General features: G+C 44.6%; 2 protein-coding genes across 2 annotated transcripts; one reads left to right on the plus strand and one right to left on the minus strand.

The window, feature by feature from the left end:
• Positions 1–28,037: 28,037 nt before the first annotated feature.
• Positions 28,038–43,380, minus strand: LOC140482758 (endonuclease domain-containing 1 protein-like). Its single transcript, XM_072580347.1, has 2 exons — positions 42,906–43,380; positions 28,038–35,582 (listed from the first exon to the last, which is right to left on the minus strand). Exons 1-2 carry the CDS (start codon positions 43,206–43,208, stop codon positions 34,698–34,700), a joined length of 1,188 nt encoding a protein of 395 aa, XP_072436448.1. The 5' UTR covers positions 43,209–43,380; the 3' UTR covers positions 28,038–34,697.
• A 7,224-nt stretch (positions 43,381–50,604) lies between these two features.
• LOC140482757 (endonuclease domain-containing 1 protein-like) lies at positions 50,605–60,613 on the plus strand. The gene is made up of 2 exons (XM_072580346.1): positions 50,605–51,352; positions 57,803–60,613. Exons 1-2 carry the CDS (start codon positions 51,059–51,061, stop codon positions 58,880–58,882), a joined length of 1,374 nt encoding a protein of 457 aa, XP_072436447.1. The 5' UTR covers positions 50,605–51,058; the 3' UTR covers positions 58,883–60,613.
• The last annotated feature ends 335 nt before the right edge of the window (positions 60,614–60,948 follow it).

Consider the following 60,948-nt stretch of genomic DNA (forward strand, 5'->3'; position numbering starts at 1 on the left):
GGCTGCATTGAGGGGTACACCACTGTACAACTGGCCATTGGATGTACAGAGCAAGTTCATAGCAAGTAATGTCTGCTCTGTGCTGCCCCCATCACTTCACTCACACACATCACAAGACACTTTCAGACTGACATCCGCTGGCCCGAAGTTAGACCTCATTCCACCTTCTTTTGATTAAGGTCTCTCCTTGAAAACAGACCCTCAGACACTGGATTAGTCATTGTTTCTCTTGCTGAATATTATCCACAGCTTGCCAATCATTAAGACTGGCAGTTGAAAATGCTGGTTACTTACTAACTAGTGCAGACTTCCTGAGTTTTCTCTAATGTGTAAGGTCAGGAGGGTAACTGATAAGTAATCAATTTTTTGTCATAATTTCCTTTTGATAAGTCGAATAGCACAACAAGATTAAGACATAATTGGCAAAATTGATAAAATCGCATTCTATTTTCAGCTAGCAAGCCCAGGAGGTATATAGGGAATGGACTCATACTGAGGATTCATTCTTCAGAAAGTCAAACAATGAAGGGTAGTGTTAAAGTCCATATTTACTTAGTTTTTTATTGGTATTCATAGAGTAAACACTACGCACACAGAACAAAGAACAGTATTGCACAGTAACATGCCCTGCAGCTCATCAAGGTTGCACCAACACATGACACCTTTTTAACATAAAAGCCTTTAGCCTCTACTAAGACAGGCACAACACAGTTTCAGTAAATGTGCTCAAGTGAAACTCCAATTAATCTTTACCACCCCCATATAATTAAACACAGTTATTACAGTTCTTGCAATGTTAATGTTTTGAAATCAATAGAGAAAGTAACTTGGGAAATCCAAGATTTGGACGGTTAACAGAGTCCAAGATGGCGGCAGAGTAGGATGCTCTGGCCGCAGTTCCTCTGCTTCATCAGTTCCTTTTCCAATTCCTTGCTTTTTTCTTTTCTTTCCTGCAGTTTTTCTTTCCCCTCCTCTCCACCTTTTAACTTCTTAACTTTATCAGGAGGGAATGGAGGAAGGTGGCAAGTCCAAGCCCAGGCTGGCCTGGGAGATGTGTTGTGGAGATGAGTGGCTAGCCAGAGCATGGAGCGGTAGGCAAGTTCGTCCAAGTCCAGCCGTTGCAGGAGATGAGTCCCTGAGGTGAGTCGTGGGCCAGAGCATGGAGCGGGAGAGTCAGTCCGAGCCCAGGCCAGCCTGGGAGATGGGTCCCAGAGGTGAGGCGTGGGCCAGAGCATGGAGCGGGAGTCAGTCTGAGCCCAGGCCAGCCTGGGAGATGCGTCCCAGAGGTGAGTCGTGGGCCAGAGTACAGAGCGGGAGTCAGTCTGAGCCCAGGCCAGCCTGGGAGATGCGTCCCAGAGGTGAGTCGTGGGCCAGAGTACGGAGCGGGAGGCAGTCCGAGCCCAGGCCAGCCTGGGAGATGGGTCCTAAAGGCAAGCCGCGCCCACAGCATGGAGTGTGGAGACAGCGAGGCCTCATGTTCTGAAGCCCAGTGGGCACAGGCTTGGTCTAGAAGGACTATAATTTGAGCTCTTCTTAAAAATTTGTATTCCTTTGCTAGATGTTTTTTTACTGTTTCAATTCTGTAACAAACATTTGAAGTATCTATACCCTCTACCTAACTTGGTGTCAAAGTAGCAACATTACAAGCTTTTAACTGCACGCATTCAGGTGCACATGACTATAAAGGTTATTCCATTCAATTCAATCCAACTGAGGATATTTATAATTGGCTTCAAATGTGATAGAGTCAGTTTCAGTAAACCAGTGTTCTACCAGGAACAGGAACCTGGTTATTTTCTCATGATTGAATCTTAGAAGAAAACAATTTTGGGAAGTCACGATGCGACTGTACAGGACATTGATTAAGCCACTGTTGGAATATTGTGTGCAATTCTGGTCTCCTTGCTTTTGCAAGATGTTGTGACATTTGAAAGGTGTCACAAAGCTAGTCCCTTTTGTTTCTAAGAGCTGTTCCTTGACTCAAGGATACTTTGTCCTTGATTTTTTTTCAGAGGGGCAATAAACCAGAGCTCCGATCGGTCTGATTTTACACAGAAGTGAAAAGGATTTTGAGAGGCCTTTTGTTTATATGTAAACGGATGAGTCTTCAGGCCAAAGTGGTCATGTTTTAGAAGTGATCTGTATAATGAAAGGGGAGTAGTCAGCTCTCTAGCTGAACAGTTTAGTTCAGTCCTGAACTGGTGAGGTGTTCAGCAGTGAGCTGTGTGGAAACTCTCTCCCTCTCTCTCTTTTTGCCCTTCAACTTCAACCTATAAGCATGTATTCCATTTATGTTGGCTTTTAAAGGGAATTTGCTTATTGCGACAGTTGTGTATATTTGAAACAGCATAATTAAGTCTAGTTTGGAGAGATTAAATTCTGTTGGGATTCTTTATTCTGCTCTTTGTGTTTCTTTGTGTAATTTTGTGAATAAATTTTCATCTGTTTTAAAATCTAGTAGTCAACCTAGCGAACTTAATCTGGGTAATTTTCACTATACACTTAGCAAAATAAATTGCAAAGATATGGTCTGGGCTGCCTGCTTAAGAATGTTTTGAGGGTCTGGCCTAGTCCATAACAGATTGGGAACTCTTTGTGGGATTTTAAACAGCGAGTTGTAGGTGCGAGTGTCTGTATTTCGGGTATTGGTTTGGTTGGGTTGACAAAGCTTGGGATAGCAATGTCACCAAAAGTTTTCTGGGTGTGCATGCATTGACTTTGTAAGTTTGGCAAAACATGAATAAGACCAAGTTGCAGGAATTAGCTGACCAGCTGGAATTGGAACTGCCTGCTTCTGTGAGGAAAGGAGAGATAATTACAGCAGTAGCTCAGCATTTAAACCTGCTGGAGAAACCATCAGAATCTATAGAGATGGCAAGAATTCAATTGCAAATGAAGCAATTTGATTTAGAGGCGGGAGATAAGGAACGGGCAGCAGGAATGAAACAATTTAAGTTATGATTGAAAGCAGAAGAGAGAGAAAAAGAGAGCACAGAAAAAAAAAGAGAGCTTTTGAACTTTAAAAACTGACACTTAAAATGGAAAGGCAGCTTAAAAGGCTGGAGATACAGGCTGAAGGTAACATTAGAGAGGAAGAGAGTGAGGATGAGCAAGCTCCTGGTAGTCAGAAGCCTAGTGAGAAACTGTTTAAGTATGTTCAAGCATTGCCTAAATTTGATGAGAAGGATGTGGAAGCCTTTTCATCTCATTTGAAAAGGTGGATAAACAAATGCAGTGGCCAGTGACTATGTGGGTTTTGTTGATCCAAATGAAACTTGTAGGTAGGGCTAGTGAGTTATTTGCACCACTATCAGAGTATCTGGGGAGTATGAGGAAGTGAAAAAATCCAATTTAAGTGCATATGAGCTTGTACCAGAAGCTTATAGACAATGTTTCAGGAATCTAAGGAGGGACCCTGGTCAAACCTATATTGAGTTTGAAAGGATCAAACAGAGTAATTTGGATAGATGAGTAAGAGCTTTAAAGATCGAACAAATCTACAATGCCCTTAGCAAGGTAATTATTTTGGAGGAATTCAAAACTTCACTGCCTGAAGTAGTGTGAACTCATGTGGAAGAGCAGAGAGTTAAAACAGCGAGGTTAGTAGCTGAAGGGGCTGATGGTTATCAGTTATGATGGTCCATAAAACATGTTTTGGCTTTCAGAATCAATTTCAGTCCATGAGGGATAGAAATTGGGGCAAAGAGAAATCCTCACATGGAAAGGGAAAGGTAGATCTCAGTGAAGATCATAAGGATAACTTACTGCAGAGTGAAAAAGAAATCTTGAGGGGGACAAAGAAGTTAAAAAACTCCGGTGTTTTCACTGTAATAAAGTGGGCCACACGTAATCACAATGTTGGTGGGCTAGGAGAAAGACAGATGTAGGAAAACCAGACAAACCTGGAAGTTTTGTTGGACTATTAACAAACAGCACAAAGGATGTTAGACAGCACGGTGGTTCAGTGGTTAGCACTGCTGCCTCACAGTCCCAGGTTCGATTCCAGCCTGGGGTGACTGTCTGTGTGGAGTTTGCACATTCTCTCTGTGTCTGCGTGGGTTTGCTCCGGGTTCTCTGGCTTCCTCCATCAGTCCAAAGATGTGCAGGTCAGGTGAATTGGCCATGCTAATTTGCCCATAGTGTTAGGTGGATTAGTCAGAGGGAACTGGGCCTGGGTATGTTACTCTTTGGAGGGTTGGTGTGGACTGGTTGGGCCGAAGGGCCTGTTTCCACACTGTAGGGAATCCAATCCAATCTAAAACTGCCTCAGAGTGTACAAGATGATCAGAGGTTGTTTAAGGAGGAAGTGCCAGATCTCCTTAAAAATATACATGTAAGGGTAAAGTTTATTTACATTGGCCAGGAATAATAGGTAAGAAGATTACAATATTAATCTTCTCAGGATCTTCTCAGTCTATAGTGCTGAAGGATGCTGGGCGGCACGGTGGCACAGTGGTTAGCACTGCTGCCTCACAGCGCCTGAGACCCGGGTTCAATTCCCGCCTCAGGCGACTGACTGTGTGGAGTTTGCAAGTTCTCCCTGTGGGTTTCCTCCGGGTGCTCCGGTTTCCTCCCACAGTCCAAAGATGTGCAGGCCAGGTGAATTGACCATACTAAATTGCCCATAGTGTTAGGTGAGGGGTAAATGTAGATGGAGGGGTATGGGTGGGTTACGCTTCGGCGGGGCGGTGTGGACTTGTTGGGCCGAAGGGCCTGTTTCCACACTGTAAGTAATCTAATCTAAAAAAAACACTCCTGAGGAACTATTGCCAAAAAAGGTACTGGTAACAGGAATTCATGGTGAGACAAAAAGTGCTCAGTAATGTAAAGTGAGGCCCCAGAGTCCCAAGAAAAGTGGGGAATTTATGCTAGGAGTACTGGACAAACTCTCAGCTCCTGGAATGCAATTTGTCCTTGCAAATGATATATCTGATACACCAGTAGGCGTGCTGCCTACTCTAGTTGAAAAGCCAGTGGGGACGCAGGCAACTGAAGATATGAAGAATGTTTATCCAGTAATTTTCCCTGATTGTGTGATCACAAGATCATAGAGGCACAAGCTGATGCAGGAGGAATCAAAAGGCACAAATAAGGAAGCTGACATAACTTTATCCAAGACTTTTTTTTCAATCAGATAAGTGGAACAGAGAAAGAGCAAATAGATAAACATTCAAGTATCTTTAGCTCTGCTAAGCTGATTGAATTACAGCAGAAAGATGAGAACTTAAAATAGTTATATCAAAGGGCATTTATAGAGAAGGAAAGTGAATGCATTCCAGTGTCTCATTACTTAACAAGTGATGTCTTAATGAGGAAATAAAGACCATCACACAGTTAAGCAGATGAGAAATGAGCAGAGATTCATCAAATTGTTTTGCCAGTAGGGTATAGAAAGGAGGTGCTACAAGTGGTGCATGAGCTACTACTTGGAAGTTGTTTAGGGGTGAAGAAAAGACGGGCTAAGATACAAAGACATTTTTACTGGCCTGGACTACACAAGGACATAGTTGAATTTTTCCAGATGTATCATACTTGTCAGCTAATCAGAAAACCACAGGCAGTAATAAAACCTGCACCTTAATGCATTTGAGGAACGTTCACAAGAGTCTTGTTTTGACTGCGTAGATCCCCTACTTCAAATACAAAGTGGGAATAAGCATTTATTAACAATAATGAATGTGTCAACTAGATTTTCAGAAGCAATCCCATTACACAACATCACAGCTAAAAGGGTTGTAGAAGAATATTTATATCATCGATAGTCACAGGTGAGGTGCCAGAAGACTGGAGGTTCGCTAACATAGTGCCGCTGTTTAAGAAAGGTGGTAAAGACAAGCCAGGGAACTATAGACCAGTGCGCCTGACATCGGTAGTGGGCAAGTTGTTGGAGGGAATCCTGAGGGACAGGACGTCCATGTATTTTGAAAAGCAAGGACTGATTAGGGATAGTCAACATGGCTTTATGTTTTGGAAATCATGTCTCATAAACTTGATTGAGCTTTTTGAGGAAGTAACAAAGAGGATTGATGAGGGCAGAGCGGTGGACATGATCTACATGGATATACTGGATTAGTGGTGCTGGAAGAGCACAGCAGTTCTGGCAGCATCCAACGAGCAGCGAAATCGACGTTTCGGGCAAAAGCCCTTCATCAGGATCTACATGGACTTCAGTAAGGCATTCGACAAGGTTCCCCAAGGGACACTGGTTAGCAAGGTTAGATCTCACAGACTACAGGAAGAACTAGCCATTTGGATACAGGTTATTTTTCAGACTGGTAGCCTGTGACCATTACACAGCATCACAGTGGAGTGCTACAAGGATCAGTGCTGGGTCCACTATTTTTCAACATTTATATAAATGATTTGGATGTGAGCATAAGAGGTATAGTTAGTAAGTTTGCAGATGACACCAAGATTGGAGGTGTAGTGGACAGCGAAAGAAAGTTACCTCAGATTACAACGGGGTCTTGATCAGATGGGCCAATGAGCTGAGAAGTGGCAGACGGAGTTTAATTTAGATAAATGTGAGGTGCTGCATTGTGGGAAAGCAAAACTTAGCAGGACTTATACACTTAATGGTAAGGTCCAAGGGAGTGTTGCTGAACAAAGAGACCTTGGAGTGCAGGTTCATAATTCCTTCAAAGTGGAGTTGCAGATAGATAGGATGGTGAAGAAGGCGTTTGGTATGCTTTCCTTTATTGGTCAGAGTATTGAGTACAGGAGTTGGGAGGTCATGTTGCGGCTGTACAGGACATTGGTTAGGCCACTGTTGGAATATTACATGCAATTCTGGTCTCCTTCCTATCGGAAAGATGTTGTGAAACTTGAAAGGGTTCAGAAAAGATTTGCAAGGATGTTGCTAGGGTTGAAGGATTTGATCTATAGGGAGAGGTTGAATAGGCTGGGGCTGTTTTCCTCGGAGTGTTGGAGGCTGAGGGGTGACCTTATAGAGGTTTATAAAATCACGAGGGGCATGGGTAGGATAAATAGATAAAGTCTTTTCCCTGGGGTCAGAGAGTCTATAGAAGGCATAGGTTTAGGGAGAGGGGGAAAAGATACAAAAGAGACCTAAGGGGCAACATTTTCACACAGAGGGTGGTACGTGTATGGAATGAGCTGCCAGAGGAAGTGGTGGAGACTAGTACAATTGTATCATTTAAAAGGCATCTGGATGGGTATATGAATAGGAAGGGTTTGGAGGAATATGGGCCAGGTGCTGGCAGGTAGGTCTAGATTGGGTTGGGATATCTGGTTGGCATGGATGGGTTGGACCGACGAGTTTGTTTCTGTGCTGTACATCTCTATGACTCTATAACTACTTAAACTTTTTACTAGATGTGGACTGCCAATAAAGATGCAGTTAGATCAATGGTCAAACTTCACATCCAAACTATTCAAGGAGGTTATGGATAACTTGGGAATAAAGCAGTTCAAATCTACCCCATACCATCTGGAATCGCAGGGAGCACTAGAGAGATGGGATCAAACACTAAAGACCATGTTGAGGGCTTATGATCAGGATTATCTTGATGACTGGGATACGGGAGTTCTGTTTGTACTTTTTGCAATAAGAAATACTCCGAATAAATCAACCAAATTCAGTCCATTTGAATTAATTTGTGGGCATGAAGCTGGCTGGTGGGATTAGATTGGGTTGGGATATCTGATCGGCATGGATGGGTTGGACCGAAGGGTCTGTTTCCATGTTGTGCTTCTCTATGACTATGACTCTAAGTAAGAGGACTGTTAAAACTGATTAAGGGGAAATTAATAAGTTAGAATTCAGAGACCACCCGTTTGGACTTCGTGTCAAATTTTAGAGAACGATTAAATAGAGCTGGAGAGTTGGTTAGACAGCATTTAGAAGTATCACAGCATACAATGAAACAAGAGGCGGATAAGGAATCACAAATTCGCAATTGGTATTGGTGTTACTTCCAGTGACAGGTCAGCCTTTAAAAGCAAGGTTTAGTGGACCTTTTCAAATTGAGATGAAACTGAATGTGGTGAATTACTTGACAAGTGCCCCAGACAGGAAGAAATCTCACAGAGTGTGTCATGTGAACATGCTCAAAAGGTATTTTGATAGGGAAGGAAAGCAAGAGACGAGGTGTTAATGATGACAGCACAGAAGGGAGAACCAAGTTCGGAGGATTCTGAAGTGGACATTCCTTAAATCAAATTGGACAATGAGGAAGTTGTCAAAAATTGGGATAAATTATTGAGTTATCTTCCACAAGAAAATCAAAATGACCTGAAAGAGTTATTACTATCACATGGGGAGATATGGGAAATAAACTGAGAAGTACTAACCCATGGCTTAGAAAGGGTGGACGCTGGAAATTTGTTTCCGTCAGCCAGGGATATGAGGACCCGTGGGCACAGCCTTAGAATTACAGGGGGTGAATTTAAAACCGAAATGAGGAGACATTTCTTCAGCCACAGAGTGGTGGGCCTGTGGAATTCATTGCCACGGAGTGCAGTGGAGGCTGGGACATTAAATGAATGTGCCAACACATCTCGCAAGGAATTAAGGGATGTGGGGAGAGTGTGGGTAAGTGGCATTGAAATGTCCATCAGCCACGATTTAATGGCAGAGTGGACTCAATGGGCTGAATGGCCTTGCTTCCACCCCTACGTCTTATGGTCTAACCTAATTGTGCATGATGTAGATATAGGAGATGCTGTTCCAATTAAGCAACATCCTTCTAGGCATAACCCTCTAAAGTTGGCACAGGTTCAGAAAGAGTTAGAGTGCATGCTCCTTGTTGACATAATCAAAGTGACTGGAGCTCACCCATAGTCATGGTGCCAAAGCCAGATGGTACCCAATGGTTATGTGTGGACTATCACAAAATCAACGCCATTACAAAGACTAATGCATATCCAATTCCAGGGTTGGAGGACTGTGTCGAGAAAATGGGACAAGCAGCTTACATCTTCTTTTCCACCTATCCACTCCACCCTCCCCTTAACCTATCACCTTCATCCCCTCCCCACTCACCTATTGTACTCTCTGCTACTTTCTCCCCACCCCCACCCTCCTCTCACTTATCTCTCCACCCTTCAGGCTCTCTGCCTGTATTCCTGATGAAGGGCTTTTGCCCGAAACGTCGATTTTACTGCTCCTTGGATGCTGCCTGAACTGCTGTGCTTCTCCAGCACCACTCTAACCTAGACTCTGGTTTCCAGCATCTGCAGTCATTGTTTTTACCAACTTACATTTCTAAGTTGGACTTGCTCAGAGGATACTGGCAAGTACCTCTGTCGGAGAGAGCGAAGGCAATTTTGGCTTTCGTAATGCCAAATGGACTATATCAGTTCAAAGTCATGACATTTGGTATGAAAATGTTCCAGCCGTGTTTCAGAGACTGACCAATACGGTCACTGCCGGTTTACCCAACTGTGTGGTGTATATTAATGACCCGGTGATTTTTAGTCACTCATGGAAGGAACATTATCAGCATTTATCGGACTTGTTTGATCGACTTCGGAAGGCAGGCTTGGTGGTAAACCTAGCTAAAAGTGAATTTGCCAAAGCCCAAATCACTTTCCTGGGTCATGTTATTGGACATGGACAAATGGTCCCGCGATTTGCAAAAACAAAAGTAATTGGGAAATTTCCCACACCCATGAGGAGTACTACGGTTCCTGGGATTGAGTGAATTTTACCGAAAGTTTGTGCTGATATTTAGCAGTGTAGCTGCTCCACTCACCAAATTGTCAAAAAAAGGACAAGAAGTTTCAGTGGACAGTGGACTGTCAAAAGGCATTTGACAGCCTAATACCTGTGTTAACCATTACCCCAGTATTAACCACGCTGGATTATGCAAAGTCTTTCAAGGTGGCTATCGATGCCAGTGATGCAGGTGTCGGTGAGGTGCTTCTGCAGGAGGATGATGAGGGAATAGAAAGACCCATTGGGTATTTTTCCAGGAAGTTGAACATTGATCAACAGAAATATTCAGTCGTGAGAAAGAGACTTTAAGCTTGGTGTTGGCCTTACAACATTTCAGTGTTTATATTACCAGCAATGCATCTGAGACAATCATCTACATTGATCATAACCCATTGACATTTGTGGAAAAAGTTAAGGACAAAAATGCCAGCCTGTTTAGATGGAGCTTATTGTTGCAGCCATTCAGTTTGACAATTGTACATGTGGCAGGTCGCAAAAACGTGATTGCCGATATGTTATCAAGACTCGAATGAGATATGGAGGTGTTTGGTGGTGGGTTTACCGTGGCCTGAGTTTGCATGTGGTTGTACATATTTGCATGTTTATCGTTAGTGTAGTGTATAAGCGTGTTTAGACTACTAACCGGGCTTTGAACGGTTAAAAATGAAGCCATCTTTTGGTATTAATGGCTCATCTCTTTTTAAGGGGGCAGGTGTCACAAATCTAATCCTTCTTTCCAAAAAGCCATTCCTTGGCTCAAGAAGACTCTGTCCTTGATTTTATCCAGAGGGGTAATAAACCAGGCCGGGCTCCGATCAGTCTGATATAGAGATGAAAAGGATTTTGAGAGGCCTTTTATTTATATATAAACAGATGAGACTTCAGGACAAAGTGGTCATGTTTTAGAAGTGACCTGTAGAATGAAAGGGGAGTGGTCAGCTCTCTAGCTGAGCTGTTTAGTTCAGTCCAGAATTGGTTGGGAGTTCAACAGTGAGCTGTATAGAAATTCTCTCTCTCTTTCTGCCCTTCAACTTCAGCCTGTAAGAATGTGTTCCATTTAGACTGGTTTTTAAAAGGGGTTTTCTTATTGGGACTGTTGTGAATATTCAGAACAGCATATTTAAGTCTAATTTGGATAGACTGAGTTTGGTAGGTGTTCTTTATTCTGTTCTTTGTGTTTCATTGTATAATTTTGTGAATAATTTTTTGTCTGTTTTAAAGTCTAGTAATCAACCTAGCTAACTTATTCCGGGTAATTTTCACGGTACACTTAGCGAAACAAATTGCAAAGTAATGGTCTGAGTTGCCTGCTTAAGAATGTTTTGAGTGGTCTGGCCTAGTCCATAACAAATGGTTCAGAAAAGGTTTACAAGGATGTTGCCAGGATTGAAGGATTTGAACGATAGGGAAAGGCTGAATAGACTGCGGCTGTATTCCCTGGCGCATCAGAGACTGTGGGGTGACCTTACGAAAGTTTATACAGTCATGAGGGACATGGATACGCTGAAAATACAAGGTCTTTTCTCTGGGGTGGGGGAATCCAGAACTAGAGGGCATAGGTATAGGGTGAGAGGGGAAAGATATAAAAGGGATCTATAGGGAAACTTTTCACACAGTGGGTTGTACATGTATGGAACAAACTGCCAGAGGAAATGGTGGAGGCTGGTACAATTACAACATTTAAAAGGCATCTGGAATGGGTATATGAATAGGAAGGTTTTAGAGGGATATGGCCCAAGTGCTGGCAAATGGGACTAGATGAGGTTAGGATATCTGGTCGGCATGGACGGGTTGGACCAAAGGGTCTGTTTCCATGCTGTACAGCTCTATGACTCTATGACTCCTAAGTTTCATTTCAAGGCAAATCATCATTTGGAAATGGATGAGCTAATTAACAAAGCAAATTGGAAACTTTCTTTTTCAAAAGTTAATTCTTGTATTGATCGTCACTGGCTAGACCAACATTTGTTGACTACTTCTAACTGCCCTTGAAAAGTTGGGGGTGAACTATCTTCCTCAACCACTGCAGCAAGTGTAATGTGGATATCTCACAGTGCTATTGGGAAGCGTTCCACAATTTTGACCAAGTAACAGTGAAGGAATGGCAATGTAGCTTGAAGTCTAAAGAGCACCTAGAACCAGAGTGTACAATCTCAGAGCAAAGAGTTGCACATTTAAGAGAGAGATGAAGAGGAATTTCTTCTCTCAGAATGGAAGGGGTCTGTGGAATTCTTTACGACAGAGAGCTGCCAAGGCTTGGTCATTAAGTATATTTGAGGCTGAGAGAGTTTTTTTTAATCAATAAGGGAATCAAAAATTATCGGGAAAGGCAAGATACTGGAGTTGAGGGTTATCTAATTATGCATGATCTAACTGAATGGTGGAGTGGACTCAATGGGCTGACTGGCCTACTTTCGTTCCTCCATCTCATGGTCTTAAGTCAGGAGGATGGACAACTTGAAGGGGAATTTGCAAGTCATTGTGTTCCTATATATCTGTCCTTCTAGGCAGTGAAGATCAGTGGTTTGAAAGAGAGAGCATTCTGGTGAGTTACTGCAGCACCTCTTATAGATGGTGAACATTGCTGTTACTCTGTGTCAGTGGTGCAGGGAGCAAGTATTTAAGGTGGTGGATGGAATGCCATTAAAGAGGATGCATAATGTTGTCAAGTTCCTTGAATGTTGTTGGAGCTGCATGCATCCAGCCAAGCAAGGAGTATTCCATCACACTTCTGACATGTAGATGGTGGACAGGATCTGGGAGTCAGGAGGCTAGTTACCTGCTGCAGAATTCCTCATCTTTGGCTGCTCTTGTAGCTGCAATATCTGTATTATTGCCCCAGATTTAAGCTGGCTGGACAGTGTAGGGCTTCAAAGTTATCAAAACACAAAAAATGCTACTGCTCAGTGCAAGAACTGCTAACTGCTCACAATTAATCTAGGCATGATGCAGTGAAATATTCTTTTGTAAGTCCATTGCTTTAGAAATCCTACTGATGTGCACATTGATCTCCATGATATTCCCTCACACTGTTTCCTATAAGGACTACATTCCATTCTTCTGGTTTTTCCACTTTTTTTGTATGGCTCAAATAGTGCCACCTCTAATCCAATGTTTCTGAAATGTCTGTTTTTCTTGAACAAAGGACTCTTCCTCATCATGTCAACCTTATGGATCCCACTTCTCACACTTCTACTCTTACCCCTTGTTCTCCCTCTCTCCCAAACTACAGTAGAATTCCCTTTGTCCTTCACCTGGTGAGGGAAATACTTCATTCCAATGTGAAAATCCATTGCAGACTGGGTGACTGCTTCCATTGAGTTACCATTTTGATTCTACATCCTGCTCTCTTGCTGACCTCTCTGTCCTTGGCCAGTTCCCCCACTGAAGCTCAGTGTAAACTCAAGAAATGCACCCCTTCATTTTTTATCATCTAATGCCCCCTGGCTTCAAGTGTGCCAGCAACCTTTCCTTTCCTCTTTCACTCACACTCTGACAGACTGCATTTGACCTGAAACGTTGGCATTGAGTTTTCTGGGATAGTCACTGAGATTGGATGCAGGAGCAATGCCAATGTGATGGGTGAGTTGCAGGAGGCATGGGAAAGATTCCAGAGAAGATAATTCTGGATCAGCCAGCCAATTAATGAATGGGTATCCAATCACATGGTGATGGGAGGTCACGCTGCTGGGAATCATACTGAAATCACACCTCCCACATCTTAATACCCAATGGAGGGTAACCTTTGGAGCAAAGGTATATAAGGAAGATTTCACAATCATCCTATTTCTTTGTGATTTCTGAGAGAAAAATCTGTCTTCCCCATCTTAAATATGTTCAACAATGGAGCATCCACAACCTTATGGAGTAGACCAGCCTCCTATCTTGAAATTATGCCCCATGTTAGAGGTTCCCCATCCATTAGAAATGAACTCTCAGTATCTCAAGAACCTTCAGAATCATGTAAGTTTCATGTATGTTTCACCTCTCACTCTTCTCAACTTCAGAAATTATGGACCTCATATATAACTCTGCGGAGTTCAATAGTTCTGGCTTTGTTCCTCAGCTTCAGGGCCACACGTCAGCTTACGACTGCATTCAATTGCCAAATTGTGATGCCTGATGGTGTTTTATTGCAGCTGATAATCAACAATGTGCTTCTAAGAAAACACTGCAAAATGCAGAAGAAAGTGCCAATAGAGAGGATGGCATCCCTAGCTCACTTTGTGAGGTGGAAGTCATTGCATTGCCAATGTAAGTCCTGGGAGAGAGAGTTTGCTTCATGGTTAGACACAAAGAACCTCTGGTGAACTCAAAGCATTGTGCTTCACCACTGGTCACATGGGTCTCCACATGAGGAGTCACAATGTGATGGAATGCAGATTAACATCTAATCACTCTTCCTTTACACACAGGTCAAAACAAGAGCAGCTTGTCCCAGTAAACCCTTTGCCTTTGATGCGTGTGGGCTTTTATTCCTACCTCCCTGGTCTGTTAGGTTTATTCTGGGTATCCATATCTCAAAGGAGTCCCAACAATGGAATATACTCAGTTGTTCTTTGTTGAAGCAAGGTAGACTAAAGAATACTGCAATAATTGTAATATATCAAGATCTTATCCATCAAATGCTTACCGCCTCGGGACACTTCAACCCCAGGGCATCAATGTGGACTTCAACAGCTTCCTCATTTCCCCTTCCCCCACCTCATCCTAGTTTCAAACGTCCAGCTCAGCACTGTCTCCTTGACTTGTCCGGACTTGTCCGACCTGCCTATCTCCTTTTCCACCTATCCACTCCACCCTCTCCTCCTTGACCTATCACCTTCATCTCCTCCCCCACTCACCCATTGTACTCTATGCTACTCTCTCCCCACCCCCACCCTCCTCTAGCTTATCTCTCCACGCTTCAGGCTCACTGCCTTTATTCCTGATGAAGGGCTTTTGCCCGAAAACGTCAATTTCGCTGCTCGTTGGATGCTGCCTGAACTGCTGTGCTCTTCCAGCACCACAAATCCAGTATTTGGTTTTCAGCATCTGCAGTCATTGTTTTTACCTTGTTGATTTTAACCCTACTGCGAATCCTCTTGCAAGGATGCCTGCCTTGAAGAAGTTTTCCTCCTCTCTCTACAAGAATCTCAGGGAGTCCCTCTCCCACTGCAACTCCCAGGTCATTTCCTCTGCTCTGAAGCTCTTCAACCATGTTGTGAAACAAACTCGCTACCACAGCCACATTTGCTTCCTCAGTGCCTGCCTCCGTAACCAACTCATCCCACACGGACTCCAGACCACCTTTAAACCAGCAGAGTTCGGACCCGAACAGGACAAACAGTACAGACTACAGATTCAAAAACACCAGCAACAGTTCTCCTTCAAGATCCTCCGCTCCACGCTTGCAGCAATGCGCCGTCACCTAACCTCTCTCCAGTCAGCCCTGCCTCAGCTGAGGGCCACACTCTCTCAGAATTGCAAAGGACCCACTCTGTACTACATCCTCAGGAGAATTCATACTCTCAACAAACAGTATTTCAATTCCATCTCAAACATCAAAAACTGTAAGTACAACAAACTTTTATCCACCCACCTCCATAACCAGCGCTCCACAAACATTCCAGAAGATTCCCCTGGCCTCGGAAACGCCATTAGCCATGCGGCTGACGCAGCTACCAGCCCCACGCTGAGTGATGATGTCACTTCCGCCCACATCATGGCCGCTCCCACAGCCACTTCCGGCCCTCACATCATCGCTGATGTCACATGCTCAGTGACCTCCGCCACCCCTACTGCCATGATCACCACCACTTCCACCCCCACCAGCGCCACTCACCTGCATTCTGCTGACACGCCCCCCACAGACCCCACTGTCACTATCCCCACCCCCCCAGAACCCCGAGGGCAACATTACCCCTGCTCATGCCTCCACCCCCATTCCCCCCACCATCACACCCACTCCAGGTACTGGCTCCGACCCCACTCCCAGCTCCACACCCACACCAGATCCCAGCTCCCGGCCCTGCCGAGTTTTGACCATCCCTACAGACCTCCCACTCAGTGAGGACGAACGATCAGTCCTCAGCAAAGGACTCACCTTCATCCCCCTCCGTCCACGCATCAATGAATTTAATACACGATGTGACATCAAACAATTCTTCCATCGCCTCCGCCTCCGAGCTTACTTTCACAATCAGGACTCCTGCCCACCTTCCGAGGACCCCTTCGCCCACCTCCAACACACTGCATCCACCTGGACTCCCCGCGCTGGCCTATTACCTGCCCTCGACCTCTTCATTTCCAACTGCCGCCGGGACATTAACCGCCTCAACCTGTCGTCCCCCCTCCCCCACTCCAACCTCTCACCCTCACAACGCGCAGCCCTCCAATCCCTCTGCTCTAATCCCAACCTCACCATCAAGCCAGCGGATAAAGGGGGCGCAGTGGTAGTCTGGCGCACTGACCTCTACACCGCTGAAGTCAAACGCCAACTCGAGGACACCTCTTCCTACTGCTCCCTCGACCATGACCCCACACCCCCATCACCAAACCATCATCTCCCAGACCACACAGAACCTCATCACCTCAGGAGATCTCCCACCCACAGCTTCCAACCTCATAGTCCGGGAACCTCGCACTGCCCGGTTCTACCTCCTTCCCAAGATCCACAAGCCTGACCCCTCTGGCCGACCCATTGTCTCAGCATGCTCCTGCCCCACTGAACTCATCTCTACCTACCTTGACACTGTCCTATCCCCCCTAGTCCAGGAACTCCCCACATACCTTTGAGACACCACCCACGCCCTCCACCTCCTCCAAGACTTCCGTTTCCTCGGCCCCCAACGCCTCATCTTCACCATGGATATCCAATCCCTCTACACCTCCATTCACCATGACCAGGTCCTCCAAGCCCTCCATTTTTTCCTCTCCAGACGTCCCCAACAGTACCCTTCCACTGACACTCTCATTCGTTTGGCCAAACTGGTCCTCACCCTTAACAATTTCTCCTTTGAATCCTCCCACTTCCTCCAGACCAAAGGCGTAGCCATGGGCACACGCATGGGCCCCAGCTATGCCTGTCTCTTTGTTGGCTATGTAGAACAGTTGATCTTCCGTAATTACACCGGCACCACTCCCCACCTCTTCCTCCGCTACATTGATGACTGCATTGGCGCCACCTCGTGCTCCCGCGAGGAGGTTGAGCAATTCATCAACTTCACCAACACATTCCACCCTGACCTTAAATTTATCTGGACCATCTCTGACACCTCCCTCCCCTTCCTGGACCTCTCCATCTCCATTAGTGACGACCGACTTGACACTGACATTTTTTACAAACCCACCGACTCCCATAGCTACCTGGATTATACCTCTTCCCACCGTATCTCTTGCAAAAATGCCATCCCGTATTCCCAATTTCTCCGCCTCTGCCGTATCTGCTCCCAGGAGGACCAGTTCCACCATAGAACACACCAGAAGGCCTCCTTCTTTAGAGACCGCAATTTCCCTTCCCACGTGGTCAAAGATGCCCTCCAACGCATCTTGTCCACATCCCGCACCTCCGCCCTCAGACCCCACCCCTCCAACTGTAACAAGGACAGAACGCCCCTGGTGCTCACCTTCCACCCTACAAACCTTCGCATAAACCAAATCATCCGCCGGCATTTCCGCCACCTCCAAAAAGACCCCACCACCAGGGATATATTTCCCTCCCCACCACTTTCCGCCTTCCGCAAAGACCGTTCCCTCCGTGACTACCTGGTCAGGTCCACACCCCCCCTACGACCCACCCTCCCATTCTGGCACTTTCCCCTGCCACCACAGGAACTGTAAAACCTGTGCCCACACCTCCTCCCTCACCTCTATCCAAGGCCCTAAAGGAGCCTTCCACATCCATCAAAGTTTCACCTGCACATCCACTAATATCATTTATTGTATCCGTTGCTCCCGATGTGGTCTCCTCTACATTGGGGAGACTGGGCGCCTCCTAGCAGAGCACTTTAGGGAACATCTCCGAAACACCCGCACCAATCAACCAAACCGCCCCGTGGCCCAACATTTCAACTCCCCCTCCCACTCTGCCGAGGACATGGAGGTCCTGGGCCTCCTTCACCGCCGCTCCCTCACCACCAGACGCCTGGAGGAAGAACGCCTCATCTTCCGCCTCAGAACACTTCAATCCCTGGGCATCAATGTGGACTTCAACAGCTTCCTCATTTCCCCTTCCCCCACCTCATCCTAGTTTCAAACTTCCAGCTCAGCACTGTCTCCTTGACTTGTCCGGACTTGTCGAACCTGCCTATCTCCTTTTCCACCTATCCACTCCACCCTCTCCTCCTTGACCTATCACCTTCATCTCCTTCCCCACTCACCCATTGTACTCTATGCTACTCTCTCCCCACCCCCACCCTCCTCTAGCTTATCTCTCCACGCTTCAGGCTCACTGCCTTTATTCCTGATGAAGGGCTTTTGCCCGAAACGTCGATTTTGCTGCTCGTTGGATGCTGCCTGAACTGCTGTGCTCTTCCAGCACCACTAATCCAGTACACTCATGAGTAACCTGTTTTTCGTGGATTTGTCCAAAGATCAGACCAGAACAGGTGACCTTCCTGCTGTATCCTGACCTCCAGTCATTGATGAGATGACTTTGTTCAGAAGCTAGCTAATTGTCAAACTGAGTTACTTCTCAGTTTTCATACAAACATCCTGCGTGATCAATCCTTTTTTACTGTCCAGTCTTCAGTGATCTATCAGTTGAACTCTGGCTAATGTCACAAGTGTGTCACTTTCAGTTGACCTTTCACCCATGAGGACATCTTTTTGTTTTCCCTGGAAGGAGGCTTATCTCCTGGTTTTAATGAACCTTGACTCCAGACCAGCATGCTAAATCTGTTCAAATTAGCTCGCTCCTTTTAGTTTCGGTATCCTCCAATCAACTAATACTACACAACATAACCCTGTGATCAACAGTGCTTCGTTTTGATGCCAAATGGTCACCAGTTCAGTCCATCTTCTGATGAGTTGAAAAGAAACTTAAACACAAATATCTCTTCAGAAAAGACTTAAGTCATCACTGATTGACCTTTCCAAAGATCACGTTTCATATGTTACTTCTCATTTCAACTGACTCAACAAATTCAGGGTAACTACTTACAGATGGAAGCTGGAACTGCAGACGGAGCACAGTCATATGATGGCCTGCTCTCTCCAGTACCCTCCATCGGCACAGATTTGAGGGTGGCACAGTGGCTCAATGGTTAACACTGCTGTGTCACAGCGCCAGCCAGGGACCCGAGTTCAAGTCCAGCCACTGGCGATGGTCTGTGTGGAGTTTGCACGTTCTCCTGGTGTCTGCATGGGTTTCCTCCAGATGCTCTGGTTTCCCCCCCACAGTCCAAAGATGTGCAGGTTAGCATAAATTGGCTGTGCTAAATTGCCCATAGTGTCCAGAGATGTTAAGATTAAGTACATTTGTCAGCAGTAAATATAGTGTAGGTGGAATGGGTCTGGGTGGATTACTCTTCGGATGGTCAGTGTGGGCTTGTTGGGCCTAAAGGCCTGTTTCCACACTATAGGAATTCTATGATTCATATTCAGTCGGTACCTGTTTGATGGAGATTTGAGGTGATAACTGAGTGGGCACAGAGCAGACATGCCTGGCCAGCTGACAGAGGGGCTATAGCAGCTGAGGCCATTCACACTATGGCTGCCTAGACCTAGCTGAGCCCCAGGCTGATGACGGGCCTCTGGTGTGTTCATTAACATGAGACTAGGGGAGTGGTAAGGGGATGCAGTGAGAGGTGGGGGAACATTTGGCGGAACTGGCATGCAGCAGGGATTGGAAGATGCAGGAGGGCAACTGGATTGTGTCTCTGGTGTACATCCTCCCGGCTTAGTCCACTGAGAGACTGACAACCTTCATGGAGAAGTAAATCCAGCAGACCACTCAGTGGGTGCCAGCCATGTGTGGGTGCGAGGATGATGTGGGGATGGACTATCTGCAAACTCTTGAAATTCTCTGCTGAGCTGTGAGGGTCAAGTCCAGCCTGTTAGTGCTTCTTAGGTCTCTCCTGGTGTGATGAGGGGTTGGGGAAGAGAGGTGTTGGGGCATACCTCAGCTCCTCTGCCAGTGTCCCCACACTTAGCTGCAATGGCAGAGGTCACCCTCATCGCTGGCTCTGGGTGGCACTCATTGTGAAGAGAAGAAAGCAAATGACAGGGGTGATTGTGGCAGGTGGAATAATGCTAGAATGACGCCACTTAGCTCCACTTTTATTCATGTAAGTGCCTCATCCCACTTGGCATTCTCCAGCATGTTGGCACCTTCTTCGCTGTTACTGAGAGCCAATGCCAAGCCTTTATTGTTGCAAGAAAACTCATCCATTGTTCACTCATTCAGAGCCAGAACACCTGCCAATGCACCGCTTCCTTATCCTTGGACAGGCCACAAATCTCCAGGGGTCCTGTGCACTCTTTGGAAATATTTGCAAACCCCGCTTAAAAAGGAGCTGATTGCTGGAGTTTGGTTAGCTCATTTGCCTGAATGGCTGGTGAGTGATACCAACGATGCGGGTTCAATTCCCTCACCGGCTGAAGTTACCATGAAGGACTCTCCTTCTCAATCTCTCCTCTTGCCTGAGGCATGGTGACCCTCAGGTTAAACCACCACCTGTTCTCTCTCTCTCTCTCTCTCTCTGTAATGGGACAACAGTCCTATGGTTTGTTAAGACGATGGTGGCTTTCAAACAAATTGCCTGGTTGACATAATTGATTAACTTACTGCCATCTTTGAGCAGGAAATTGTCCACCACAGTGGGCTGAATGGCCTCCTTCTGCACTGTAAGAATTCTGTGATGCCAGTCACTCATCCACATGAGGATAGGAAGACGGCAGGTCCAACACCTTTTGGTGTTCTATTCCATTGGCATTGTGCTGGGAAATTGAGCCCTTTACTCTCTCCACAGACACTGTCAGATATGTTCTCGGCACTTCCTCTTTTTATTTCTGAAGAATTTTGTTTTTTTGCACTTTAGAAGGGTTTTCGTGTAAGACGGAACTTATCTTTTCCCAAATTTCAGTTACTGAAACTGGTTCACAGAAACAAACAAGCCATTCTGTTTAAACTCCATTGCAAAATAGGCCTTTTCTTCGAAAACCCTGAACTTTTAAACCCTCTTCCCCTTCTGGTTTCAAGCGGTCTACACAGCAATTTTCTTTATAAAAAATGTAGGTGAGGACATAGTACAGACTTCCGTCACTACCTTCCATGTCATTCTGTTTCAGGAACAGCCCACTTAGTTCAGAAAATTGCAAATTTAAATCCATCAAAAAATAGAGGACAGAACTTATATCTCTGTTAGTTTAATGTTGGTTTTGAGGAAGCTTATCATAAGAACAGGACAACTGAACACTTAAAGAAATGTGAACTGATTAGAGAGCGATGTGGATGTGACGGGTAGGTTGTGTTTAATGCACCTTATTGAATCTTTTTTAAAAGTGACAAAAATATTAGGCATCTTTTTTTAAAATAGAAATGGTCCAGTGAGAGGGGAACCTGTGTAATCTAGAGTCCCAGACTAATACTCTAGGGACTTGGGTTTGAATTCTGCCATGATGAAATTTGAATTCAATAAAAATCTGGAATTAAAAACTGGTTTAATAGCAACTATATAAGGGTGGCATGGTGGCTCAGTGGTTAACACTGCTGCCTCACAGTGCTAGGGACCCAGATTCAATTCCAACTACAGGCGACTGTCTGTGTGGAGTTTGCACATTATCTACATGTCTGCACGTGTTTCCTCTGAATGCTCTGCTTTCCTCCCACAGGCCAAAGATGTGCAGGTTAGGTGAATTGGCCATGCTAAATTGTCCCATGGGGATGAGTAGATTAGGTACATTAGTCAGGGGTAGATCGAGAGGAATGGGTTTGGATGGATTACTGTTCGGAGGGTCGGTGTGGACTTTTTGGGCCGAAGGGCCTGTTTCCACACTGTAGGGATTCTATGAATTATTAAAACAAACAACTGACTTACTCATGTCCTTTTGGGAAGGAAATCTGCCTTTCTTACCTTGTCTGGCCTATGTGTGACCACAGACCCACCATAATATGGATGCCTCTTTAAATGGCCTCACGAGCCCCTCAGATCAATGGGCAATAAATGATCATTCAGCCAGCAATGCCCACATCCCAAGAAAGAATTAAAAACATAATTCATATGGACCTCCCTAAGGTGGGTAAGGTTCCATATAGGAGGCTGTCAGCTAAAATTAAAATGACATGCCAAAGTTATGAACTAAAATTGAAGTTCATGGAACTAAAGACGTATTATTGTCAGTGTTGTGATTCCCTCATTCCCTCCATTCCCTCATGGGATTGCAGTATTCGATCTACTTTCTTAATCATTTACTGCACCTACATACTAACATTTTTGAACATACATAGAACATTGAACTAGTACAGCACAGGAACATGCCCTTTGGCCCACGATGCTGTGCTGAACGTGATGCCAAATTAAACAAATCACTTTTGTCTGCACTTGGTCCATATCCTTCCATCCCTTGTATATTCATGTCCTTATTCAGAAGTCCTTTAAACACCCCTATCATACCTGCCTTCACCACCAACCTGACAGTGCATTCCACATTCCTACCATGCTCTGTGTTAAAAACTTGACCCTCACACCAGCTTTGAACTTACCCCCCTCACCTTAAATCTATGTAAGAATTTTTGTAACATGTGTCCCAGGATATCCTTTATAGAGTTCACAGTCTGTCTTCATTAAAGTGATAAATTGTTTTTCTATTCCTGCTACTTTATTTCTATTCTTATTAGGGGACTAGATGCCTTCTGGAAAACTTGCCTTTCCTACTTGACTTTGTATTATCTGAAAATGTGCATACATTTGATCCTTTCCTCCAAGTCACTGATATAGGTTGCAAATAGTTAAGGCCCCACTACTGTGCTGGGCCACTAGTTACAGCTTGCAAGTCAAAAATGGTCCGTTTATCCCTACTCTCTGCTTCCTGTTAGCTAACCATTCCTCAATGCAAACAAACATAAAATAGTCATTAGCATTCCATGATTGAATTTGTCCTGTACAATTCCTGAGATGTTGAAAATGAGTAGGAAAGGAGATGGTGCGCTGATCTTTGTCCTTCACAGGGAGGATTCAGCAGATAGGAGGAAATCTGTGTATCAGCTAGGAAGCTGTGTTGTGACCGTCCATTCTTTTCCTGCAAGTCATGGTCTTTTATGTCAAGTCTCTCCCTGCTTTGGAAGCAATATTCAAATCTTGGATGAATTTAGGTATTTTAACAAAATGAAGAGTAAATTACATTTGTAATTCTGGTGTCATTATTTGATCCAAAAATTGAGTTTCTGACATTAGGTTAACACCAGCACTAATACTGTTATTACAATTCAGGCTGATCACTGTCTCAGCTCATCTGATATTGAATTCATAGCCTTGTTACTTCTTGATTACCATAATGCACCTCTGTCTGGTTTCCCATTCTGTTCTTTGTAAACTTGATCCAAAACTCTGCGGTTCATATCTTAAACCAAGAATTATCATAAGAATTTGAATCCGAGTAAACTTTACTCCCACTAAAGTCTTTAGTCAATATCACTTTGCACCCCAACTCCACATTTTACACAAGTTCCAATGAACTGACTTTCAAGATACTTATTAACTGTAGTGAATCAAAGTGGAATTTATGAAACAAGAACAGGAATTATACTTAATCAAAGTCAGTGCGTGGATCAGTCCTCAATGTCCACAGATCCTCTGAGTGTTAACTGTACAGTTGAAGACTTTCTCTTCATCCTGGATTGCACCAAGTCTTCAGGAGAGATGTCACCATAGATGATACGGCAATGCCCTGATACTCCTGAGACTTTCAATACTTATCCAACATTCTCAATGTCCTTGTGCCAAATTTGGACATGGCTTATATTAATTGCTCAATTGGTCAGGATTTGGAGATGCCGGTGTTGGACTGGGGTGCACAAAGTTAAAAATCACACAACACCAGGTTATAGTCCAACAGGTTTAATTGGAAGCACACTAGCTTTCGGAGTGACGCTCCTTCATCAGGTGGTTGTGGAGGGCACAATTGACAAATTCTGTGTCTGGTATTCTTTGATTTTTAAATCAATTGGTCAGGGTGAGGTCATTAACTTTCTCTCCCCATCTGGAAGCTCACTCACTGAAAAACACATTCATTTTTACACTCAATTTTATCTCCAGATGATAAATGAATTAGAAGTACATATGATCTTCCCATTAACCTGCTCATTCTTATTATCAATTCTAATTAGCCTTCTCAATCTCTACCAGGGCAAAGTGGTGTTCATCATGCTAAAACAAGAATTAGTTTTGATTACCACAGGGGTGAAAGATTATCAGGGCTATGCAGGAATGTACAGTTGAGATTAAAGTCATTATTTTACTTAATGTCAGAGCAAGGTCTAAGGCTCACGTAGCCTACTGTTGTTTCTCATTTGTATGTTAGTGAAAAGAACAAGCAAGACCTTAAATATATTATAGAAAGAAAATATGGCAGGTGCTAGAAAACAGAAAGCGCTGGAGAAACTCACCAGATCTGGCAGCATCTATGCAGACAGAAGCAGAGTTGGTATGAGAGTCTTCGAAACAATTCCAAAGGAGAATCATACTGGATTTAATCCATTAACACAGCTTCTCTCTTTGTAAATGCTGCCAGATTTACTGAGTGTCTCCAGCAATTTCTGATTTTATTTCTTTATTGTCTTACTCTATTGATTAAATAATCAATCTATTAGAAAACTATTCAATTAAATGGTGTATTTGTTGCATATGCTGGTGCTAACATTTATTATTTTGGGGAGAGAACAATGATAAGCCTTGCATGTGACTTTGAGACAAGGGTGTGGTTCAAGCAGGCAAGCTGACTCTTGCTGTTAAGTCAATACTCTCAATACTGACAAGCCTGAACTGTTTAGAGAGCTGCAAATTCCAGCAGCCTGATTGATTTAATCATTTGATCTCAGCAGGCAAGCAACATTTACTGGCAGTTTGATCAGTATGAGATCCTAAAGTTTTTGTCCTAATGAACATAAAATCCTAAAATGTTTGATAACCAAAATCTTACATTGATCATCGCTGAGGTATTATTGTTTATTGCAAGGGGATTGGAAAAGTATTGTATTGTCCTACAGATTGGAACACAAAAGTCTTCCCACAATCTGGACTGCAACCGCAAGGGATAAAGAGGGTTTTTATATCTCAACGAATATGAGTGTCCATCTTTTTCCCAATTGTTGGTTTAGGATCTCATACTGATCAAACTGCCAGTAAATGTTGCTTGCGTGCTGAGATCAAATGGTTAAATCAATCAGGCTGCTGGAATTTGCAGCTCTCTAAACAGTTCAGGCTTGTCAGTATTGAGAGTATTGACTTAACAGCAAGAGTCAGCTTGCCTGCTTGAACCACACCCTTGTCTCAAAGTGAGTCAGCTTGCCTGCTTGAACCACACCCTTGTCTCAAAGTCACATGCAAGGCTTATCATTGTTCTCTCCCCAAAATAATAAATGTTAGCACCAGCATATGCAACAAATACACCATTTAATTGAATAGTTTTCTAATAGATTGATTATTTAATCAATAGAGTAAGACAATAAAGAAATAAAATCAGAAATTGCTGGAGACACTCAGTAAATCTGGCAGCATTTACAAAGAGAGAAGCTGTGTTAATGGATTAAATCCAGTATGATTCTCCTTTGGAATTGTTTCGAAGACTCTCATACCAACTCTGCTTCTGTCTGCACAACATGGGTGAAATAATATCTGAAGCATTGTGTACAATATTGGTCTCCATATTGAAGGAATGATGTAAATATTTTGTGAACAGTTCATAGAAAGCTTACCTGGAATGGGTAGTTTGTCTAAAAGGAAACGGTTGGTCAGGAAGAGCTTGCATGAGCTGAAGCTTAGCAGAGGGAGAGACAAATTGAGTGAAACATATAAGATCCTGAGGGGCCTTGACAGAGCATGTGTGGAAAGGATGTTTGTTAATGTAGGAGAACCTAGCATTTCAGGTTTTACTTAAAAATAAGGTATCACCCCTTTAAGGCAGAGATAAGAAAAATAATTATTGCATGCAGTTCATCTCAAATCTTCCTGGAAAGGGAGTGGCAGCAGAGTCTATGAAAACATTTTAAGGGAGAGGTGGACTATAGTAAGGAAAAGGGGGGAAAGGTTAACAAGGTTAGACTGGAACATGATGAAGGGCTTTTGTCCGAAACGTTGATTTTCCTGCTCCTCGGATGCTGCCTGACCTGCTGTGTTTTTCCAGCGCCACTCTAATCCAAACTCTGGTTTCCAGCACCTGCAGTCCTAACTTTTGCCTAGACTGGATCGTGGAGAATTCCGGTCAGCCACGATCTTACTGAATGGCAGAGCAGACACAATGTGGCCGAGTGGGGTACTCCTGCTCTTGATTTGTATGTTCATATCCCCTACTAACCCTGTGCTCACTGGTCTGCAATGGCTCCAGGTCAAGCAACATCTTAATTTTAAAATTTTCATCTTTGTCCAAAGATGTGTAGGTTAGGTAGATTGGCCATGGGAAATTCAGGGATAGAGTGGGTCTGGCTGGGATGCTCTTCAGATGGTCGATGTGGACTTGATGGGCCAAATGGCCTGTTTCCACACTGTAGGAATAGACTTCTATCTATGATTGTCTCAAAATCCCTTCATGGCCTAACCAATTTTTGCTCCTAGACACAACAATTCTCCAACACCTCAGTGCTCCTCAAATTTTGACCTCTCCAACATCTCTAATTTTATTTGCTCCACCATTGGTGGCCGTATCTTCAGTTGCCTGGCCCTAAGCACTATTTATTCACTCATAAATATATAAGGGCCTTGTAAGGAAGGACAAAGCAAGTTTACAAGGAAAATATCTTGACGTCAAGAGTTATGAGTCGAGATTATACAAATTAGGCCTGTTTTCTCTAGAATGTGGAAAGTTAAGGGGTGAGCTGATTGAAGTCTTCAAGATATTAACAAGAAAACACAGGGTAGATAAGCTATTCTCACTGGTTTGGAACTCTAGAGCTAGGGGCACAGTCTAAAAATTCAGGCCAGACTGTTCAGGAGTAATGTTAGGAAGAACTTCTACACACAAAGGGTTATAGAGGTTTGGAATTCTCTCCCACAAATGGCAACATTTGCTGGATCAGTTGTTAATTTTAATCTGAGATAGATGCATTTTTTGTTAAGCAAAGGCATTAAGGCTATGGAGAAAGTGAGGACGGCAGTTGCTGGAGATCAGAGTTAAAAAGTGTGATGTTGGAAAAGCACAGCCTGTCAGGCAGCATCCAAGGAGCAGAAGAGTCAACATTTTGAGCAGAAGGCCTTCATCAGGAATGTGGGCCAAAGGCAGGTGTATGGAGTTAGTATAAAGATCAGCCATGATCATAATGAGTGGCAGAACAGGCTCAAGGAGCTGGATGGCCTACTCCTGTTCCCATGTTCCCACATGATTACATCATTTAAAGGGTGTCTGAATGGGTATATGAATAGGAAGGATTTAGACAGAAATGGGCCAATTGCTGGCAAATGGGACTAGATTAGGTTAGGATATCTGGTTGGCGGAGTGAATTGGACCAAAGGGTCTGTTATCATGCTGTACATCTGTATGACTCTATAACCTCTCCAGCTCTCCAACTGATGTTCCTCCTTTAAGATGTTTCTTAAAATCAACATCTTGACCAAGTTGCCTGACCCAATATCTCATGAAGCTCAGTGTCATTCTTTGCTTTATGATGGTCCTATGAAGGGCAACATAGAAGTGTAAGCTGTTGTTTAACAGAAAGGACAACAGCATTCCTGGATGTGAAGTTTACAATGGTGAGGATTTTGGAATGCCAATTGAGAAAGGGGAAAAAAACCCAATAAAATGAAAAACATTGAAATACAGAAAATAGGTGCAGGAGTAGGCCATTCAGTCCTTCGAACCTGCTCCACCATTCAATATGATCATGGCTGATCATCCAACTCAGTTCCCTGTTTGCCCCATGCCTCCTTGATGCCTTTAGAATTATACCCAAAGAATTATATCTGTCTCCTTCTTGAAAACAGTCAATGTTTTGGCCTCAACAGTTTTCTGTGGCCGAGAGGTCCACAGGCTCACCCATCTCTAGGGTGGAGACATTTTTCCTCATCTCAGTCCTCAATAGCCCATCCCATGTCCTTGGACTGTAACCCTTGGTTCTGGACTCTTTCTGGCCATTGGGAACATCCTCCAAGAATTCCAAGCGATGAATAGGATCCAGACAGAACTCAAAGGTCAGGAAACAGACATCAGAACAAAAATTATTGCATTTATTTTTGGTTGTTGTACACTTTAATCACAATGTAGTTTATGAAAAATAAGTTAATTTATATGTTAGTATTAAAGTTAGTTATTCTGTTCAACAGTGGAATATTTCAATAAAGATGAGCTTGCAAATGTAAATTAATATATTGCTCAATATCCCAAGAAACAAAATTTGACATGATCAGACTTGACCATTAGCAGTAATTAATTGAGTGGATCAAATCTCCCCAAGCAACTTTTCACAAGGAACATTCTTCCTCAAAACCTTTAAGATAAAACCATAGGAGTATGATATTCCCACAGCAGCTCATTTACATGCACTTATCCTCACACACATACCCGCTCATATCCTCACACTCATCCTCACACACTTACATCCTCACACTCATCCTCACACACTTACATCCTCACACTTATCCTCACACACATACCCGCTCATATCCTCAGACTCATCCTTACACACTTACATCCTCACACTCATCCTCACACACTTACACACTCAATTAATCGCAATCATAAACTCTACTTGAGTACATTTAACATGTTAAAAAATTGGCGACTGGAGAAAAGTCTTTGAGTTAAAACATTAAACACAGAGAAGAGTTATGAATAGAGTTGCTGTAAGCAACCTTTATTGGGTTCCATCAGTGTTGCTGGCCTTACATCTCTTCACCATCGCACAGTGACCTTTGACTTTGGTCCTTTTCAAGCTGTGATCCATTTCGTTTGAATGTAATCTTTCAATAACACATTGCACTGGCTACAGATGGATTCATTACATCCTTGTCATGAGCTGCTTTGTTTTGACATGTTTGGCACTTTCAGGATGTTCTGTTCACACGGCTCTTCACACTGTTTGTGAAATAAGTTCATTGTGAGCCAACTGCATCACATTGAAATCAATTTAAAGCAAGTCATCCTCGATTCTGAGAGACTGCCAAAGAAAGAATCATCAATGGCATACTTCCAGCAGAAACAGTTCCAATTAAGTTGAGGAGGTGTAACATCTAGGTGAAAGTGAGGACTGCAGATGCTGGAGATTAGGGTCGAGAGTGTGGTGCTGGAAAAGCACAGCCAGTCAGGCAACTTCCGAGAAGCAGGTGTAACATCTGCCCAGGCCTTGTGACCAACTTCATATATACCACATGAGGGAAATTGGCCATAAGGCAGCAGGTGGAATTCAATATCAATAACATACATGTATAACATAGTGTGCTACGTAGATCATATTAATTGTATCGATAATATGGAATTGTATTCTACAATAATTCAATATAACATTACATTTGCTATAGTTTAGAAGAATGAGAGTTGATCTCACTGAAGCAAATATAAATTCATATGCAGAAAGGTTGTTTCTGTGGCTGAAGGATCTGGCTGAGGGGACACAGTCTCAGTATATGGGTCAGGCCATTTAGAGCTAATATAGGAAGGAATTTCTTCACTCAGTGGGTACTGAAAGTTTGGAATTTTTGACTCCCGAGAGCTTAGGACACTCCATCATTGAGGCTCTTGAAGACAGAGATTAATAGGTTTCTAGAGATTAAAGATACCAATGGATATGGGAATCATGTGGGAATACAGCACTGAGGTAGAAGGTCAGCCATGATCTGCTGTATGGGGCAGGAGTGATGGGCAGTTTTGTCTACACCTGCTCCTATTTACAATGAATACATTTTGGTAAAAAATAACGGCAGCAAAGATGCTTAGAATGGAACCAGGCTCAGCGACATGGGACTTTGGAGAAATTTGGGAGTTTCAGAGTTATTGGTTCACAAGACACCACAGGAAACATGTCAGAAATGAAAGGCTGTTAGGAAGGGAAGCTCATGGAATTCTAGAGTTATAGCATAAAACCCTTCCCTTCTATACACTTAATAGTAAGGTCCTGCACAGTGTTACCAAACAAAGAGACCTTGGAGTGCAGGTTCACAGTTCCTTGAAAACGGTGTCGTAGGTAGATAGGGTATTGGAGGAGATGTTTGGTATGCTTGCCTTTATTGGTCAGTGCATTGAGTATAGGAGTTGTGGCTGTCCAGGATATTGGTTAGGCCACTTTTGGAATACTGTGTGCAATTCTGGTCTGCCTCCTATCGGAAAGATGTCGTGAAACTTGAAAGGGTTCAGAACAGATTTCCAAGGATTTAACCAGGTTTGGAGGGTTTGAGCTATAGAGAGAGGCTGAACAGGCTGGGGCTATTTTCCCTGGAGTGTTGGAGGCCGAGGGGGTGATCTTACAGAAGTAAAATCCGTGAAAGGGCATGGATAGAGTGAATAGACAAGGTCTTTTACCCTGGGGCAGGGAAGTTCAAAACTGGAGGGCATAGGTTTAAGGTGAGAGGGGAACGATATAAAAGAGAACTCATACAGAGAGTGGTGAATGTATGGAATGAGCTGCCAGAGGAAGTGGTGGAGGCTGGTACAATTACAACATTTATAAAGGTATCTTGATGGGTATATGAATGGGATGAGTTTAGAGGGACATGGGTCTAGATTAATGCAGATGATCTGGTCAGCATGGACGAGTTGCACTGAAGTGTCTGTTTCCCTGCTGTACATTTCTATGAATCTAACAAATGGGATTCATACACCACACGGCTGGAAAATTTCAAAAAAGGTAGCACACCAACACCTTCTGAAGGGCATTTACAATGGGTAACAAATGTTGCTATCCCATGATGCCCAGACCCAATGAATGAGTAAGGAAAACATAGAGGTGGTGAGCAGCCTGCATTAAAACTCATGAAGATTCTATTTAATGTGTTGTGTTCGGTTTTGGATGTCACGCTATTTTACAAAGATATTGAGACTTTAGAGATGTCACTAGAGTTGTGTCCATGATGAGAAAATACAAATAAGGATAATAAAATTGGAGCTTTTTACATTAAAACAACACGCCATATGGTACAATAAAGGCAGATTGATTAAAATTGCAAAAGAATATGACAGGGTGTATAAACAGACTGTTCTTGAGAGTTGATGAGCTAGATTGAGGGTCCTTCGATAGAAGACTAGAAATTTCATGGAAACATAGGGTAATATTGCATGAGGAGGTCATTTGGCCCATCAGATCCAAGTCAGTTCTTTTAAAAAGCAATCCACTTAGCCCCAATTTCCCTGCAATGTATTTCTCCAACAAGTGTTTATCTAATTTTCTTTCGGGGGGTTAAATGGGTCTGTTACCCATTGCTCCATCAGGCTGCTCATTCTAAATTCTACTCACTCTATAGATACAAAACTCTTCCTTCTGAATCTCTGCTTCCACCACCTCCACTGGCAGTGCATTCGGACACCCAACCACACTCTGGATGAAACATTTTCCCTACACTTCTCTCCTAAACTTCCCCCTCTCACCTTGAACCTGTGCCCTCTTGTAGTTGACCTTTCCACCCTGGGAAGAAACCTCTGACTATCCACCCTCCCTATGCCTCTCATACTTTTGTAGACCGCATGCACTGCAGCTAAATCCTCATCCCAGAAGTCAGTTCAGTAAATGTCCCCTGCACCCTCTCCAAAGCCTTCAAATTTAGATGAGAGGGCAAGAGAAACTTTTTTTAAATTTAATCTATTTTTCTAACCAACCTGTTCAGAGATGTTATTACACACTGTTGGAGTGGGTGGGACTTGAACCCAGACCTCCTGGTCCAGAGTAGAGACACTACTGCACCACAAAACGGGCTTCAGAAAACTTTTTATAAGGCAAATACAAAATTCATTTCTAGTGTTTGTGGTTTAGGAAAGAAGCTATAAGTCTCTGAGCTATTAGAAGAGTCTGGATACTCTGGGATTTTTTTTCTTGGAGCCTAAGAGGTGACCTTGGAGGTTATAAAATCATGAGAGGCAGAGATAAGGTGAATAGCCAAGATCTTTTCCCAGGGTAGGGGAATCTAAAACTAGAGAGCATTGGCGTAAGATGAGAGGGACAGGATTTAAAGGGCAACATTGAAGGTACATGGAATAAGGTGCCAGAGGAAATGGTAGAGGTGGGTACAATCACAATATTTAAAAGACATTTAGACATGTAATGAATAGAAAGGGTTTAGAGAGATATGGGCCAAATGCAGGCAAATGGGACTAGTTCAGTTTAGGAAACCAAGTCAACATGGAGGAGTTGGTCTGAAGGGCCTGTTTCTGTGCTGTATACATCTACAACTCTGTGACATAGACTGGGTTGATGGAATATAGGAATGGGGAGAGGAGGCGTGATTAGCTCACATGAAGAATAAATTCTAGTATCAACTGAATGGGCCAAGTGACCTGATTTGAACTTGCAATTTCCTTGTACTCCTTGTATTAGCACACAGATGGAGACTACGAGAAGGACAAGGGCAGTACTTGCATGGGAATGTCACCAGGTTCCCTCCAAGCCACAAACCATGCTGGCTGAAAGCAATATTCACTGTCATCTAGAACCTCCTCATGAACAGCACTGTGGGTGTCCCTGTGCCATGTGAATTGCGTCAATTCAAGATGGTAGCTCACCACCACTTTTTCAAAAGCAATCAGATATAGGCAACAAGTGCTGACTCCATCAATGTTCAGATGCCATAATGTAGTAAAATAAATGCTTCACATAATTAGACCATTTGGCCAAATAGGTCCATGCTAGTGTTTATGTTCCACATGTGCCCTTTCCCACCCTCTTCATCCAATTGTATGTGGATGTCTTTGTACTCCTTTCTCCTTCCTATAGCTTTTCTAGTTTTTCTTTGGGAATCTTAAACTGTGACCATGCATTGGGCAAAGGACATTTCCTGAATTCCCTATTGGATTTAAAACTGATTAGCTCCCTAATTCTGGTCTCACCTGTAAGTAGGAACACCTCTGTGTCTACACTATCCAATACTTTCTTATAGATCTCCATCAGGCCACCCTTTAATCTTTTCTAGAAATGACCCCATTCTGATTATTCTTCCAAGATAGGTTTTTTTCCTTCCATTCAGTCACAGGATGTAGACGTCACTGGCTAGGCCAGCATTTATTGCCCATCCCTAATTGCCTAGAGGGTAGTTAAAAGTCAACCACTTTGGTGTGAGTCTGGAGTCACATGTAGGCCAGATCAGGTAAGGATGGCAGTTTCTTCCCTAAAGGGCATTAGTGAACCAGATGAGTTTTTCTTGACAATGGGTTCATGGTCATCATTAGAGATTTAATTCCAGATTATTGAATTCAAACTCCATCATTTTCCATGGTGGGGTTCAAACCCAGGTCACCAGAACATTACCTGGGTCCCTGGATTAATAGCCCAAAGATAATATCACAGGACCAACACCTCCCTTTAAAAGACCTAAAGATCTCTACTCCCACTAGCGATACACAATTGTTTTGGCTCTTTTAAAGGATGCGTTACCCATTTGTTGCCCATTCCTATTTGCCCTGGAGCAGGTGATAAATCTCTTCTTTTGAAATCGCTGAAGTCATTAAGGTATAGGAACATCCATTCTTCTGCTTGGGACAGTGTTCTGAGGTTTTGACCCAAAGACACTGAAGGAACAGTAATACATTTCCAAGTTAGGATAGTGAGTGGCTGGGAGGGAGTGGTGCTTCCCCATTTTAATATTCATGACAATACCAGCATTCTATACAGTTAAACTGGGAGAAACCACTATAATTATGCTTCTCATCACAAATACATTGATGAATGTCAAAGCACTGAATATCTCTGAGATAGATTGGCAGAGAATAGAAATCACTCAAATGTGGTATTGAATTGACGACAGCAAGTGAACACATGCCCAGGTCAAACATTACCTCTGAGGAGATCTAAATGATTGCTATACAACTGGGTCAGTGCTGTACCTTCAAAGATGCCAAAACCACCACTCACTTCAGTCCAGAGGTGCTTGTTCAACATTTACAGATAGTCACTACCAATAATACTTGCCACAAGAAGTTATGGCAATCCTGGTGTTAAATTGGGAAAGAAAGCCCTCCATAGAAACTGGCAATCTGTCCACAGCGAAAAATCTAATACTGAAGGTAAAGGTGGCGATCCTTTGATCAGATGTTCATTGGCCTGACAGCTGGATTCCCCCACCCAACCCTGTTTGGTTAGCTCAGTTGGCTGGATGGTTGGTTTGTGATAAAGCTAACAGTGTCTGTTCAATTATTGTACTGGCTGAAGTCACCATGAAGGTTCTATCTTCTCAACCTTGCCTCTGGCCTGGTTAAACTCACCATCAGTTGTCTCTCTTTAATAAGGGAGTGGGACTGTGGCAAAGTTACCTCTTCGCACCTTACAAAGGCTAGCAAACAAATTGTCTAAAGATTCCCTTAGAATTTGGTAGTTTTGTCAACTCAAAATCCTCGAGTCCTGGACTGGTTGGGAGGATTGGGATTTTAATTTCCTTGAAAGTTTGCCCAAGAACAGAAATCCCTGAGTCAGTAGTTAGCTGAAGATCAAACTATAGTATTACCGTGAAAAGGAACTCTGGTGGTTTACACCACTGGCATCACTTGGTCTTTCTGAATTAACAAAGGGTTTTGCCCCTGGAAGGCATTAAAAATTCAGAGGGCCTATAAAGGCTAGCTGACCACGTAATAATTAGTGCTACCTGAGAAAAATCATATTCCTGAGGTTTCTGGTCATTATTAGCGGCCCACCAACAGCAGCTTTGCTAAAGAAGATGCAACGTCTTAGTGAGGCAGAGTTAGGCAAGCCCTATTGTCAGTTAAGGTTGGCAGAGTAACCAGAATTATTGTTGATGAGGATGCCAAACACATTGATGGCAAGAACTCCTACAATGGTAAGGATGCCATGGAAGATGGGAGCGATGGTTGTGGCAATCTCCATTGTGATGTCCAACACCACTCGTACCACGGATTGGCCAGGAGCCAGGAGCTTGTGGTGGATGAATTGGAAGATTCCCACACATACTTCATAACCCAGTGGTTGCAATGGGGAACTTCCTCTGTTTGCAGGATTGATGATTTTACCCTGAATCAACCCTTCCACCTCTCTGAAGATTTCCTCTTCCTGATTTTCGTTCATCCCCCTGCAGTTATCAAACAGCTGGCCGACTCGCAGTTTCTTCTGCAATTGCCTCACAGTCACGTGTGTTGTTTTCCGTTCTGGTTTCATTTGCTTCATGAAGGCGAAGGAAAAGTCTCTGTTGTATCTTAGCACATCCTGCCCCTCTAATCCTGCATTATTGTTGAGACAGGGATCGTTATTCTGGTCCCGTGAGTAGGTGCAGCAAAGAGCTGTCCAGACCAGGCCAGGGACTGACACCCTGTTTTTCATTTTGGTCTTTGTGGGGTTAGCAGCGCCTGTCATGAGATACATTGACCGGCCAGACTTGTGGCATATCCTTGCCAACTTCTCGGCAACTGACTCTGCTTCCTGATACCAGTTAACATTGGCTGCATGTTCCTCAGGGACTGCGTTGGTGAGGGTACAGGTAGCTGTGGCACTCTCCTTCTCATTCAGTGCAAAGGGGTAGAGGTGACCCCTGTCATAGCCGGAGTCCTGGTAATCCTCATCCACCGCCTGTCTCTCACTGAAATCTGCACTACTGCTCCTCATCGTGCCAGGGGCGTTTTGATCATCAATCTTTAATGAATGCAAATCAACATGTTAGAAAAATGAAAACATTACTGGACACTCACTGTGATCTGACCTCCCCAGGAATCAACACAGCTGAGCAGTCAACAACTATACTGACTCTGAATTGCTCTCAAGTTCAACTGGACACAGGACAAACAATGCTGGCCTTGCCAGTGACATCCATATCCCATAAAATAATATAACGAAATAAATAGAAAAGGTTGATCTAATAGAATGGAGGAAGGTCAGTTGGCCGAACCCAAGGTCCTTCTATTTAAGCCCCAGTGCACATATCAACAACACATTATATTATTTGCATTCATGGGAAATAACTAATGTCGACATCACCCTTAGAAACTGGTGGTGAAACAGCTTCCTGAATGATTGCTGTTATAACTTAATGACTCAACAGCTCACTTCAGAGTGAATACAACATAGTCTTAATGAGATTTAAACTGAGTAACTTCCCAGGAGACTGATGGCTGAGTGGTAGTATCACTGGACTATTCATGCACAGACCCAGATAATGTTCTGAGGACCTGGGTATGAATCGCACTGCAGGTATTAGTGGAGCTTGAACTCAATTAAAGAAAGGAATCCAGAATTACAAGTCTATTGTTCACCATGAATCCATTCTCATTTGCATGGGAAAACCATCTGCTTTTACTAATGCCCTTTAAGGAGACAAATTGCCATCCTTACCTGGTCTGGCCTACATGTGACTCCTGACCCCCAGCAGTGTGATTGACTCTTACCCACCCTCCCCGGGTAATAAGGTCTGGGGCAATAAATACTGGGCTGAAAGTGTGTTGCTGGAAAAGTGCAGCAGGTCAGGCAGCATCCAAGGAGCAGGAGAATCGACGTTTCGGGCATGAGCCCTTCTTCCGTAATAAACACTGGCCCAACCAGTGAAGCCCTCAGCCTGTGAATTAATTTTGTAAAAAAGGACGTTCTGTTTTGAGGAAGGGACACTGAACTGGAAACATTAACTCTGATTTCTCTCCACAGATGCTGCCAGACCTACTGAACCTTTCCAGCAACTTCGATGTTCATTCCTGGACCTGTCGGGTTCTTATACAACAGATTAAGAACTCTACTCATTTTATTGAATCACAGAATTCCTACAGTGTGGAAGCAGGCCATTCAGCCCATTCCCAACCCAAGTATCAAGGATAACTTTCTAGTGTTTTTTTTAAGAGTGGCATGTGGTCTTTTATATCTGCCGTTGAGAACAGACAGATTTTCAATTTAACATAGAATCCCTACAATGTGGAAAGAGGCCATTCAGCCCATCAAATCCACACCAACCCACCAAAGAGCATCTCGCCCAAATCACAACTCTATCCCTGACACCCCACATTTTTACAATGGCCAGCCCAACCAGCCTGAACATCCTTGGACAGTATGGACAATTTAGCATGAACAATCCACCTAATCTGCATTTTGCTGTTCTGTGGGACGAAACCACAGCATCTGAAGGAAACCCACACTGACACAGAGAGAATGTGCAAACTCCACACAGGCAGTCACACCAAGACTGGAATCGAACCCAAGTTCCTGGCACTGTGAAGCAGCAATGCTAACTACTGAGCCACTGCATCATCTGTTCAATCTCAGGTTGTGGCTTTGCACACTTTCTCATTTGCTGGGAATGCTGTCCAGGGAATTACTCCACTCTGCATTCATAATTTCTGCTCCAAACACCTGTTAATCACACCCAATTCCTGATTAGTGTAATTTACAAACAGGTCGCTGATCCAAGATTGCAAATTCACCAAATGATCCCTTGAGACTGCCCTGTTCAAGGAACATTGAATGGTACTGGTAACTCAGACTAAGATTTCAGCTTGAGACCAAAATATTCAACAGCATTTCCCAAACCCATGACCTCTGCCATCTAGAAGGACAAGGGCAGCAGATACTTGCGGATTCCACCATCTGCAATTTTCCCTCCAAGCCACACACTATCTCGACATGGAAATATATCGCTGTTCCTTTAGTGTTGCTAGATCAAAATCCCTCCCTAACCTCATCATTATAGGTCTACCTAAAGCTCATAGGCTGCAGTGGGGTTCAGGAAAGCAGCTAACCAGTGGCTTCTCGAGGGCACTTTGGAATGGATAATAAATCTAGGCCTTACCAGCCATGCTCACTCAAATATTTTTGGTCTCATTGTGCTAAAGAATATTGCTGATAAAGAATACTTACAGACTGCAAAGGTAAAGAAAATATTATATTCAAGAAACCTCTCATTGTGGTTTCATCTGACAATGTTGCAAGAGTTGGACAGATCATATAACATTGCAATAGTGCATTCTGTGTCTTTGTAACATATGCTGCAGTTAAATGTAACCCTATACTATATTCATGTCCCATAACCAATTGAAAAATGGAACACACCATAGGTTTCGTGTCAGGATAGAGTGACTCGAGGAGATGTGAATCCAGACTCCAGACTAAATCTCACATTTTGTCGTTGTATTGATTTCCTTAAGTTTCTCTTTGTGAGCCCCAGCAGGTTTTCTTACGCTATTTTATCAAGCCCGCCACTTTAACGAACTACCTTATCCCAATGGTGCACATCTTGCTGATGCTGGCCTGAGTCTCCCACTCACCACAGCAGAAGAACTCACCACTATCTAGATCATAGAATCCCTACAGTGTGGAAATAGGCCCTTTGGCCCAACAAGTCCACACTGACCCTCCAAAAAGCAATCTACCCAGACCCATTCCCAACACTTACCCCTAATTTACACATCCCTGAACACCACGGGCAATTTAGCATGGCCAATTCACATAACCACAGGGAGAATATGTAAACTCCACACAAACAGTCACTGGACGCTGGAATTGAACCCAGGTCCCTGATACAATGAGGCAGCAGTGCTAACCACTGAGCCACCGTGCCACCCCAGGATAACCCAAGATCCCTGACAATGCTGTCTTTGAAAACTTGCCGTGCACCTGGACAAGCGCTGTCAGTCCGCAGATGCCCTGAATGGTCCCCCAGATGTGACAGATGAGGGGCACTTGGTGTGTCAATTTGCAGACAGGCATCTGGAAGATCTAGTGGATGGGGTGATGCAGACGAGGAACTTCCTCTTCCCCAGGGATGGCCAAAGGAGACCGTGGCACCAGGTCTTGCCAACCTAGTCTGAGGTTGCCGCCTTGGTCAGTGTGGTCTCAGCTATCTGGAGGAGTGTCCAGCAGTGTAAGGATAAGGTCAATGCCTGCCTTTGTTCTGCCAGGATCAGTGCTACCATCGTCTCTGCAATTTTACTGACCATCTCTGCTACTGCACCCCCTTTTCACCAAGCTCGTGCTTTACCCCTCTCACTATTGCACACAGAAGCATCCCTTACTTGCTCTCATGCACCCAATTCTCCCACTCCACTAACTCTCAACCTGCCTCTGTACTGCCTACTCACTCCCTCACAACAATACACCATCTTTCTCCACCTGCAACAGCAATAGCTGATGTTTCAGCCACTTTCCTCTCCCATAATACCTCCCTAATTCCAGGAGAAAGTGAGCCTCAATAAGGCAAAAAGAGCCAAGAAGGGTGGTGGGTGGCACTGTGACTCAGTGGTTAGCACTGTTGCCTCACAATGCCAGGGACACAGGTCCGATTCCAGCTATGGATGTCTGTGTGGAGTTTCCACATTGTCCCCTTGTCTGTGTGGATTTCCTCCAGTTTCCTCCCACTGTCCAAAGTTGTGCAGGTTAGTTGGACTCGCCATACTAAATTGCCCTGTCGTGTCCAGGCTATGGGAAATGCAAAATTACAGGAATAAGGTGAGTTGAAGGTGCTGTTGGACTGGGGTGGACAATGTTAAAAATCACATAACACCATGTTATAATCCAACAGGTTAATTTGGAAGCACTAGCTTTTGAAGCACTGCTTCTTCATCAGGTAGTTGTGGACCAGATAAGATGGGATGTTCTTCAGAGGATCAGCATTCACTTAATGTGCCGAATGGCCTGCTTGCACATTGTAGAGATTGTGTGATTAAGCTCCCCCTCTCCAATATGAGGAAAGGATAATAACCCTGACTGTCCTAAGTAGCTGACTAATCATACCCAAGCCAAGTGGTGGGCAGTAGGATAGGAAACAGCAGATTAATTGGGATAGGGCCACATTTATAGGCAGCTCACAGACTCTCATCAAGAATTTCATCGCAATGTTTGAAAATGCAACAAGATGAGTATTTGGATAGTAGCATTTTTTATTCAATCACGGGATGTCAGCATTTTTTTTGTCCAGAGGGCAGTTAAGGGTCACCTGCATTGCTGTGGCAGACTAGATAAGGATGCAGATATCCCTCCCTTAGGGACGTTAGTGTACTGGATGGGTCTTTCTGACAATCGGCAACAGTTAAGACTCGTTATCGTTAAGACTCTTCATTCTAGATTTTTGTTGAATTCAAATTCCTCCATCTACCATGGAAGGATTCAAAACCAGATAATCTAGAACTTTACCTGGGTCTCTATGTTAATAGTTTAGTAATAATGCCACTAGACCATTACTTCCCCACTACAGGAATCTGGCATGTAGAGGTATGGGGGGAACAGGTAGGTATTGGCGCTAGTTAATAAAACCAGTGCAGGCATGATGGGCCAAGTGGCTGCCTTCTGCACTATAACAATTCTATGATTCTGTGGTCTCGAAGTCAAGATTGGCCCCATCTCATTTCTCACACGATCCTTTCAGGTTTCTTGCAATAGCCAATGCTGCTCAAGCCCCTCTGTCTCAGAGCCGACAACTATGGACAGTGGCTTGGGATTCCCTGCTACACTCTCACCCCACAGCACCAGATGGACAATACCACCACTCGCAACCACGAAAACAACCTGCATTTACAGAATACTAGCTGAAGCATGTGTGCTTGTTGGAGATCTAATAGCCAAAAGATTGACACCAAGCCAAATAAGGATATGAATATCCAACAAGGAACAAGGGTAAGCCATTCGTCCCTTCTAGCCTGCTACGCCATTCAGTAAGATCATGGCTGGTCTGATATCAATTTAATTCTACATTCCTGCATACCTCCAATAATCTTTCATTGCCTTGGTAACCAAGAATCTATCGAGCTCTGCTTTAAAAACAATTCAGTGATTTTGCATCTATTGCTTGTTGAGCAAGGGAATTCCAAAGACTCTCATCTCCCTGAGACGAAAATACATTTTCTCATCTGTTTTACATGGGTGCTAGGCAAAAGTGAGGACTGCAAATGCTGGAGATCAGAGTGGTGCTGGAAAAGCACAGCAGGTCAGGCAGCATCCGAGGAGCAGGAAAATCGACGTTTCGGGCAAAAGCCCTTCATCAGGAATGAAGACAGGGAGCCTCCGGGGTGGAGAGTTAAATGGGAGGTGGGTGGGGAGAAGGTAGCCAAGTGTAGCTTCAGGGCAGAGAAGATGACCTGGGAGTTGCAGTGAGAGAGAGAGACTCACTGAGATCCTTGTAGAGAGAGAGAGGAGGAGAACTTCCTCAAGGCAGGCAATTCTTGCGAGAGGATTCGCAGTAAGGTTAAAATCAACTCGGCAAAAGTGAGGCCTGCAGATGTTGGAGGTCAGAGTCTAGATTAAAGTGGCGCTGGAAAAGCACAGCAGGTCAGGCAGCATCCAAGGAGCAGGAAAATCGACTCTTTATCTTTAAACTAAGATCTAAAGTGCAGACCAGGTGGTTTACCAGGAGTATTAAGTGTGCAGACACATTTAGAGTGCAGGGGCATTAAAGGTCATTTTAAAGTGGGGGTGGGGAGGTTTAGGGACAGAATTAGAGTCTAGGGCCAGTGTCACTGAAGGCAGAGCTTCCACTAGAAGGAGTGAAGAAAATGAAGAATATTTATAAGATATTTAGGCAGCGTGGTGGCTCAGTGGTTAGCACTGCTGCCTCACAGTGCTAGGGACCCGGGTTCGATTTTGACTTGGGTAACTGTCTGTGTGGAGTTTGCACATTCTCCCTGAGTCTGTGTGAGTTTCCTCCGGGTGCTCCAGTTTCCTCTCACAATCCAAAGATGTGCAGGTCAGGTGAATTGGTCATGCTAAATTGACCATAGTGTTCAGGGATGTGTAGGTTAGGTGCATTAGCCAGGGGGAAATATAAAGTAATAGGGAATGGATCTGGGTGGGATACTCTTCAGAGGGTCAGTGTGGACTGGTTGGGCCAAATGGCCTGTTTCCACACTGTGGGGATTCCCTCAAGATGAACGTATTTACCATAAGAAATAAGAGTAGGCTACATGGCCCATCAAGCCTGCTACACCAAAGAACAAAGAAAATTTACAGCCCAGGAACAGGCCCTTCGGTCCTCCAAGCCTGTGCTGATCCAAATCCACTGTCTAAATCTATCAACCCAATTCCAAAGGAGCTGTATCTCTCTGCTCCCACATACTCATGTATTTGTCCAGCCGCACCTTAAATGAATCTACTATGCCTGCCTCTACTATGCCTGCCTCTACTACCTCTGCTGGCAACATGTTCCATACACCTACCACCCTCTGTGTGAAGTACTTTTGTTCAATCACCAGATGGACAATACCATTCAATCAGATCATGGCTGATCTTTACATGGACTTACCCACCTGCTCACCATAACCCTAATTCCTTTACTGTTCAAAATCTATCTTTGCCTTAAAAACATTCAACAAGGTAACCTCAACTGCTCCACTGGGCAGCGAATTCCACAGATTCACAACTCTTGAGGCTATGCTCCCTAGTTGTAGTTTGACCCGCCAGTGGAAACAACTTTCCTGATGAAGGGCTGATGCCCGAAACGTCGTCTCTCCTGCTCCTCGGATGCTGCCTGACCTGCTGGGCTTTCCCAGCACCACACTCTCTCCTCTGATCTCCAGCATCTGTAGTCCTCACTTTCTCCGAGTGGAAACAACCTTGCTGTTTCTATCCTTCACGATTCTACATGTTTCTATAAGATTCCCCTCTCTTCTTAAAATTCCCATGAGTATAATCTCTCCTCATAAGCCAACCCTCTCAACCCCGGAACCAACCTGGTGAACCTCCTCTGCACCCCCTCCAGTGCCAGCACATCCCCTCTCAAGTAAGGACACCAAAACTGTACACAGTACCCTATACAGCTTAATCTTAATATAGAGTCAGGAAATTGTTCCCTCAGCCTGTACATAGATACGGATCAGAATGTCTGGCTGCAGTCTGGGCTCACAGCCATGAACTGAGCTCCTGTTGGATTATTTTGGGAGCCACAAGCAGACAAGACACCGAACCAGAATGGTGCAGCGACACTTGTGTGTCCTAAAGTTTCCCCACTTATTGTCAGTCAGTCGACACTGACGATCCCCGGAGCTCTTTTACCTGCGGCTCGTAGAACCAGGGGCTGGGTCTGTAGCCCGCACTCTGGCCCATACTGCAGGGGTATCTGTAGGCGGAGTAGACTGGGATCCTCATCCCGCTGTTGTACAGAGTGGCATAGTGGTAATGGTTCTTATACCGCTGGCAGATTCTGAACCGGCCCCGCACTGGGAATCCCTGCGGAGGTCTCTTGTTCTGGAAGAACCAGTTGCATTCCTTAAAATCCCGGACCACTTCCCCCTTCACCATCCCGGATTGAGGCAGCGCCCAGACCAGCAGTAACAGCAGACTTCCCACCTCCATCATCCGGTAGACTGGGATGTCTCTCCCTGCAAGTAAAGTGGCTGGGTTTTTTGAGGCTTCCGGCTGCTCTGGGGCACCGAGTAGAACTTCACTTCCCCTCTCCTCTTACTTCAGGAAGTTCCCCAGAGCTCGCCAGTTTTTGAGAAGCGCTGACAGTTCATTCCCCATTTCCCAGCCTTCAAATAACAAGCCCGTGACAGCGCTCCCTTACGCTGAGAACCACTCCCCCCGCCGCCCCGCCCAACACCCACCTCTGATCTCCACCTTCAATTATTGCCAAGCAAGCAATACCCATTCCTGCTAAAACGCAGGATGCTGGAGAAACTCGGCTGGTCTGGCAACATCGAGTCATAGTCATAAAGATGCACAGAATTTAAACGGACCCTTCGGTCCAACTCGTCCTGACCTAACCTAGTCCCATTTGCCAGCTATTTGACTCATATCCCTCTAAACCCTTCCTATCCATAGACCCATCCAGATGCCTTTTAAATACTGTAATTGTACCAGCCTCCACCGCTTCCTCTGGCAGCTCATTCCACACATGTACCACCCTCTGTGTGAAAAAGTTGCCCCTTAGCCCCCCCCCCCCCTTTATATCTTTCCCCTCTCACCCTAAACCTATGCCCTCTAGTTCTGGACTCCCCCACCCCAGGGAAAAGACCTTGTCTATTTATCCTATCCACACCCCTCATGATTTTATAAACCTCTGTAAAGTCACCAGCCTCCAGTGCCCAGGGAAAATATCCCCAGCCTATTCAGCCTCTCCCTATAGCTCAAATCATCCAACATCCTTGTAAATCTTTTCTGAACCCTTTCAAGTTTCACAACATCTTTCCGATAGGAAGGAGACCAGAATTGCACGCAACATTCCAAAAGTGGCCGAACCAATGTTCTGTGCAGCAGCAACATGACCTCTCAACTCCTATATTCAATACTCTGACCAATAAGGGAAAGCATACCAAACGCCTTCTTCACTATTCTATCTACCTGCAACTCTACTTTTAAGGAGCTATGAACCTGCACTCCAAGGTCTTTTTGTTCAGCAACACTCCCCAGGACCCATATGTAGAGAGATTTTATAAAGTTAGTGTTTCTAGACCAGTGAGATACCTTCATGGTAACCTCAGCTGGTGCAGGAATTGAACCCACACTGTTGATTTAATTTGATTTATTCTTGTCACTTGTACCTAGGTACAGTGGAAAATTTTGTTTTGCATGCAGCACAGATAGATCATAACATGCAACAACCATAAGGTGATTGAACAGAACAAAAAATACAAAGTTACAGCTGCAAAGACAGTGCACAAAAAGCAAGATTGACATTAGATTTGAAATTTGAGAGGTCTGTTCAGAAGTCTAATAACAGCGGGGAAGAACTGATCTTGAACCTGTTGGTGCACATGCTTTACATCTTGTGCCCTCGATGGAAGAAATTGGAGAAGATTATAACCGGGGTGGGAGGGGTCTTTGATCATGTTGGCTACTTTTCTATGGCAAAAAGAAGTGTAGGTGGAGTCAGTGGATGGAAGGTTGGTTTGCTTGATGAACTGCGCTGCGTTCACAACTCCCTGTACTTTCATACAGTCCTGGGTAGAGCAGTTACTGTACCAAGCCATGATCTATCCAGATAGAATGCATCTGTAAAAGTTGGTGAGTACCCTTAGGGACAAGCCAAATTTTCTGAATGTCCTGAGGAAGAAGAGGCGTTGTTGTGTTTTCTTGACCATTGCATCAACATAGGTCATCAAGGACAGACTGTTGGTGATAGTCATTTCTGGGACCTTGACTCTCTCCACCATCTCCACCTCAGCTCCATTGATACAGATAGAGATGTGCCTGTCTCCTTGCTTCCTAAGGTTGATGATCAGCTCTCTAGTGTCGCTGACTGTTGGCATGACTTTGCATTGAAAACCTGAAAGTGTTGGAAAAGGTTATAAGAGACAGGATTTATAATCATCTAGAGAGGAATAAGTTGATTAGGGATAGTCAACGTGGTTTTTTGAAGGCTAGGTCATGCCTCACAAACCTTATCGAGGTCTTTGAGAAGGTGACCAAATAAGTGGATGAGGGCAAAGTGGTTGATGTAGTGTATATGGATTTCAGTAAGGTGTTTGAAAAGGTTCTTATGGTAGGCTATTGCACAAAATACTGAGGCATAGGATTGAGGGTGATTTAGCAATTTGGATCAGATGTTGGCTAGCTGAAAGAAGACAGAGGGTAATGGTTAATGGGAAATGTTCATCCAGAGTTCAGTTGCTAGTGGTGTACTGAAAGGATCTGTTTTGGGGCTACTGCTGTTTGTCTTTTTTATAAATGACCGAGATGAAGGCATAGAAGGATGGGTTCGTAATTTTACGGATGACACTAAGGTCGGTAGAGTTGTGGATAGTGCTGAAGGATGTTGCAGGTTACAGAGGAACATAGATAACCGCAGAGCTGGGTTGAAAGGTGGCAAATGGAGTTTAATGCAGAAAAGTGAGAGGTGATTCACTTTGGAAGGTGCAATGGGAATTAGGAGTAATGGTAAGATTCTTGGCAGTGTAGATGAGCAGAGAGATCTCGGTATGCATGTACATAGATCCCTGAAAGTTGCCACCCAGGTTGATAGGGTTGTTAAGAAGGCACACAATGTGTTAGCTTTTATTGGTAGCGGAATTGAGTTCCAGAACCACAAGGTCATACTGCAGCTATACAAAACTCTGGTGCAGCCGCACTTGGAGTATTGCGCACAGTTCAGGTCACCGCATTTATAGGAAGGATGTGGAAGCTTTGGAGAGGGTTCAGAGGAGATTTACCAGGATGTTGCCTGGTATGGAGGGAACATCTTATGAGGAAAGGCTGAGGGACTTGAGGCTGTTTTCATTAGAGAGAAGAAGGTTGAGAGGTGACTTAATTGAGACATACAAGATTGGGTGGACAATGAGAGCCTTATTCTTTGGATGGTGACAGTGAGCACGAGAGAACACCACTTTAAATTGAGGGGTGATAGATATAGGGCAAATGTCAGAGGTAATTTCTTTACTCAGAGAGCAGTAGGGGTGTGGAACGCACTGCCTGCAACAGCAATAGACTCATCAACTTTACTGGAATACTGAAGGACAGTTGGACTTCAGATTTTTTCCACAGGTTGGCCCAACACATGGGCCACAGTGGCACAGTGGTTAGCACTGCTGCCTCACAGCATCAGAGACCGGGGTTCAATTCCCACCTCAGGCGGTGACTAACTGTGTGGAGTTTGCACATTCTCCCCATGGCTGCGTGGGTTTCCTCCGGGTGCTCCGGTTTCCTCCCACAGTCCAAAGATGTGCGGGTCAGGTGAATTGGCCAGGCTAAATTGCCTGTAGTGTTAGGTAAGGGGTAAATGTAGGGGTATGGGTGGGTTGCGCTTCGGCGGGGCGGTGTGGACTTGTTGGGCCGAAGGGCGTGTTTCCACACTGTAAGTAATCTAATCTAATGTCGAGAACATCGAGGGCCGAAGGGTCTGTACTGCGCTGTAATGTTCTCTGTTCTATGAAAGTGCATTAATGAACCAGATGGATCTTTACAACATTTGACAGTGGTCACATGATCACCATGTGGCCAGCTCTTTATTCCAGATGTTATAGGATTCAAATCTCACCACATAAATCATGCTGGAAATTGAATCTATGATCCAGACATTAATCAACCTGGGGTTCTGGATTGCTAACCCTGTGGGATTACCACCACTCAACGCCCGCTCCATAGCTCATAGTTTAAAGGATAAAAGTTGACGGGGATACCGGGGCAATTCCTCTACTCTTCTTCAAACAATGGCACGGGATCTTTTGTATCCAACTGAGTTTCGAATCTCATCCAAAAGGTGGCTTCACTGTTGGTGCCGACCTCCCCCAGGACAATCCAAGAGGGGTTATTGCGCTGGAGTGGGATTTGAACCCACAATTCACACAGTTGCGACAGTGACTGCACTTTTCTGTGAAGCATGCTGAAGTCACGAAAGGTGCTGTAGAAAAGCAAGTCCTTCCTTTCTAGTTTGCCAGTCATGAGAAATTGAAGGTCGCTTTGCGCCCAAACTGCTGTCCACGGTTCAGGGTGAGAATTCATAATTCCACCACTGGAGTGCGCTAGAACCAAAAGTAATACCAAGAGCAATTTGTCCCGAAATACCCTGACATGAACTTCTGAGAAATGAATGAGGCAGGTCTCAGAAACGGTGAAAAGTAATTGCGTAAAGTGCTTTTGCAATGTTCTGAACCTTCTTGAGCAACTGGACATACATTTACCTAAGTCTTAGCGAGACATTTCACAGAACCTTTTTGAGACAATATTCAATAACCTTGTAGACGATTACCAAAGTGGGAAGTACTTTCGGAAACAAAACTGTTAACCAGGGCTCAGTAGGTGGTAGTCTCAGTTCAGAGTCAGAAGATTGCAGGTTGATTTTTTTTATTCAAAGTATTTGGGCACAAACATCAAGGTTGTCTCGGTGATCATTTGCTGTTTGTGTCAGATTACTGTGTGAAAATTGATTTTTACATTTTTTTTTAATTGGCAAGGCCAGCAATTATTCTTCTTTCTCTGAAGTGTCCTTAAACTCAACTGGATTGAATGTGTTGGTGATATAGTGGTAATGTCAGTGTGCGAGTAATCCAGGGACCTAGGTTAAAGTTGTGGGAGAATGGGTTCAAATGCCATTGTGATCGCTGGTGAAATTTGAATTCAGTAAGTAAATGTGGAACTACAAGCCAGCCATGGTGACTGTAAAATTATCATTCATCGTTATTTTTAAAAGATCTCGTTGTCTCATGTCCTTTAGAAAAGTAAGTCTGCTCTGCTTATCTGGTTTGGCCTACATGTGATTCCAGACGCATAGCAAAATGTCATTCTTCACTGGCCTTTGGAATCGCTGAGCAAGCGTATTCAGTTAAAGGGGCAACGAGGGATGGGCGAAAAGTGCCGGCATTGTCCAAACCTCATGAAAGAAGAGCAATTGAAAACGTATTTCCTCAGTGCACAGCAGAAAATGACATGGGAGAAAATCCTAGATGGCATTAGACTGGAAAGTCAACATTCCGAAAATGAGACAACTGAACTTCCTGCTATATTAAACTCGTACATAGTATGTAAATGATTGAATTAATTAATTCAAGCTGACAAGATGTGATTCACGGACTTTAACATGAAATGTACAGAACTGTAGACCTTTCATTTTTATCTCATGTATTTAATAGACTGATATTTGATGATTAGATTCCCAACAGTATGGAAACAGGCCCTTCGGCCCATCTAGTCCATACCGACCCTCCGAAGAGTAGGCCACCCAGACCCATTCCCCCTAACTAATGCACCTTAACACTATTGACAATTTAGCATGACCAATTCACCTGATCTGCACATCTTTGTGACTATGGGAGGAAACCGGAATAAACCCATGTCGACACGGGGAGAATGTGCAAACTCCACACACACAGTCGCCCGAGGAATCGGACCCGAGTCACTGTGCCACCCCAAAAGGTGGCTTCACTGTTAGTGCAGACCTCCCGCAGGACAACGCAAGAGTGTCAGCCGGGGTTATTGTGCTGGAGTGGGATTGGATTAGATTCCCTACAGTGTGGAAACAGGCCCTTCGGCCCAACAAGTCCACACCGCCCCTACGAAGAGAAACCCATTCCCCTACCCTATATTTACCCCTGACTAACACAACGACCACTGTGGGCAATTTAGCATGGCCAATCCACCTGACCTGCACATCTTTGGACTGTGGGAGGAAACCGGAGCACCCGGAGGAAACCCACGCAGATGTGGGGAAACGAACCTGGGACCCTGGTGCTGTGAGACAGCAGTGCTAACCACTGGGCCACCGTTTGTACTATGCGCGATTATTTATGTACTGCAAAGTTCGTAACTATTCATATTTGTGTTTCAATATATTTAACTATATTATGAATCACCTGTATTACTAATTAGAAGAATAACTATCATGTGTTACCCATCAGGAGCTGGGCAACAAGATCAAATACAAGGAAGGGAACTAAACTATCTACCAGTCTATCTCCGTGTCTGTCTGTGTATCTATATATCTTTCTATCTATCTCTATCTATCTAGCTGACTGTTTATCTGTCGATTTAAAACTCACAGAGGGAGTTTATTAAGAGTATTAGTTTTCTCCAGTCTGGCCTATTTTTTTCCAGCCTTTCCTGCTGGAGTTCTTTAACCCCCCGCCCCCAGTCACTCCCTCTTGTATCAACCAACCGAGCATCATTCATTAATAAGATTTGTATCAATGCTGTTGACCGTGGGATTTGTTACAGCCCTTTTTACCTATTGATTGTGTGTTTTTGTGATATTGGGTTTGGGGTGTTGGTGTTGGAAGGGAATCCTGGGTTATCAGTTAAAGAATCAGACGCATCTTAGTGCAGATCACACTGCCTCTTGTAGATTCAGCCCAGACATCTCTTTCTGAATGTTCTGGTTGCTCATTGGATAAACCGACCCTATTGTTCATTTCCACACCCTTCATTCCACTATCAGTTGCCAATCTTTCGATCATCAAGATCTCACACTCTGAATTTCCCTCTCTAACCCTGACATCTCTCCACTTTCCTGTCCTCCTTTCACCCTCATTAAAACTCTTCATCCTATCAGACCCTGAAACACGGTGTCCCAGTGGGTGATTGTGCCTTAAGTTCTCTCAACCCCAAGATCCTGGGAGTCTCACGCTAAATCTCTCCATTTCTCTAGCACCCATTGAGTTCCTGCCTCTGAAAAGCCTCCCTCCTTGACCATGGCCGTGATCACCCATCTTTATTATGTGACTTGAAGATTCCAACTCTCTTTGGATTGTCCTAACACCCAGCCATTAAAGCTACTTACTTCCAGCAGTCCCACACAGTCAAACAGCCGATTCTCTTCCCTCCCATCTCCAACACTTTAGTAAGTAACAGGCGAGGTCGCTCAAAAAGCGCGTGATTTTTTTTTGAAAAGATTAAAAATATGCTCCTGGGCAGCTGGGTTTGCCGGACAATAAAGCCTCGAGAGTCCCCAGGGCCAATTGGGAGAGTTCGCTTCGTGGGTGTCGAATTTCTTCAATGAGACTCCATTTGACACCTGCAAAAGGCGCTATGTAAATGCAGGTCAGTGTGGCTGGCAGGGAGAAACAGCTCTATCAAAGCCGAAAGAGGAAGGGTCAACTTCTGAGGAAGGGTCACTCGACCCGAAACATTAACTCTGCTCTCTCTCTCTCCCTCTCTCAACAGATGATGCTGAGTTTTTCCAACAATTCCTGTTTTTTGTTGGCGAAATAGTTGAGTGTTAGGACAATTGTTTAGAAAGGAAACTACATGTCCCAGGGAACCTTGGAGTACAAACCCTGACCAGGTTCGGGAGAGCGTCTGGTTACACTGAATGATAACATCCGGCGCATTGCAGAGTTTTTACATGCAGTGCACACACAGTTGGGCGCCAGGCCAGGCTAACTGCATCTGACAGTGCAGAGGTGGGAGGAGGGAGCTGTCCAAATGTGAGACAAGGCGCCCAGGGATCGCAGAATTGCAGGGGGACGCGTGATGCATTCGGCTGCTTCCTCGTGTTGACAGCACTGGCTGGGTCAGCAGTGACCAGCGCCTGTTGGGAATTCCTGTTTGAGGAAGTGGGTGCGGAGTCCTCCTGGCTACCGAGTCCAGCTGCCCAGGGAGACCGGCTGAGGCATGTAACAAACAGGGAAGGAGGAGGGACCAGGAAACCTCTGTCCAAGCTTGTGGGCGTGTGTGTGTGTCTCTCCCCGTCTCTCTCCTGCTGAGATTTCAGTAGAAACCCGAACCCATCGCTCTTGGTGGAGAGAACAAGGGAGGTCTAACTGGTGTGGAGCCTGATCATGGGCACAGGGAGCCTGGTCTTATTCCTGCTGCTGCTGCTGGCTCGGATGGTGCAGGGGGAAGTGGTCCACGATTTTGACAAGTGCAGTTGGTTCTTCCAGGGTGGGGTGCCTCCTCGCCTAGCCGAGAGTCAAAACTGGTTCAGAATCTGCCAGCGGTATGACAACCATTACCAATATGCCACTCTGTACAACAGCGAACTGCGGATTCCAGTCTACTCCGCCTACAGATACCCCTGCAGTATTGGCCAGAGTGCGGGCTACAGACCCAAAATCTGGTTCTACGAGCCGCAGGTAAAAGAGCTCCGGGGATTAAAGTGCATCCGCGTCTGGAGTCCAGCTTTGACCCCCTTACTTGAGGAATTGCATTAGAGACAGCTCAGAGAAGGTTCACTAACTTAATTTCAACGATTTTGAGCTTGTCTTATGAGGAGAGGTTGAGCAGTTTAGCTCAACTGATGGATGTGGAAGGTTCCTTTGGGGCCTTGGACGGCAGTGAGGGGAGAGGTGTGGGTGCAGGTTTCACAAGCAGTTACTCGCTTGATTGGCAGGAGATCTCTTGGGGCTCTATAAAATGCTGGACAAAGCAGAGAATATGAAGTGGTTTTCACTCGTGGGGAAATCTTGAATGATAGTTTTCTGAGAAGGTAGCAGATTTAAAACAGAGGAGAAATTACTTGACTCAAAGTGTTGTGAATCTGTCGGATTCACTCCCCCCAGAGTGAGGTAGATACCCGGACACCGAATAAGTTTAAGGAGGAAATAGCTAGGTTTTTAATTAGTCAAAAGGGAGGGCTGCAGATGCTGAGATTAGAGTCCAGAGACTGGTGCTGGAAAAGCACAGCAGGTCAGGCAGCATCTGAGGAGCCGGAGAATCGACGTTTCGGGCAAAAGCCCTTCAATCAGGAATGAGACTGGCGGCCAACAGAGTGGCTAAATGGGAAGGGGTGGGGGAAAGGAAGCTACAGTGCAAAAGGCCGATGGAGGTGGGTGTAAAGGTGATAGGTCGGAGGGGAGGGTGGAGTGGATAGGTGGGAAGGAAGATGGACAGGTGGGACAGGTCACGAGGGCGGTGCCAAATTGGAAGGTTGGAACTGGGGTAAGGTGAGGGGGGGGGGAAATGAGGAAACTGGTGAAATCCACATTGATACGATGGGGATGGAAGGTCCTGAGGTGGAAGATGAAACGTTTTTCTTCCAGTGTTGGGTGGTAAGGGAGTGGCAATGGGGGAGGCCCGGGACCTGCATGTCCTTGGTGGATTGGGAGGGGGAATTGAAGTGTTCGGCCATGGGGCAGTGGGGTTGGTTGGTGCGAGTGTCCCAGACATGTTCTCTGAGGTGCTCTGCAAGTAGACGTCCTGTCTCCCCAACGTCGAGGAGACCGCATCGGGAGCAACAGATTCGGTCAATGACACGTGTGGAAGTGCAAGTAAAATTCTGATGGATGTGGAAGGTTCCTTTGGGGCCTTGGACGGCAGTGAGGGGAGAGGTGTGGGTGCAGGTTTCACAATTCCTGCAGTAGCAGGGGAAGGTGCTGGGAGGCGCAGGTGGGATGGTGGGGGCATGGACCTGACGAGGGAGTTGTGGAGGGAATGGTCCTTATGGAAAGCGCGAGGGAAATAAATCCCTGGTGGTGGGATCCTTATGTAGGTGGCAGAAATGGCGGAGGATGATGCCGTTTATGCGGAGGTTGGTGGGGTGGAAGGTGACACGGGGGGGGAGGGGGGTGCTTCTGTCCTTGTTGGGGTTGGAGGGGTGGGGTTTGTGGCCGGAGGTGTGGAAAGTGGAGGAGATACACTGGATGGCATCATCAACCACATGGGGAGGGGAGGAATTGTGGTCTTTAAAGGAGGAGGCCATCTGGTGGGTTCTGTGGTGGAACTGGTCCTCCTGGGAACAGATGTGGCGGAGACGGAGGAATTGGGAATAAGGGATAGCATTTTTACAGAAGGCAGGGTGGGAGGAGATGTAATCCAGGTAGCTGTGAGAGTCAGTGGGTTTGTAGAAGACGTCAGTGTTGAGTTGGTCACCGTTGTTAGAGATGGAGAGGTCCAGGAAGGAGATGGAGATGACTGAGATGGTCCAGGTGAACTTAAGGTCGAGGTGGAATGTGCCGGTGAAGTTGATGAACTGTTCAACCCCCTGGTGGGAGCACGAGATGACGCCGATACACTCACCAATGTAGCGGAGGAAGAGGTGGGGAATGGTGCAGGTGTAACTGCGAAAGATGGACTGTTTCACGTAACCAACAATGAGACAGGCATAGCTGCGGCCCATGTGGGTGGCCATAGTACCCGTTTTGTCTGGAGGGAGTGGGAGGATTCAAAGGAGGAATTATTGAGGGTGAGGACCAGTTCAGCCAAACGAATGAGAGTGTCAGTGGAAGGGTACTGGTGGGAACCACGGGAGAGGAAGAAATGGAGGCCTTGGAGGCCATCATCATGGAGGATGGAGGTGTTTAGGGCCTGGATGTCCATGGTGTGAATTGAAAGGTTATGTGGAAAGTGCAGGAAAGAGGCAGAGATTAAGACAGCCATGATTGTATTAAATAGCAGGACAGGCTGGAGGGGCTGAATAGCCTCCTGCTACTAGTTGTCAAGTTTTGATTCAGGTACCTGCTTATTACAAAACAAGGGTAATAATGGAGTCGTGTGGGGATTGCTGATTAGCTGAGGGCTGAATTACAAATATCATATTTTGTTGTTCACCCTCATGAATAGGTCCAATCAGCTCCAAAATTGATCACTTGGCTGCATTGCTCATACTGTACTCAAAACAGATTAAAAATTTAGACACGTATGAGGTTTCAGTCTGATTCAATCCAAAAGTGTGGTCAAACAGGGTCTCTAGGACACAAACAGGTTCAGATTTCTTTTTAAAAGTTCAAAACAATGAATGAAGATGAAGTAAATACAGCTTAACCATTTACAGTGACAGCGGAAAATGGTGATCAGATTTAAGATGTTTTGCACCAGATGCTCAGGCCACCATTTTTCTTAAGACTATATAACATAGAAGCAGAAGTAGGCCATTCAGCCCATCGGGTTTGCTCCTCATTCAGTGAGATCATGGTTGACCTGATAATCCTTAACTGTAACTGTAACTGTAACTGTAAATCCTTTCTCCTATAACCCTTGTTTCTTTTACTGATTAATAATCTCTCTCTCGACCTTGAATATACATAATGACTCAGCCTCGGCAGCCCACTGTGATAAAGAATTCCACAGATTCGCTCCCCTTTGAGAGAAGAAATTCTTCCTCATCTCTGTCTTAAATGTGTGACCCCTTGCACTTAGATTATGACCTGTGGTCCTAGACTCTCCCACAAGTGGAAACAATCTCTCCACATCTACCCTGTCAAGTCCTCTACATCCCCCTGTATTCCAATGAGTAAAATTTGATCCATTCAATCTCTCCCTACTCCATGCCTGATATCAGCCAAGTTAACTTTCTCTGTACTGCCTCCGATGTCACTATGTCTTTCCTTAGATAAGCGGCCCGCAACTGTTCAAAATATTCCAGCTTCATCTATATTAATGGCCCGAATTTAGGTTTATAGCTGGTAATTTCCAAGTTTGTGCAGGGTTAAAAACTTAAAATTATTAGCATAGAACATAGAACATAGAAGAATACAGCGCAGTACAGGCCCTTCGGCCCTCGATGTTGCGCCGATCAAAGCCCACCTAACCTACACTAACCCACTATCCTCCATATACCTATCCAATGCCCGCTTAAATATCCATAAAGAGGGAGAGTCCACCACTGCTACTGGTAGGGCATTCCATGAACTTACAACTCGCTGAGTGAAGAACCTACCCCTAACATCAGTCCTATATCTACCCCCCCTTAATTTAAAGCTATGCCCCCTTGTAATAGCTGACTCCATACGTGGAAAAAGGTTCTCACTGTCAACCCTATCTAACCCCCTAATCATCTTGTACACCTCTATCAAGTCACCCCTAAACCTTCTTTTCTCCAAAAGATTTTGAGCAGTAGATTTTGAGAGGATATAAATGGATTGGCTGAATAAGAGAACCAGGCAGACAAAGCCCAAAGCAGAGAAGTGCGAGGTGATCAGAAGAATAAAGAGAGATAATGGAAAATCCTAATCTAATCTAATCTAATCTAATGGGGTGCAGCAACAGAGAGACTTGGGGAATATAGGTGTACAAACAGTTGAAGGTGAAAAAGCTGATAAGAAGACATTCAGGATCCTGAGTTTTAAAAACACAAGTGTAGATTATAACAGCTAGGACATTAGGGAAGAGATTTCTAAAACACTCACTGGTTACCTGTCATCTGGAGGATTGTATCTAATTCTCGGCACAACAATTTAGGAAAGGTAATTAAGGCATTAGAAAGTGTGCTGAAAAGATTAGGTCACTTTTGGAATACTGCATTCAATTCTGGTCTCCCTGCTATAGGAAAGGGATTGTTAAACTTGAAAGAGTGCAGAGAAGATGTACAAAGATGTTGCTTGGGTTGGAGGGTTTGAGCTATAGGGAGATGTTGAATAGGCTGTGGCTATTTTCCCTGGAGCATTGGAGGCTGAGGGGTGACCTTTTTGAGATTTATACCTTTTTCCCTGGGGTGGGGGAGACCAGAACTAGAGGGCATAGACTCAAGGTGAGAGGGGAAAAATATTAAAGGGACTTAAAGGGCAACTTGTTTATGCAGAGGGTGGTGTATATATGGAATGAGCTGCCAGAGGAAGTGGTGGAGGCTGGTACAGTTACAGCATTTAAAACCCGTCGGGATGGGTATATGAATAGGAATGTCTATCGACATTTCCGCCACCAACAAACGGACCCCACCACCAGGGATATATTTCCCTCCCCACCCCCTATCCACTTTCCGCAAAGACTGTTCCCTCCATGACTATCTCGTCAGGTCCCTGCCCCCCAACAACCTACCATCCCCTCCCGGTACCTTCCCATGCCACCGCAGGAATTGCAAAACCTGCATCCATACCTCCCCCCTCACCTCCATCCAAGGCCCCAAAGGAGCCTTCCACATCCATCAAAGTTTCCCCTGCACAGCCACCAATATCATTTATTGTATCTGTTGCTCCCAATGCAGTCTCCTCTACACTGGGGAGACAGGACACCTACTTGCAGAGCGCTTCGGAGAACATCTCCGGGACACCCTCACCAATCAACCCCACTACCCCGTGGCCAACCATTTCACCTTCCCCCTCCCACTCAGCTGAGGACATGCCTGAGCCTCCACCACTGCCACTCCCTCACCACCCGATACCTGGAGGAAGAACACCTCATCTTCCGCCTCAGGACCCTTCAACCCCAGGGCATCAATGTGGATTTCACCAGTTTCCTCATTTCCCCTCCCCCCACCTTACCCCAGTTCCAACCTTCCAGTTCAGGACCATCCTCATAACCTGTCCCATCTGTCAATCTTCCTTCCCACCTATCTGCTCCACCCTCCTCTCTGACCTATCACCTTTACACCCACATCCATCCACTATTGCACTCTCAGCTACCTTCTCCCCAGTCCCAACCCCCCCTCCTATTTATCTCTCCACCCACCCCTCCCCCCAACCAGGCTCCCAGTCTCATTCCTGATGAAGGGCTTTTGCCCGAAACATCGATTTTCCTGCTCCTCGGATGCTGCCTGACCTGCTGTGCTTTTCCAGCACCACTCTAATCTTAACTGTGATCTCCAGCATCTGCAGTACCCACTTCTGCCTATATGAATAGGAAGGGTTTAGAGGGATATGGACGAAGTGGTGGCATATGGGTTCTGGTCGGCATGGATAAGTTGAACTGAAGGGTCTGTTTCCATGCTGCACTTCTCTATGACTCTGTGACTCGAAGAATTATTCAAGGAATAAGGTACTGCAGTTATGTGGATATGTTGGATACTCTGTTGCTGTTCTCCTTGAAGAACAGAAGGTTGAGAGGTGTTTTTAGAGAGATGTTTAAAATGATGAGGGGTTCAGTCAGAGGGATACTGTTCCCATTGGCAGAAAGGTTGAGAACTAGAGGACACAGACGACAGGAGGAAAAACAGGTGATTAGGAAGTGGAATGAGACAATGGTAAAAGGTAGATTCAACTGTAGCTTTCAAAAGGACTGAGACAAACAGGGAAGAGAATAAAATCGGAGGGTGTTCCTTTAGCAAACAGCAGCAATGGCCTATTACAATGTGAATTTGTTCTTTAACTATGTTTCAATGCTTTGTGACTATTATTGTAACGTGTTGCCTTAAATAGCAAATGAATTAAAATAAATGAAGACATTTAATAATAATACTTTATTGGTAGAAAAATTAATTATAATCAGAAAAATTGAAGAAATGGCTTGATTTTATTCATAGGAATTGGTGGAATTCTTTACTGCAGAGGACTTCCAAGTCTGCATCTTCAGGCTTGCGATAGCAAGATTTTTAATCTGTATGGGAATTAAATGTTATAGGGACAAGACAGGAACGTGGAGTTGAGGATTATCAGATCAGCCATGATTGCATTGGCAGAGCAGAAGTGGAGGTCTAAATGGCCTATTTCTGCACCTGCATCTTACACTATTATTGTTGGGGAAAAGAATTACAAGGATTTGAACTGGAGGTGAATCGCATTGCTCCCAGGTTCCTGGTGTGGTGGAGTTTCAGGGCATTGCCCATGTTTAGTCACTGGTGTGGACCTGAAAAGGTCGATGAAGGTCGATCAAAGAAATAAATACCTGTACTAAAGCTTGATCGTTTCTCACACTTGCATTTGTCTTGCTTTCAGATCGACAATCCTGCTAGTAAAAATGACATGCAGCCATGTGATGTGCCTTCCAGTCACTTTCAGGCAGTTGAGTCCGATTACCAGAAGAGCAACTATGACCGAGGCCATCTGTACCCATTCAAACTGAATGACAAGACGAGTGCCACAAGTACATGCACCCTCACTAACGCAGTACCCGAACGTCATGGTGCCAATGTCAGGTGGTATCACCAGGTTGAATCCTTTGTTCAGAGGCTGGCGTGGATATGCAACCAGTCCAAACGGACAATGTATGTGGTGACAGGTGCTGACAATCCCACACAAAATAAAATGAACAACAGAGTGTCAGTGCCTGGTCTGGTCTGGTCAGCTCTTTGCTGCACCTCTGCACAGGACCTGAATAATGATCCTTGTCGAAGTAGCAATGTGGTATCAGAGGAAGTGGACATACCAACATATGATAACGACTTTTCTTTAGCATTCATGAAAAACATGGAACCAGAAGAAAATGCTGAGCACCTAATGGTGAGGGAGGTACAGAAAATCCTGGGAGTGGGCAAGATCTTTGACAGGTGCAGGGGAACAACCAAAGATGATGAAGCAGAGACCTTCAAAGAGGTGGAAGCATTGATATCCAAACTGGCAATTAGCACAGAAGATCAAGAGGACATTTCTCTCCCGATACCAGCAGAAGAGAACCCAGCAGCTGATGGTGATGATCTGGCAACACAGCAAGCTGATACACCATTGGAACCAGCCAGCAAAGAGGTTGATGAAGTCTGTGAGTCCACCATCGTCAATGCCTTGGCTCCAATTGGAAGGATGATCTCCTTGGTTACCAATGGGGTATCAGCCTTTGCCAGACTCATCACAACTGTTATCAACATTGCCCGAATTCTGATGGTGGCCATTTTGAGAGTTCCCTTCGGGATTATCCATGACTGTGCCGGCTGCCTGACCATCATGGTCACGCATCTGATTGTCACAGTGGCCACTGTTCCCCAAGACCTCTTGGGTATCGTGGCCAGTATTATATCGGACACTGTAGGTGTCATTGCATGGTCCGCCAGGATGATCAAATATCTTGTCAGAGTTCTGTAATCTTTGCTGTTTGAAAGGTTAGATCTTCACATAATACCAAATTGAGACATTCTTTATCAACAATCCCAATTTCCAGGAGTCACCATTTACAACCAGACCCACCCTCTACCCCCAACTATTTAAACATGCCCTCCTAAAACTCATAACCTTTCCAACATCTCTATAAGCATGTCCTCACTAAGTTCTGAAACCCAAGAGAAACCTGCCTGGTCAATATTTATCACTTAACTAACATCTCAGAAGTGAATTTTTTTCTGGATAATGCCTGGTTTGCTTACTTAGGCAAGTTTGCAGTGCATTATGTATATTACAACATCGAGCACACATACTCATTCATTCATTCACTCATTCACTCATTCATTCACTCATTCATTCACTCATTCATTCATTCACTCATTCATTCATTCATTCAGTCATTCACTCATTCACTCACTCATTGGCTGAAAAGTACTTTGGAACATCTTAAAAACATGAAAGTTCCTGTATGTTTCAGTATTTCGGATGCTAATCCCTCTGATTAGGGCATTAAGATTATTGGGAGTTTAGTCATATAAATGAAGAAGTCCTTCCTGTTTGACCATTGTTTGTTCTTCAGGCAGTATACTTGTGGAAATTGGGTTTATAAATAAGTGACTGTTGGATACTGTGTTTGGACAATGTATGGAGAAAATGGAACTAAACAAGTCCCTTATAACCACAAAGTTCTTGAAAAGTGCTATGATATTGTGGTTTCCTTTTCAACTTGATTTGTAAAATCTCAGCTTGTCAGTTGTCCAATTAATGTTAGTTTCTGTCCTATTGTGATAGTGTTTGAGTAGTCGGGGCTCTGAAGCTACGAGGGTCTGTTGGGTCAGATACATCTGGTGCTGGATAGTTAAAGCTGAACTAACCATTAGTAGGAGGCTTGGCAGTCTGATAGTGAGCCAGGTAGATCTGACAGTATTCCAGAATATTGTCACCAAGGACTCAAGGCTCACAATCTACCTTAGATCATTAATAGTCTTTAGTAAGGTTAGACCTGTGCAGAAAATTTTCACGCATTTCCAAGTGCTCTAACAGGTAAAACTATCTCGGTGGGAGAATCTGTTTTAATATCCTGTGATTTGCACTGCCAGTGCAGTAGCTCCAACTATTCAAACTCTACCTGTATGTGAGTGGGACAACCTGGAGCTTGAGTCTTCCAAATGGCAGCTGCGCTCTCCTTCAACCCATAGTCTCCAGCAGCTGCAAAGAGTAGGGGCAGCAATTGCATAGCAACACCATCACATCCAAGGACCACTGCAAGTCCCTCTTGGATATGCATCATGCAGTTCCTTTGTCCTCGCTGAATTAAAATCCCAGAGCCCCCTCCCTGACAGCACTGTCTAGCAGCTTGACCATACAGACTGTAAACTAAAGGCTCACACACACCTTCCCAAGGGCAGGGTTGGGCAATAAATGCTGGCCTCGCTGACAACACTCAGCATCCAAAAATAAATATTAGGACATTTGTCTGTGCACTTTATTATCAAACTAACAAAATCACTATGGGCCAAGGCTTCAGCAGCTTTAGCCAGAAACAGAGTTATGGATTTTAACGCATGTCAGGAACTTGATTGACCAAGTGTAAGCACTTACACGCATGAAGCATTCTAACTCAAATGATTACGTATCGAGTCAAGCATTGTTGTTACAAACTATTAGCAATCACAAACACGAGGCAATGGCTGTTTGAAGCAGGGTGCCTGCGGGGGTGGGGGGGGTTGGGGGGGGTGGCGGTGTGGGTAATGTCGCAAATGCAAGTGGCTGCATGTTTACAGAAAAGGAGATTGAAATGTGTCAGGGTGGCGTCTGGGGTTTATTGGAGGTAAGGACTAGCCAAATGGATGACCATGAACTTTCCTGATCTTTGGCCTTTAAATGATTCTTTGTCCTATGTGATCACTCTCTATGTATATATTTATACAGGAAATGGGTTTTTTGGTGACTGTACTGGGGTCATGTTGGTGAATTATTCACCACTTTATTTTTGTACATAGTATCATCGAACACATAGGAGTAGTAGACATGCTTAGTTTTGGAGCTAT

This window comes from Chiloscyllium punctatum, chromosome 11 (assembly GCF_047496795.1).
Source record: "Chiloscyllium punctatum isolate Juve2018m chromosome 11, sChiPun1.3, whole genome shotgun sequence".
Classification (NCBI taxonomy): domain Eukaryota; kingdom Metazoa; phylum Chordata; class Chondrichthyes; order Orectolobiformes; family Hemiscylliidae; genus Chiloscyllium; species Chiloscyllium punctatum.

Excerpts from the sequence above, each read along its gene's own strand:
- LOC140482758 (XM_072580347.1), bottom strand. The coding sequence starts at position 43,208 with ATGATGGAGGTGGGAAGTCTGCTGTTACTGCTGGTCTGGGCGCTGCCT. Across the intron at positions 35,583-42,905 it reads CCTGGTTCTACGAGCCGCAG|ATTGATGATCAAAACGCCCC; the intron begins GTAAAAGAGCTC and ends CATTCATTAAAG.
- LOC140482757 (XM_072580346.1), top strand. The coding sequence starts at position 51,059 with ATGGGCACAGGGAGCCTGGTCTTATTCCTGCTGCTGCTGCTGGCTCGG. Across the intron at positions 51,353-57,802 it reads TCTGGTTCTACGAGCCGCAG|ATCGACAATCCTGCTAGTAA; the intron begins GTAAAAGAGCTC and ends TCTTGCTTTCAG.